At 43.0% G+C, this 62,546-nt stretch overlaps 5 protein-coding genes and 1 pseudogene across 7 annotated transcripts in view; 3 read left to right on the top strand and 3 right to left on the bottom strand.

Annotated features, from left to right (window-relative positions):
• Positions 1 to 4,636, top strand: part of LOC311144231 (adenosine receptor A2b-like) — a 12,022-nt pseudogene extending 7,386 nt beyond the window's left edge. Inside the window, exon 3 of the transcript XR_014615569.1 lies at positions 2,503 to 4,636. The product of XR_014615569.1 is annotated as an adenosine receptor A2b-like (transcript). The remainder of the gene's footprint in view (positions 1 to 2,502) is intronic.
• Positions 4,637 to 17,880: 13,244 nt separating this feature from the next.
• Positions 17,881 to 28,797, top strand: upb1 (ureidopropionase, beta). The gene is made up of 9 exons (XM_084180840.1): positions 17,881 to 18,055; positions 19,800 to 19,971; positions 20,177 to 20,264; positions 20,901 to 20,995; positions 23,426 to 23,584; positions 24,630 to 24,881; positions 25,155 to 25,197; positions 26,885 to 27,039; positions 27,271 to 28,797. Exons 1-9 carry the CDS (start codon positions 17,952 to 17,954, stop codon positions 27,352 to 27,354), a joined length of 1,152 nt encoding a protein of 383 aa, XP_084036966.1. The 5' UTR covers positions 17,881 to 17,951; the 3' UTR covers positions 27,355 to 28,797.
• Positions 28,798 to 28,893: 96 nt separating this feature from the next.
• Positions 28,894 to 31,967, bottom strand: LOC311144744 (protein GUCD1-like). Of its 2 annotated transcripts, none has more exons than XM_084180842.1 (6): positions 31,714 to 31,967; positions 31,098 to 31,182; positions 30,790 to 30,955; positions 30,069 to 30,160; positions 29,693 to 29,934; positions 28,894 to 29,409 (listed from the first exon to the last, which is right to left on the bottom strand). In XM_084180842.1, the coding sequence occupies exons 2-6, from the start codon at positions 31,106 to 31,108 to the stop codon at positions 29,318 to 29,320; spliced, it is 603 nt and encodes a 200-aa protein (XP_084036968.1). In that variant the 5' UTR covers positions 31,109 to 31,182; positions 31,714 to 31,967; the 3' UTR covers positions 28,894 to 29,317. The 2 variants fall into 2 exon arrangements, with proteins under 2 accessions (XP_084036968.1, XP_084036967.1); XM_084180841.1 differs by having other exon boundaries at positions 31,562 to 31,933.
• A 5,678-nt stretch (positions 31,968 to 37,645) lies between these two features.
• On the top strand, positions 37,646 to 45,548 carry LOC311144745 (small nuclear ribonucleoprotein Sm D3-like). Its single transcript, XM_084180843.1, has 4 exons — positions 37,646 to 37,785; positions 38,029 to 38,154; positions 42,306 to 42,498; positions 45,378 to 45,548. The coding sequence occupies exons 2-4, from the start codon at positions 38,029 to 38,031 to the stop codon at positions 45,440 to 45,442; spliced, it is 384 nt and encodes a 127-aa protein (XP_084036969.1). The 5' UTR covers positions 37,646 to 37,785; the 3' UTR covers positions 45,443 to 45,548.
• A 223-nt stretch (positions 45,549 to 45,771) lies between these two features.
• LOC311145052 (P2X purinoceptor 4a-like) lies at positions 45,772 to 49,220 on the bottom strand (the record flags this gene model as incomplete). Its single annotated transcript, XM_084181243.1, has 12 exons — positions 45,772 to 45,801; positions 46,021 to 46,131; positions 46,292 to 46,357; positions 46,542 to 46,635; positions 46,711 to 46,847; positions 47,091 to 47,232; positions 47,355 to 47,435; positions 47,521 to 47,617; positions 47,841 to 47,913; positions 48,150 to 48,221; positions 48,863 to 49,010; positions 49,144 to 49,220. 12 exons carry the CDS (start codon positions 49,218 to 49,220, stop codon positions 45,772 to 45,774), a joined length of 1,128 nt encoding a protein of 375 aa, XP_084037369.1.
• Positions 49,221 to 49,561: 341 nt separating this feature from the next.
• On the bottom strand, positions 49,562 to 56,763 carry LOC311144337 (P2X purinoceptor 4-like; the record flags this gene model as incomplete). Its single annotated transcript, XM_084180372.1, has 13 exons — positions 49,562 to 50,415; positions 50,606 to 50,713; positions 50,850 to 50,954; positions 51,047 to 51,112; positions 51,634 to 51,724; positions 51,902 to 52,038; positions 52,642 to 52,783; positions 54,834 to 54,914; positions 55,307 to 55,403; positions 55,702 to 55,774; positions 55,898 to 55,969; positions 56,172 to 56,319; positions 56,645 to 56,763. The coding sequence occupies 13 exons, from the start codon at positions 56,761 to 56,763 to the stop codon at positions 49,930 to 49,932; spliced, it is 1,725 nt and encodes a 574-aa protein (XP_084036498.1). The 3' UTR covers positions 49,562 to 49,929.
• Between the last annotated feature and the right edge of the window lie 5,783 nt (positions 56,764 to 62,546).

Genomic DNA, 62,546 nt, shown 5'->3' with positions numbered 1-62,546 from the left:
ACAGTTGGTGCGATTATTCGCAAATGGAAGAAACACAAAATAACTGTTAATCTCCCTCGGCCTGGGGCTCCATGCAAGATCTCACCTCGTGGAGTTGCAATGATCATGAGAACGGTGAGGAATCAGCCCAGAACTACACGGGAGGATCTTGTCAATGATCTCAAGGCAGCTGGGACCATAGTCACCAAGAAAACAATTGGTAACACACTACGCCGTGAAGGACTGAAATCTTGCAGCACCCGCAAGGTCCCCCTGCTCAAGAAAGCACATAAACAGGGCCGTCTGAAGTTTGCCAATGAACATCTGAATGATTCAGAGGAGAACTGGGTGAAAGTGTTGTGGTCAGATGAGACCAAAATCGAAATATTTGGCATCAACTCAACTCGCCGTGTTTGGAGGAGGAGGAATGCTGCCTATGACCCCAAGAACACCATCCCCACCGTCAAACATGGAGGTGGAAACATTATGCTTTGGGGGTGTTTTTCTGCTAAGGGGACAGGACAACTTCACCGCATCAAAGGGACGATGGACGGGGCCATGTACCATCAAATCTTGGGTGAGAACCTCCTTCCCTCAGCCATGGCATTGAAAATGGTCGTGGATGGGTATTCCAGCATGACAATGACCCAAAACACATGGCCAAGGCAACAAAGGAGTGGCTCAAGAAGAAGCACATTAAGGTCCTGGAGTGGCCTAGCCAGTCTCCAGACCTTAATCCCATAGAAAATCTGTGGAGGGAGCTGAAGGTTCGAGTTGCCAAACGTCAGCCTCGAAACCTTAATGACTTGGAGAAGATCTGCAAAGAGGAGTGGAACAAAATCCCTCCTGAGATGTGAGCAAACCTGGTGGCCAACTACAAGAAACGTCTGACCTCTGTGATTGCCAACAAGGGTTTTGCCACCAAGTACTAAGTCATGTTTTGCAGAGGGGTCAAATACGTATTTCCCTCATTAAAATGCAAATCAATTTATAACATTTTTGACATGTGTTTTTCTGGATTTTGTTGTTGTTATTCTGTCTCTCACTGTTCAAATAAACCTACCATTAAAATGATAGACTGATCATGTCTTTGTCAGTGGGCAAACGTACAAAATCAGCAGGGGATCAAATACTTTTTTCCCTCACTGTATTTCCCTCATTAAAATGCAAATCAATTCATAACATTTTTGACATGCGTTTTTCTGGATTTTTGTTGTTGTTATTCTGTCTCTCACTGTTCAAATAAACCTACCATTAAAATTATAGACTGATCATTTCTTTGTCAGTGGGCAAACGTACAAAATCAGCAGGGGATCAAATACTTTTTTCCCTCACTGTACATTGTGTAGTTTTAATGCCAGTAGCAATTGCAAAAAAAATTCTAAAGTAAATCTAAAACCTGTGTGAGGTATTTTCAGAATAGAGCAGCAGAAGACCGTGCTATTTTTGAATTAACTTTAAATCTTTAGCCCAAATGGCTAGATTAGCTTTTTTGATTTCCTCAGTGGATCCAGATATATAGCCTCCTTCCCAGGAGGCAAGCTCACCCAGGACCAGTTAAGTGGAATCTCCTTTGACTATGAGTTTATACAGACCATGACCCCCCTTCAGAACTATACACGTCAAAAAACATTAGCTGTTTAGACCACTCATTTATTTTCCTATATAGACAAATATAAATTACATTATGCCTTAAAATTAATTAATAATCAGTCATTACTTATACACTTTCTGGATAGTGTGTGCAGACTTATTGCATCCAAGATAGTTTGTTGTTCTGAGTTTAGGGCTTTTGTGCATGTCTGTGTTCCTGCATCCCTCACAGCTAACCTTTGAACTTTAACATCTTGAGAATGTGACAGAAATAGGCCAAATAGCTTAGCTGCTCTCCCACACTGACCAACAGACACACTCGAAATAGACGTCCCTTCCAAATACTAACATTTTGTTTTTAAGTATCTATTTTATTACTTAAAAGAGACGTTTTCCCATTAAAAAAAAGTGTGTGAGAATGATATGCCTATTATGTTTATTTTTAACTCACTATCCCTTAACCTCTGGGGGACTCTAACCCTCCAGAGAGACAACTCGTGCTCCCCAATCCAACAGAGCATGTGTGCCTCCCGAGTGTTACAGCCGGCCATGACCGGGAGACCCATGAGGCGGTGCACAATTGGCACAGCGTCGTACGGGTTAGCGCTCGCCGGGATTTCCTTGTCCCATCGCACTCTAGCGACTCCTTGTGGTGGGCCGAGCGCCTGCAACCTGACTTTGGTCGCCAGATGGACAGTGTTTCCACCGACACATTGGTGCGGCTGGCTGTCGTGTTTTGGAGGACGCATGGCTCTCGACCTTCTGAGTCCCCGAGTCCGTAGGGGAGTTGCAGTGATGGGACAAGACTGTAACTACCAATTGGATATCACGAAATTGGGGGAAGAAAAAAATAACTGAACGTGTGTCTTAGGTCTTAGGGTTAGATTGTGTGTCTTACTAACAGTGTCCATATCTTTATTGTTCCCACAGGTACAATAGCCTGGTGACTGGCCAGCGTGCCAAGGGGATCATTGCTGTCTGCTGGGTGCTGTCCATCATCATCGGCCTGACCCCAATGTTGGGCTGGAATAAATCCACTGAGCGCCCCAACAGCACCTGCCCCCCAGGCCTGATGGAGTGTCTGTTTGAGGAGGTGGTGGTCATGGACTACATGGTCTACTTTAACTTCTTTGCCTGTGTGCTGATGCCTCTGCTGCTCATGCTGGTCATCTACCTGCGGATCTTCATGGCAGCTCGGCATCAGCTGAAGCTCATAGAATTGAAGGCTGTCCACGGGGGGAAGTCCCACTCCACCCTGCAGAAGGAGGTCCAGGCAGCCAAGTCGCTGGCCATCATCGTGGGCCTGTTTGCCATCTGCTGGCTGCCGCTGCACATCATCAACTGCTTCACCCTGTTCTGCCCTCAGTGTGCCCGCCCACCCCTCTGGATCATATACGTCGCCATCATCCTCTCCCACGGCAACTCGGTGGTCAACCCTTTCATCTATGCATACCGCATCCGGGAGTTCCGCCACACCTTCAGGAGGATCATCCGCCACCACCTCTTTGGCCTCCACCGCCGGGAGATGTTTGAGAGTGGCGGCAGCACCCGCACCTCCACCCCCAACAGCCTCGGTGGCTCAGTAAGGGTTAAGGCCAATGGCCTCAGCTTCGACCACACCGAGCACAGCATCAGTAGCTGTGAGAACTCCTACCCCTGTCATAGCCATGTCACACCTGCAGGGGCCGTTCTGAACTCAGCGCCTATTTCACAACCACCCTCTTTCCGTTATTAGTTTCCACAATCACAATGTGAGCCCCCCTCTGCCAGAGCCTCTCAGACAGACACAGACACACCCCTTATGTCATCCCCTGCAGTATAGGGACCAGCAGCAGCAGTCTCCTAAAGGACCGGAGGTGGAAGAGGTAAAGAACAGGCAGGATCTCAACCCTGTCCAGGTCAAATCACTGTTCTATAAACAGAAAACCTGCTTCACCGAGCTTTCTGGGGTGACCTGATGGATACAGAATTGGCATCAGACAGCTACAAAGGATCCTTAACACCTGGCCTTTGTGTGAAATTACTCCAGATACTCTTATTTTTCTGGAGTCAGCTCAGAGAATAATGGTAGATTACTGGGCAGGCAGGCTCACAAGCTGAGGATCAGAGTTTGGATGTATCTCATGTTATCTAGATGGCCTAATGCCACATGCTTGGAGGCATTCTATCAGCAGGGATTCTAGCAGTGGAGCCGAGCACCTACACAAAGGCAGCCATACATAACATACTGTATATGTACCATTTATTTTGTATTTCAATTGGACCTTTCAGATTCTTGAAGCAATAATCATTTTAGTTATTTATTGCAGAAATGTGACTTGAATGGTTCAATGTGATTCTGTTTATGATGTTTATTCTCTTGGTCTGTGGCGCTTAGATCTGAATCCTCACAATTGGCTTTTGTTCTTTGCCACCTGGTGAGCCCTAAAGAAATAACATTGACGTAATTGGATTAATCTTGTGTATTTGGGGATGGCAGGGATATTCCAAGCGTGTGATATGGGGACGGTACTGCTGTTATGTGGGCAGCTTGTCTCTCCCTTTTCTGTTTCCCTTCCTCCTTGTTTTGTCCCCTCTGTGTCTGTTGTATCTGTATGTGTGTTTGTCCCCTTTATGTGGGTGTGTCTGGAGTGGATCAGGGGGCGGGCTCAGGATCTGCCTCTCCTGTGCAGCTGCGGGTTGTTTCCAGTGATTCCTGCCTACGCAGCTGCATCCTATTCTCTAATCATCCTGCACTACTAATTCCGGGGCATGGCTCTCCACCGGCGCCAGATCGTTGTTCTTACCAGAGTGGTAACTTGGCTCACCAGTAAAGTTATTTTGTCTTTGTCTTCAGCCTGGCTCTCCACTCTCCTTAACCTGTCGTTTGTTTTATCTTTAGTTTCGGACATACCTCCCAACCTGCCTGCCTTCCTGCCTGTCGGTCTGCCTGCCTGCCTGCCTGCCTGCCTGCCTGCCTCAGCCTCTCCTTCCTCCGGAGCCGACTAGCCCACTCTGTTCCTTTACTTCAGTGGTTTTTGGACTAAGACAATTTTTACTTTTATTAAATATTTTGTTTCTTCCACTCCCTTTGTCGTGTTTGTTTCTCTGAGTGCTGGGTTGAACCATAGCTTAACAGAACGATCTGGCCATGGACCCAACAGAGAGACAGCACGGGGCAAACGAAGACAGCTTCCAACAAGCTATCCAGGCTCAAGGAACGTTGCTAGGACAGCATGACCAACTGATTCGGACTCTTTTGGAAAATAATCATCAACTGCTGAACCAGGTGACTCAGTTAACTACACAAGTCTCTAATTTGTCTGTTATCAGTTCTCCATCTCTCTCTGACCCCCAGTTTGATGCACCCCAAGTTGGTTCCTCGGACATGATGCAGGCTTCGTTCCATCGGGAACCCCCTGTCACGTCGCCTGAACCGTTCCATGGAGAATTGGACAAGTGCCGGGGATTTTTGCTTCAGTGTGACTTGATTTTTCGGCAGAGACCACTGTCATTTTCTACTGATTCCTCTAAGGTACATTATGTTCTGGGGTTGTTAAGAGGGAGAGCTCTGGTTTGGGCTGAGGCTGTGTGCTCAAATCAAACTTTGACTGGATTGACTTTCGCTGATTTTTCTGCTAGATTGAAGACTGTTTTTGACCATCCTGACCATGTGGGTAATTCCTCCAAGATACTTTTTAATTTGAGGCAGGGTTCTAACAGTGTGGCTGAGTACTCTATTGGGTTCTGGACTTTGGCAGCGGACTCCAAGTGGAACAATGTGGCACTTCAAGGAGCATTTCTAAACGGTTTGAATGAAGCCATTAAGGATGAACTGGCTGCTCGTGACGAGCCACATGATTTACATTCTCTCGTTTCCCTGTCCATTAAGCTAGACAACCGGTTGCGGGAAAGGCGTCGGGAGAGAGGCGGTCGGCCGCATCTAGGAGGACGAGTTCCCCAGCCTTCAACCACTCGAGTCTCGCCTCCCCGGAGCCGGCAGCTTCTTGTTCCTGATTCCATCCCGAGCACAGAGGAGGAACCTATGCAAGTGGGTCGAGCTCGACTACCTCCAGCAGAGCGGCAACGGCGCCTCCAGGCGGGTGAGTGCCTGTACTGTGGAGACGCCACACACATTCTGGCTACATGCCCTAAGCGGCCAAAAGACAAGGCTCGCTCGTAACGGTGGGTCTACTTGCGAGCCCAGAGTTAGATCCTGAACCCATCATTCCCCGATTACAAGTACCTGTAACCTTACGTTTCCAGAGTCATTCCCTGCCACTCTCAGCTCTCATAGACTCAGGTGCAGAAGACAACTTTATTAGCCACCAGTTCGTTACACAAGCTCGTATCCCCTTGGAGCCACTACCTACCCCCATTCGGGTCACAGCCCTTGATGGGCGCCTCCTCGCGGAGATAAATATAAAATAATAATAATATGCCATTTAGCAGACGCTTTTATCCAAAGCGACTTACAGTCATGCGTGCATACATTTTTTTGTGTTTGGGTGGTCCCGGGGATCGAACCCACTACCTTGGCGTTACAAGAGAACTCATCAAACCACCCCCGTTTCCCTAGTGATTTCTGGCAATCATTGTGAAAGCATTCAGCTAAGAGTTATGTCTGGCTCAGCTACCTCCCTAATCCTTGGCTTCCCCTGGTTGGCTCTTCACAACCCACAAATTGATTGGACACGTCACACCATTCTCAGTTGGAGCACTAACTGCCATTCTGAGTGCCTTAGGTCAGCGGTTCCCCCCACTAAGTGTAACCCAACTCATCCCTCAGCTCCTCTTGATCTGTCATCTGTCCCCAAAGAATACCATGACTTAGCGGAGGTTTTCAGTAAGGACAAGGCTCTGTCTCTACCACCACATAGGCCTTATGATTGCCCTATTGAACTGCTTCCTGGTGCTCCCTTGCCCTCTAGTCGCTTATACAATCTGTCCCGACCGGAAAGAGAGGCAATGGAGCAGTACATTGGTGATTCTCTGGTCTCGGGCATAATCCGTCCCTCGTCGTCTCCTTTGGGTGCAGGTTTCTTTTTCGTGGAAAAGAAGGACAAGTCGTTACGCCCCTGTATCGATTTCAGGGGTTTAAACAACATAACTGTTAAAAACAAGTATCCCCTTCCACTCATCAACTCTGCTTTTGAACCTCTGCATGGCGCCACAGTTTTCTCCAAGCTTGACCTGCGGAACGCATACCATCTTGTGCGGATCAAACCCGGGGACGAGTGGAAGACCGCTTTCAACACTCCACTGGGACATTTTGAGTATTTGGTCATGCCCTTTGGGCTCTCAAACGCCCCTGCTGTTTTCCAAGCTATGGTGAACGATGTTCTTAGGGATTTTTTGAACCGTTTTGTCTTTGTATACCTGGATGATATTCTTGTTTTTTCCAAGTCACCCGAGGAGCATGAGTCACACGTCCGTCAAGTCCTTCAACGGCTCTTGGAAAACAAGCTCTACGTCAAAGCAGAGAAGTGTGAGTTTCACAAACAGTCTACATCGTTCCTTGGTTTCATCATTGAGAGCGGGCAGGTGAAGGCGGACCCCGAGAAGATCCGGGCAGTGACGGAATGGCCCATACCCACCACCCGTAAGCAACTTCAACGATTTTTGGGCTTTGCTAACTTCTACCGTAGGTTCATTAAGGGTTTTAGTAAAGTGGTGGCACCCCTTACTAGACTCACATCCCCAAAGGTCCCTTTTCTGTGGTCCCCTGAGGCGGAGCAGGCGGTAGGGATTTTGAAGGAACTGTTTTCCACCTCCCCTGTGTTGATACACCCCAATACCTCTCTGCAGTTTGTTGTGGAGGTGGACGCGTCGGGCTCAGGTGTGGGAGCCGTCCTCTCCCAGCGCTCCCCCACTGACCAAAGGCTTCACCCCTGTGCTTTTTTCTCCAAAAAATTGTCACCCACAGAACGGAATTACGACGTTGGAAACCGAGAACTGCTGGCGGTCAAGCTAGCACTGGAAGAATGGCGGCACTGGCTGGATGGAGCTGAACTGCCGTTTGTGGTCTGGACAGACCACAAGAACTTGGCTTACATCCAAGCCACTAAGAGACTCAACTCACGCCAAGCCAGATGGGCCCTGTTTTTTAGTAGGTTTAACTTTATTCTCACATACAGACCGGGGTCAAGAAATGTTAAACCAGATGCTTTGTCCCGCCAGTTTGCTGACCCTTCGGAGACCAGCGAGCCTGAGGCAGTCCTGCCTTCCTCATGCGTCGTGGCGGCTGTTCAGTGGGAGATCGAGTCTCTTGTGAAGACTGCACTTGCCACGGACCCGGGACCGGGTGATGGACCTCCCAACCTACTCTTTGTTCCCGAGACGGTCCGGTCTCAGGTGTTGCAGTGGATTCACACCTCCCGTTTTGCTGGTCACCCTGGGATGAGACGCACGTTGACGCTGCTTAGGAGACATTTTTGGTGGCCTTCAATGGAAACTGACGTTCGGGCTTTTGTGGCAGCCTGTTCAACCTGTGCTCGGGGCAAAGCCTCCCATCAGTCCCCTTCGGGGCTGCTGCTACCCCTCCCAGTTCCCAGCCGTCCCTGGTCCCACATAGCCATGGATTTTGTCACCGGCCTACCCAAGTCTGAAGGTAATGATACTATACTTACCATTGTGGACAGATTCTCTAAATCTGTTCACTATATAGCATTACCAAAATTACCGTCTGCCAGTGAGACAGCGGACCTCCTAGTCCAACATGTATTCCGTCCCCATGGAATACCTGTGGACATCGTATCTGATAGAGGCCCACAGTTTACTTCCCGTGTTTGGAAGGTTTTCTGTTCTGCTTTGGGTGCTTCCGTTAGTCTGTCCTCAGGGTTTCATCCCCAGACCAACGGTCAAACAGAAAGAGCCAATCAAGACCTCGAAGCAACCCTTCGTTGTGTGGCTGCTCAACATCCATCATCCTGGGCCAAACATCTGCCTTGGATAGAGTACGCCCACAACTCCCTCACCACCTCTGCCACTGGTCTTTCACCCTTCGAAGTTACCATGGGTTATCAACCCCCTCTGTTTCCTGCTCAGGAGAAGGAATTGGCTGTTCCTTCGGTTCAGGAGAACCTCCGCCGCTGCCAGAGAGTGTGGCGCGATGCTCGGGAAGCGTTGCTTCGGACCACCGACAGGAACAAGAGGACAGCGGATAGGAGCAGGACTCCCGCACCTGTGTTTCATCCTGGTCAAGAGGTTTGGCTGTCGTCTAAGAACGTACCTCTTCGTACCAAATCACGCAAGCTGTCTCCTCGGTACCTGGGTCCGTTTGTGGTGGAGTCCATCATTAACCCCGCTGCGGTTCGTTTGAAGTTGCCTTCAGCTATGAAGATACACCCTACTTTCCACGTCTCCCAACTGAAACCAGTGTCCTCCAGCCTTTTGTGTCCGCCGGCTGTTCCACCTCCACCTGTTCGTCTCATTGACGACCATCCGGCCTACACCGTCAGTAGGCTACTGGACTCTCGGAGGCGGGGTAGGGGTCTCCAATACCTAGTCGATTGGGAAGGTTATGGACCAGAGGAGAGGTCTTGGGTCCCTAAGCGTTTTGTGTTGGATCCTCAGTTGATCACGGACTTCCATCACGACAACCCTGACAGACCTGGTGGGTCGCCAGGTGGCGACCATTGAGGGGGGGGTACTGTTATGTGGGCAGCTTGTCTCTCCCTTTTCTGTTTCCCTTCCTCCTTGTTTTGTCCCCTCTGTGTCTGTTGTATCTGTATGTGTGTTTGTCCCCTTTATGTGGGTGTGTCTGGAGTGGATCAGGGGGCGGGCTCAGGATCTGCCTCTCCTGTGCAGCTGCGGGTTGTTTCCAGTGATTCCTGCCTACGCAGCTGCATCCTATTCTCTAATCATCCTGCACTACTAATTCCGGGGCATGGCTCTCCACCGGCGCCAGATCGTTGTTCTTACCAGAGTGGTAACTTGGCTCACCAGTAAAGTTATTTTGTCTTTGTCTTCAGCCTGGCTCTCCACTCTCCTTAACCTGTCGTTTGTTTTATCTTTAGTTTCGGACATACCTCCCAACCTGCCTGCCTTCCTGCCTGTCGGTCTGCCTGCCTGCCTGCCTGCCTGCCTGCCTGCCTCAGCCTCTCCTTCCTCCGGAGCCGACTAGCCCACTCTGTTCCTTTACTTCAGTGGTTTTTGGACTAAGACAATTTTTACTTTTATTAAATATTTTGTTTCTTCCACTCCCTTTGTCGTGTTTGTTTCTCTGAGTGCTGGGTTGAACCATAGCTTAACAACTGCTGCATTCATTTAGCATGTTTGTGTACCATACAGATGTACATTTCCTTTAGACGTTCAGGTTTATGATCTTGCAAATGTATGAACGCAACAAAGCTCAAATCTGCCTAGCTAAGTGTTTTTCAATGATAATGGTTTTCAACTATTTTGAGGAGGATCTATTCTTCTACCACTGTGTACTTTGTCTACATTACAGTTCTTTCGATTTGTCTGTCAGTCGCACAAACTGGTGCAGATCATTCAGATAACACAGACAATTAAATGGTACAAATAAATAATGACATACAGCTTACATTTTTCACAAAATGACTCTCTCTCTCTCAAGTGTTACACAGCTATAGCATTCTCTGTGCTCTCACATTTCGGATGCAATGCATGCAGCAATACCTCCTGTATGAAAATAAATATATTTTTAAGGATATCTGTTTGCGTTTCCATGTTGAACTGTTTACGCATTACAATTACTATACAGTTTTCCCAAACATGAATGAATAAGTGCAGAGAAAGCTCCAGGGCTCACCGTGGCTTTGCTCCCAGAAGGGAGGAGTTTTGAACAAAGGGAAGTGAAGCTCCATAAGAGGGCTGGTCAGTCTGTGGAGGGGGCGGGGCGGGGCAGACCAGACCAGACCAGACCAGACCAGACCAGACGGCCATGGGATTTATGTCCCCTATTACAAACTGGGAGGTCCTCTGATTTCTACAGCTTTCCCAGCTTTTAGCCAAATTCCCTGATGATTCCAGGTTACGGGGCACATGGCATTCTCCTTTTAATGTCCTCCCAGGGGCTTACTGAAATGACATTTTAGTGTTTTTTAAAGATGCTACCAGCATAGTTCACTGGTGTTTTCTGCACAACAAAAATCTTTCTGACATGACTAAATAAGACTTCCACAACTCACCCTTTTAGAAGTGGCCATTCTGGCCAATACCTCTTTCACGCACACTTACCTGTTTAACAGCGCCATCCTCACCCAAATGTATCTTTATTGCACTTGCCACGTCTACTCCCGCTCCACCGGTCCGGCGCTCGACGTCGCCGGTTTACTAACCACCAATCCTGGCAACCCTCATTACGCAAACCTGCGCCCCATCATTAGGCACACTTGGACTTAATCAATACCCTGATTACTCCCCCTTTATTTAGCCCTCATTTGTCATCAGTCCTTAGGTGTTATTGGTTGTCTCTCACGTTCAGTACGCGTCCCATGTTTGTTCGTTTGTATCTGTTCCGTATTAAACTCACCTTCTGCACCTGCTTTCTGGCTCATGGCATATACGTTATAGTGTAAACCTCTATGTCAACAGTATACTGTACCTGTGACTGGGGGGTAATGTTACAGATATAGTTTCATGACTCAGTGATGACCAGTGGTCCTGAAACTGTACATGGTTTACTGTACATTTGGCCATGAGGAATGGTGCTCACTGAACAAGGCTAATGTAATTATCTCACTGAGTGCCTCATTCACTGGCATGTACAATCTATCAAGTGTTAGATGGTCTGGTATTCTTGACTCATCTGATTGCTAGTGTAATATGAGCAGTAACAACGCACATTCTCTTCATGGTTATACAGTGGGAAAGAGTTGATTGATAGTTCAGTGTTGATGGTTTAATCTTATCAACCCTGCTGATTACCCTTTTTGCACTCTTGACTCATCACATACGCTGCTGTTACTGTTTATTATCTATTCTGTTGCCTAGTCACTTTATCCCTACCTATATGTACATATCTACCTCAAATTACCTCGTACCCCAGCACATCGACTCGGTACTGGTACACCATGTATACAGCCAAGTTATCGTTACTCATTGTATATTTATTCCTCCTATTATTTCTATTTTTTTTCTCTCTGCATTGTTGTGAAGGGCCCGTAACTAAGCATTTCACTGTTAGTCTACACCTGTTGTTTACGAAGCATGTAACAAATACAATTTGATTTGATATGGCATACAAGTCAGCAGGACATGCCATGAATGGACTGAGGTCCTCAGATGATCTACTGTACTGGTTATTGTTAAGGTGGTAAGTAGAGAATGTGTGGAATGTATTCAATATAACTTGTGTGGTATTGTAAAATAAGAGGAAAAGCTCAGATCCTAATGTTTCTAAACAAAATACAAATAATTTCTCTCTTAGATTTGTTGTGATGATGCTTATGGTAACAACTGGCTTGCCATTATAATTCACTAGTTGGTAGAGTAGCATTGTCTCTATGGGTCATGTACAGCCTTGTTTTCAATCCCAGTTAGTGGTCGGCTGACAATAAACCCCCTAAATCCTCCCCCACAGTAGCTAAGTCAGACCTCAGTCTTCAACAAATACAGTGCATTCGGAAAGTATTCGGACCCCTTCCCCTTTTCCACATTTTGCTAAGTTACAGCCTTATTCTAAAATGGATTAAATAAATAGAAATCCTCATCAATCTACACACAATACCCCATAATGACAAAGCGAAAACAGGTTTTTAGAAATAGCTTATTTACATAAGTGTTCAGACCCTTTGCTATGAGACTCAGAATTGAGCTCAGGTGCATCCTGTTTCCATTGATCATCCTTGAGATGTGTCTACAACTTGATTTGGAGTCCACCTGTGGTAAATTCAATTGATTGGACATGATTTGGAAAGGCACACACCTGTCTATATAAGGTCCCACAGTTGACAGTGCATGTCAGAGCAAAAACCAAGCCATAAGGTCGAAGGAATTGTCTCTAGAGCTCCGAGACAGGATTGTGTCGAGGCACAGATCTGGGGAAGGGTACCAAAAACCTTCTGCAGCATTGAAGGTCCCCAAGAACACAGTGGCCTCCATCATTCTTAAATGGAAGACGTTTGGAACCACCAAGACTCTTCCTAGAGCTGGCCGCCCAAGCCAAACTGAGCAATCGGGGGAGAAGGGCCTTTGTCAGGGAGGTGACCAAGAACCCGATGGTCACTCTGACAGAGCTCCAGAGTTCCTCTGTGGAGATGGGAGAACCTTCCAGAAGGTCAACTATCTCTGCAGCACTCCACCAATCAGGCCTTTATGGTAGTGGCCAGACGGAAGGCACGTCTGGAGGAAACCTGACACCATCCCTACGTTGAAGCATGATGGTGGCAGCATCATGCTGTGGGGATGTTTTTCAGCGGCAGGGACTGGGAGACTAGTCAGGATCGAGAGAAAGATGAACGGAGCAAAGTACAGAGAGATCCTTGATGAAAACCTGCTCCAGAGTGCTCAGGACCTCAGACTGGGGCGAAGGTTCACCTTCCAACAGGACAACGACCCTAAGCACACAGCCAAGACAACGCAGGAGTGGCTTTGGGACAAGTCTCTGAATGTCCTTGAGTGGCCCAGCCAGAGCCCGGACTTGAACCCGATCGAACATCTCTGAAGAGACCTGAAAATAACTGCGCAGCGACGCTCCCCATCCAACCTGACAGAGCTTGAGAGGATCTGCAGAGAAGAATGGGAGAAACTCCCCAAATACAGGTGTGCCAAGCTTGTAGCGTCATACCCAAGAATACTCAAGGCTGTAATCGCTGCCAAAGGTGCTTCAACAAAGTACTGAGTAAAGGGTCTGAATACTTATGTAAATGTAATATTTCCGTTTTTTTATTTATTATAAATTTGCGAACATTTCTAAAAACCTGTTTTTGCTTTGTCATTATGGAGTATTGTGTGTATATTGATGAGGGAGAAAAACAATTAAATCAATTTTAGAATAAGGCTGTAACATAATAAAATGTGGAAAAAGTCAAGGGGTCAGAATACTTTCCAAATGTGCTGTAGCAGTAAAAGCCATAGGACCTGTGTGTCTGTGTATTGACTCCATGGAAACAAACAAGAACACTTCCCTCACATAAAAGGTTCTGTCTTCTCTTCTTTTGAAAGGAGGGGAGAGAAGAGGGGTTATCAACCAGGGGGAATGTGCTGTCAACTGTTGGTTTGCTCAGAGCAACTGCAGAAGCCATTCACAATGGCCTCCTCATCAGAGCAGAAGCTTAGTCACTAAGTATGACAGTAGTCAACAACATTGATTTTTTTTAAACTATTGTGGCACTGTGTGCTAAGCCCAAACTCATTACTCTTTTGGCTCTATGGAAGAGGCCAGTGCTTCAGCTATTTGTGGCGACATTACGGGAGGTGGCTTTAGCGGTCTGGTCTGAAGCGTTTTGTATAGAGAAGATGAAATGTTTGTCACAGTGCAGTTTGGAGGTAAGTGAAATACTTAGGTGCTATTTCATCATCATCATGACTTGATTGAGCATAATTCCTTCATCTCTATGGAGGCCAACAGCTGACCTCTAATGAAACCTTTGGAGATATAAACAGATCATTTGAGAATAACATATTTAAACATTAGATGTACTTTTGTGATGTATGTCATATGTGGGGCGGCAGGTAGCCTAGCGGTTAAGAGCATTGGGCCAGTAACTGAAAGGTCGCTGGTTTGAATCCCCTAGGTGAAAACCTGGGGATGTGCCCTTGAGCAAGGCACTTAATCATAATTGCTCCTGTTAGTCGCTCTGGATAAGAGCGTCTGCTAAAATATGAATGTAATATGATGTTATAGGACATGTACAAAAATACTTATCTTTTCTCACTTTGAAAGAGGACCAAACAGAACTGTTTAACCTGAACTGCAGGATGATAAACTTCATCCACAGTTTGAAGGAGAGGTGTTATCTGGATTCTCAAGGTACAATTCCGTACTTATCCCAGCAGAAGAATGTACAGTTGAACTTCAGATATGTTATATTACATTCCTTATTCAACCTCAGAAGCACCTGATAGTGTTGTTTGTATTTGTATTTATTAGGGATCCCCATTAGCTGCTGCCTACTCTTTCTGGGGTCCAAACACATTAAGGCACTTACATTACACATAAAATAGTCTGAAAGCATGATACAAACACTACTGTATATACTGTACATTATACAGTACACTGCCATGTGAGGTTGTATTCTCATGGCATCTCTGCCAATGACTGGAAATGATAGAAACAGTCTGCCAGATTGTTTCCGGACTGAGTAAATGCCAATAAGTGAATATGTAATAGACAGAGAGAGCCCAGTGTAAATGTCACATTACAGATGTACTCTACAGACTGTGTGGACCTGATGGACAGGACAGGGGAGCTGGTGAACCTGAGTGACAAGGAGCAGAGCATGGAGCAGGCCCGCAGTCTGATGAAGGAGAGGCACAGCTATGTCCTCATACGCATCTGCAGTGAGTCTCTCCAAATATAATAAAGGCACTAGGCTATGTATGTCTAAAGATCCCATGGGATCAAAGAGTGATTTCTCACATTGCCTGCTCTACACACGATTACTAGGCCTACCAATATGTTATAGATAGGTTGTTAACATGGCTGCAGTAAATGTTATTATTACTGAAGTTATTTTACAGTAATGAAACTGGTTAACTTTAATTCAATTCATATTGACCCCAGGAGGTGACGGGACTGAAGGGCAGAAGTATGTGCCACTCCTAAATGACCTTGGCAAGAGCCATCCTGAGTTAGCAGGTAATGGAAAAAACATCCACAGCACAGAGGCAAATGTGCACGACTGAAACCACTGCATGGCTTTATTCAGTGCCGGCACTGACCATGATCTAAAGTGGTTGTTTGTGGCCTCCTTATGGGACAGTACCTGTAACGTGACCTTCTTGCCTAGTTACTGTACATGTGGAGTACACTAGCCTTAAGCAAACCCACATCAAGCCTGATTTAAGACTGTACGATAAGGGGTGGTTAATATGTATGTACTAGCTGTCTATACTCGTGTATGTTACTTTTGTACATTTTTCTACCTCAGAGGTCCTGAAGAAGCTGTCCAACCCCTGTAAGGAGCGGGACAGAAAGGGTGGTCCCTCAAGGAAAGGCTCTGTCAACCAGACCCGGCGCAAGCCCACTGCTGGAAACAAGAAGAGCCATCCTGGAAAACTTTGACTTTTAAGAAAGGAGAGGAGGGGGGCCTCCTGAGTGGCGCAGCGGTCTAAGGCCCTGCATCCTCGTGCATGAGGCGTCACTACAGACCCGGGTTCGATCCCAGGCTGTGTTACAGCCGGCCGTGACCGGGAGACCCATGAGGCGGCACACAATTGGCCCAGCGTCGTCCGGGTTAGGGGAGGGTTTGTCGGCCGGGATGTCCTTGTCCCATCGCGCTCTAGTGACTCCTGTGGCGGGCCGGGCGCATGCACACTGACTTCGGTCGCCAGCTGTACGGTGTTTCCTCCGACACATTGGTGCGGCTGGCTTCCGGGTTAAGTGAGCAGTGTGTCAAGAAGCAGTGCGGCTTGGCAGGGTCGTGTTTCCAAGGATGCATGGCTCTCGACCTTCGCCTCTCCAGAGTCCGTACGGGAGTTGCAGCGATGGGACAAGACTGTAACTACCAATTGGGGAGAAAAAGAGGTAAAAAGTACAAAAAATGATCATAATAAAGGAGAGGAGGAAGGGTGAAAAAGATGGTGATGGACATGCTGTGGACCATATACATGTAATTGTGTTGGTGCTGTGGTTCTCTTCACTCCAATTATTTTTTAAAGATCTGATTGGTCAAAAGACCAATTAATGGAAAAATATCAGAATTGGACTGCCTGAACTGCAGACAAATGTGAGAATTAGACTATATGGACCATTGAATTTATTAAAGGCATATAAATGTAGCCTGAGCCTACTTATCCATGAATTCACAACAATTAATACAGTTTAAATGAAATTATTAGTTGAACAACTAATACAGGTAGCCTATATATACACTAAACAAAAATATAAATGCAACATGTAAAGTGTTGGTCCCATGTTTCATGAGCTGAAATAAAACACCCCAGAAATGTTCCATATGCACAAAATGCTTATTTCTCTCAAATGTTGTGCACAAATTTGTTTACATCCCTGTTAGTGAGCATTTCTCCTTTGCCAAGATAATCCATCCACCTGACAGGTGTGGCATATCAAGAAGCTGATTAAACAGCATGATCATTACACAGGTGCACCTTGTGCTGGGGACAATAACAGGCCACTAAAATGTGCAGTTGTCACACAACACAATGCCACTGATGTCTAAAGTTTTGAAGGAGTGTGCAGTTGACATGCTGACTGCAGGAATGTCCACCAGAGCTGTTGCCAGATAATTTAATGTTCATTTCTCTACCATAAGCCACCTCCAACATCGTTTTAGAGAATTTGGCAGTATGTCCAACCTGCCTCACAACCGCAGACCACGTGTATGGCGTTGTGTGGGTGAGCGTTTTGCTGATGTCAACGTTGTGAAAATAGTTTCTTATGGTGGCGGTTGGGTTATGGTATGGGTAGGCATAAGCTACAGACAACGAACACAATTGCATTTTATCTATGACAATTTGAATGCACAGACAGATACCCTGTCGAGACTCTGAGGCCCATTGTTGTGCCATTCATCCGCCGCCATCACCTCATGTTTCAGCATGATAATGCACGGCCCCATGTTGCAAGGATCTGTACACAATTCCTGGAAGCTGAAAATGTCCCAGTTCTTCCATGGCCTGCATACTCACCAGACATGTCACCCCTTGAGTATGTTTGGGATGCTCTGGGTCGACGTGTTAGACAGCATGTTCTAGTTCCCGCCAACATCCAGTAATTTCGCACAGCCATTGAAGAGGAGTAGGACAACAGCCTGATCCACTCTATGTGAAGAGCTGCATGAGGCAAATGGTGGTCACACCAGATACTGAGTGGTTTTCTGATCCACACCCCTACTTTAAAAAAAATAACAGATACATATCTGTATTCCCAGCCATGTGAAATACATAGATTAAGGCCTAATGAATTTAAATCAATTGACTTATTTCCTTACATGAACTGTAACTCAGTAAAATCTTTGAAATTGTTTCATGTTGCGTTTATATTTTTGTTCAGTATATTTGTTGATACAGTAGACCTACCCAAGTCCGATACTACACCTGTGACCTGTCATAAACATAATTCCTGTAGTGCTGAGCATGACTCGTGATGACATTTGACCCTGAGAAGTGTGATCGGCCTGGTTGCATAACCGCAGCAAAAGGACAAAGTATGTAGATTTTGCCCAATAGTCGACGGGGTGGGTTTACTGGGTGATCGGGTTCACAAACACACGCACACGGCTTGGACAGTGTACAGAAGGAGCCTCACAATGTCGGGGTCTGAGTTTGAATCTTTGGAGAAGATATTGGAGAAACATATTCCAGATGAGGAACTGAAAGAAGTTAAACGAATCTTGTTTGGAAAAGAAATCAAGTGAGTTGTTGTCGAATTCTGCACGCGACACTATCAGTCTGCAAAAATTGTAGGCTCGTTGTCTGTAGGCTACTAGCCAGCAGATCCAACCCGCTTGCTTACAACTGCACTAGGGTCAGACAGGATTCTTGTGTAGATAAAGAGAACATGGAGCCTGCACGAGTTATCGCTCAGAAAACGAACCTCAATCCAGGGATGAGAAAGATGTTGTACTCCGAATTATCCCAGTATCCCAACTGTTACACCAAAAAGATTGAACGACTGCTATTTTCTCCGGAAAACTGTCCTTTTCATCCTCATGCTAGGTAGCAGAAGCCACAGCAGTCATTTTGGAATGGCAGTGTCTGCAAATCAGCTCATTTACATTTACGTAATTTAGCAGACGCTCTTATCCAGAGCGACTTTGTTGTTCAACGCGATGTGGCATTCCATAATTGCTTCTGTGTCTATGGCTAGCTAGCGTGAGGACGAGAACGACAGTTTACTTAAAAACTAGCAGTCGTTCAATCTTCTCGGTGTAACATTTGGGATAATGGGACAATTCGGAGTCCAGCCAATGATGTATATAAACCCTGGATTGCTGATGCTATGTATTGGCCATTGAGAGGCTTTGAAGCCACCAGTCAGCCTTACTGACACTCCCCAGTAGGAGCAATCCTCCATAGGAATTAATGGAATTCTACAGTATTTCAATTAAATTGACAAAATTACATGTATATAAGTATTTATTTATTGTAGTGGGGACAGTAACATTAGTCATCTAAAAAAAAACTACTTTAAAGGAAATGTATATATATTTTTCATTTTTGTTATTTGTATGTTTAGCTCACATAATATAATTTAAAAGCATACATTAAGTTGTCTTTAAAATAATACATGTGGCAAAAACAAATGTAGACATTAATAAATGCATTTCTACAGCTTCCAAAATACTTTATACAATGGTGGGGGTGCCAAGATGGAGGCACAGTGGCTTCAACACAGCGCCACCTATCAGTCATCTAGTGTTTATATAAATCATTGAGTACAACGCATTTCTCATCCCTGGATTGAGGTACGTTTTCCGAGCCATATCTCATATCTCGCACCGGCTCCTACGGTGTCTTAATCTACACAGAAAACCTGTCCAACCCTAGTGCAGCTTTAAGGAAGCGGGTCGGATCTGCTGGCTAGTAGGCTACCAGAGAAAATAGATCAAGTTTCATAACTATTTGGACAGTATGTACAGCCACACTGCTATTATGAAGTGAAACATATAGGAAAATATTGCTGCCTCTTCATTTTCATATCCAATCATTCCTTTTCACTCTGATGTTTTGCATAGTGAGTAAATTATTTACAATGAAGTGGACTTTGACCAGTCAGTGTCCTTTCAACCGCTGTCATATTTGTGCCTGTAGATTGGGGCAGTATTGAACCTTTCATGGGGGTAATCCTCAGTCTTCAGTATATGGTTGGTACCCCATGGCAGCCATGGCCAAATTAAAGGGATAGTTAAATCAAAAACGGTTTTTGTTTGAATTTTGTTAGTTAGTCAACTGTTAATACAATTACACAAAGATGTACTTGTTTGAAGGCTTTACCAGCAATACAGGTGTTGCTGAGGCTCTGTGAACCCAGACGAGAGTCAATTAAGTCATTTCTGTCTGGGTAATTAGGGTTATCTGACCTTCTGTCCCTCCGCATATTGATTTATTTCCTCCTTGAAACTACGGTTTACAGTACATTTGACAATCTCTTGCAGGAAGTTGATTCTACCAGCATGTGCAGTGGAGGCTGCTTTGGAGCGGGACTTTGAGCTTCAGGGGTACATGTTTGAAGCTTCCCCGGAGCAGCTCAGGACCCCGAGAACTGTCCGGGTGGGCCTCATTCAAAACCGCATCGTTCTGCCCACTGATGCCCCTGTTCTGGATCAGGTTAGAGAGGAATGACTACTTGGATTCAATTTATTTTACCAACCAAAGCCTACTACAATATTGTTTGCAGCTATGGCTCTCTCTCCTTCTTCTCATTATATATGCATGGGAAGTTACAATTGCACTTTCAAGTCCTTGCTATGAGCAGTGTTGAGAAGATGCATGGGGCTTGGTGACTGATCCCTGTGTTCGTACCTCTGCCCAGATCACAGCGCTCCACAAAAGGATTGGTGAGATGGTGGATGTGGCGGCTATGTGTGGGGTCAACATTGTCTGCTTTCAGGAGGCCTGGAGTGAGTGACATAACTAGATCTCGGTCTTACTGGGGTAGCCTATTAGAGCTTATCAATGCTTTCCCGAAACTTTTCTTTGTGCAATTTGTTACAGAGTATACGATAATTCCACTTGAAATAGGATACAAATTGTGCCTGTTCACTTTACAGTAACTGTCGACTTTTGGAATTATAACAGGGTGATAGGATCTGGGTATACGGCAGTAGGTTCATTTGTCCTTAATTGGTCATAGTGACGTCAGCAGCACACCAAACAGTCTGTCGTCCTATTTGTTTTGGCTCCTAAATGGCATTTTGATGTGTTGTGAATGAGGAGTGCATTACTCTGGCTCCTTAGAGTCTCCCAGTATAGAAACACACTAAACTCAACCCTAAGTGCCCCATGAGGGAGGTGACCCCATCCCCACAACTATTTACGACAATGATAAGCGTACACAGAGGTTTGCACCAAAATGCTTCTCATGGTGTAAAGACTGCTCATGTGACAAATAGTTGGAGCATATTGTGCATATTTTCTGTCCTCTGAGAGACATACTTTTGATATGCACACAAAGTTATGTTTAACTGCTCTTTAGTTTGCCTTACTCTGACTGCCTTGAGTTTTTGGAGATGATCCTGCTCTGTTCCCCACCACAGCTATGCCCTTTGCTTTCTGTACCCGGGAGAAAGAACCGTGGACAGAGTTTGCTGAGTCTTCAGAAGAAGGATACACTACCCGCTTCTGCCAAGAGGTGAGATGTCAGGGGTCACCCAGAGTACAGGAATGTACCATGTCTAATGCAACACTGCTAGTGACTCATACTCTGAGAACAGTCAGAGTAGTAGCCATTTAATAGTATGGTTAGTAAGTATGCACAATTATACTGTAGTTTTACAAATTCCTTTAACAGCAATTACATTTACATTACATTTACATTTACGTCATTTAGCAGACGCTCTTATCCAGAGCGACTTACAAATTGGTGCATTCACCTTATAGCCAGTGGGACAACCACCCTTTACAATTATTATTTTATTTTATTATTATTATTATTATTATTATTATTATTATTATTATTATTATTATTATTATTATTTTATTCATATTTTGTGGGGGTGGGGTAGGGGGGGGGGTAGAATGATTACTTTTATACTATCCCAGGTATTCCTTAAAGAGGTAGGGTTTCAAGTGTCTCCGGAAGGTGGTCAGTGACTCCGCTGTCCTGGCGTCGTGAGGGAGCTTGTTCCACCATTGGGGTGCCAGAGCAGCGAACAGTTTTGACTGGGCTGAGCGGGAACTGTGCTTCCGCAGAGGTAGGGGGACCAGCAGGCCAGAGGTGGAAGAACGCAATGCCCTCGTTTGGGTGTAGGGACTGATCAGAGCCTGAAGGTAAGGAGGTGCCGTTCCCCTCACAGCTCCGTAGGCAAGCACCATGGTCTTGTAGCAGATGCAAGCTTCAACTGGAAGCCAGTGGAGTGTGCGGAGGAGCGGGGTGACGTGAGAGAACTTTGGAAGGTTGAACACCAGACGGGCTGCAGCGTTCTGGATGAGTTGTAGGGTTTAATGGCAAAGGCAGGGAGCCCAGCCAACAGCGAGTTGCAGTAATCCAGACGGGAGATGACAAGTGCCTGGATTAGGACCTGTGCCGCTTCCTGTGTAAGGTAGGGTCGTACTCTGCGAATGTTGTAGAGCATGAACCTACAGGATCGGGTCACCGCTTTGATGTTAGCGGAGAACGACAGGGTGTTGTCCAGGATCACGCCAAGGTTCTTTGCACTCTGGGAGGAGGACACAACAGAGTTGTCAACCGTGATGGCGAGATCATGGAGCGGGCAGTCCTTCCCCGGGAGGAAGAGCAGCTCCGTCTTGCCAAGGTTCAGTTTGAGGTGGTAATCCGACATCCATACTGATATGTCTGCCAGACATGCAGAGATGCGATTCGCTACCTGGTTATCAGAAGGGGGAAAGGAGAAGATGAATTGTGTGTCGTCTGCGTAGCAATGATAGGAGAGACCATGTGAGGATATGACAGAGCCAAGTGACTTGGTGTACATCAAATCAAATCAAATCAAATTTTATTGGTCACATGCGCCGAATACAACAGGTGCAGACATTACAGTAGAGAATTTGTAAAACTACAGTACAATAGAGAGAATAGGAGAGGGCCTAGAACTGAGCCCTGGGGGACACCAGTGGTGAGAGAACATGGTGCGAAGACAGATTCTCGCCACGCCACCTGGTAGGAGCGACCTGTTAGGTAGGACGCAATCCAAGAGTGAGCCGCGCCGGAGATGCTCAACTCGGAGAGGGTGGAGAGGAGGATCTGATGGTTCACAGTATCAAAGGCAGCAGATAGGTCTAGAAGGATGAGAGCAGAGGAGAGAGAGTTAGCTTTAGCAGTGCGGAGAGCCTCCGTGACACAGAGAAGAGCAGTCTCAGTTGAATGACCAGTCTTGAAACCTGACTGGTTTGGATCAAGAAGGTCATTCTGAGAGAGATAGCAGGAGAGTTGGCAATAGACGGCATGCTCAAGAGTTTTGGAGAGAAAAGAAAGATACTGGTCTGTAGTTGTTGACATCGGAGGGATCGATTGTAGGTTTTTTGAGGAGGGGTGCAACTCTCGCTTTCTTGAAGATGGAAGGGACATAGCCAGCGGACAAGGATGAGTTGATGAGCGAGGTGAGGTAAGGGAGAAGGTCTCCGGAAATGGTCTGGAGAAGAGAGGATTACAATGAACAGATATGAAACTGTTGTCAAATAATGCCATTGCATAGATTGGAGATTGGCATTGCTCCTTAGTGTATTATTTAGCATGTGAAATAATGTTCCATTGTTTAATTACAAGGCACATTCTACAACATTATATAGGCCTAATTGTTGAATGTATACTGTTTTGAGAAACAGAGTGATTGTACTGTAGGTTAGTTCGCAAAGCTAATAATATTGAATAATAAATAATAAATGTTTGTGTTGGGAGTTCATGCTCAGCTTGTGGACTAAAACATATAAAAAACATCAGCTCCCATCTGAAATGAGCATTCCAGCACGTAGCTGTGCGCTGTTGTCCACAATACGTCCCTGTGTCTACACGTACTGTATGTGTGCTGATAGAGATGGGTAATTCCAGCCTTGTCTCTTTGTATGATGACCCATGTCTAAAACTACTCTTGTTTGTCTTCAGCTGGCAAAGAAATACAATATGGTAGTGATATCGCCCATTTTGGAGCGAGAAGAGGTACACAACGTTCTGTGGAACACGGCAGTAGTGGTCTCTAACTCGGGCAGCGTGCTGGGTAAAACCAGGAAGAATCACATTCCCCGGGTGGGAGACTTCAACGAGGTCAGTACAGTAATCAATATTTTTATCAGCGATCAAACAATCAATCAAACAATTGTATGTATACAGCCCAATTTGTCACAAAGTGACAAAACACCCAGTATACAGTACTGTATGTCTCACAGCTGGCACTGTTGATCCTCTCCATGATGGTCTGTGCCTCTGTCCACAACCTATGTATCACCCAGGGAACACGTGCCTTCTTTCACAGAATATGGTTTTCCAGTGAGCTTCAAGGAATTTAACAGTGAAACCACACAGGCACTAGTTAAATTACAGGGATCAGAGAGGGCTCTTGCATGTGTGGATAGCATACCTCCTACCCTACTTGCCGTGCAGTACATGCTGCACTTTCTATGTCTGAAAGGTTATGTACATGTAAGTGTACAACAAGTCCTGAGCAGATCACTGTGTACATATTAATTGAATAGTGTCCTATTTGTTCATCAAACAGTAAGTCCTCATATCCAGCTCCCACAATAGTGTGTCTAGGAAGACATGGGTGCTCGCTCATTACTTGGTGAACACAACAGGTTCTCCATAATCATGTCATGTCATCCAATAAACCTATTTACAGGTCAATGGATTCTGCATGTTCATGTTTTTTTTTTTTTTTGTCATTTAGCAGACGCTCTTATCCTGAGCGACTTACAGGAGCAATTAGGGTTAAGTGCCTTGCTCAAGGACACATCGACAGATTTTTCACCTAGTCGGCTCGGGGATTAGAACCAGCGACCTTTCGGTTACTGGCACAACGCTCTTAACCACTAAGCTACCTGCCGCCCCATGTTCATTGCTCATGTTCATTGTCCTACACTGACACCTACAGTATCAACCATTTCCACCATTTCCTTAGGAATACATTAGATCTGTAGAGGTTATGACAATTTATTTGAACCTTCTTTAACTTTAGTATTTTTTCTATATTTCCTTACACATAACCCTGTTAAAATGACCTTTTACATATTTTTATGTAAGATATACTATACTAGATGCAGATATGCACAGACTTTTGCTTTGACTTTTTATTCTTCCCTCCCTTACTCAGTCCACATATTACATGGAGGGAGACACTGGCCACAGAGTGTTTCAGACCCAGTTTGGAAAGATTGCTGTGAACATCTGCTATGGGCGCCATCACCCTCTGAACTGGTTAATGTATAGTATGAATGGAGCAGAAATCATCTTCAACCCCTCTGCAACTGTTGGAGGACTCAGTGAGCCCATGTGGTCAATCGAGGCTAGGAATGCAGCTATAGCAAACCACTGCTTCACCTGTGGAATCAACCGTGTTGGGACTGTAAGTACCACCAAAGACAGGTTTATTTTGTTCCACATCTTCCTCTATTACAACCACGTATTATTGAGCCAAGTCCTAGGTGCATTGTAACATCTATTCTATGCTGCCCCCTACTGCCTCCATAGTCCAATTATCTACAGTATACTGGTATTCCTTCTATTGTGTATAGTAGCCTCATATGCCACTGCTAGACTTCACAGCTGGTGTAAATTACATAATGAATGTGCCATCATGATGCGGTTTTCTGACAAGGATATCTCTTGTTTTATGTAGGAGCACTTTAACAATGAGTTCACCTCTGGGGATGGAAAAAAAGGTATGAATATTTTAGTCTTTTTTTAGGACACTGTCCTCTCCTGCCTTATCCTGTATGTGACAAAATATAGTCATATGCAAATCTCTATTTCAACTCAACACTGCATCTTTCTGTCAAGAATTTGACATGGATCTATGTATGCATGAGATACTTCTGAATAAGTCAACGCATCGATAACGGATATCCAGACATGGGTCAAGTCTATGCCAGCATCATTGACAGTGCATAGACCCGTGTTTCATATACAGTGATGTCCAAAACTATTTGGACAGTGACACATTTTCTGTTGTTTTGGGTCTGTACAATATGTGAAAATGTTTCAAAAAAAAATTCTGAATACTTCTACATTAATGTGGATGCTACCATGATTACGCATAATCCTGAATGAATCGTGAATAATGATGAGTGAGAAAGTTACAGAGGCATAAATAGCATACCCCCCATAAATGCTAACCTCCCCTGTTATTGGTAATAGTGAGAGGTTAGCCTCTGTAACTTTCTCACTCATCATTATTTACGATTCATGCATGATTATCCATAATCATGGAATCATCCACATGAATGTAGAAAAGTTCAGAAACTTATTATATTCTTATTTACAATAAAAGTGACGCCAAAATGACACAATACATTATTTACCATTAATTTCTATTGGGCACAAAATAATCTGAAGAATAATCTGAAACACAACCCCCCTCTTTTGCCCTCAGAAGAGCCTCAATTTGTCTGGGCATGGACTGTACAAGGTGTCAAAAGCATTCCACAGGGATGCTGGCCCATGTTGACTCCAGTGCTTTCTACAGTTGTGTCAAGTTGGCTGGATGTCATTTGGGTGGTGGACCATTCTTGATTCACACAGGAAACTGTTGTGTGTGAAAAACCCAGCAGCGCTGCAGTTCTCGACACAAACCGGTGCGACTGGCACCTACTACCATACCCCGTTCAAAGGCACTTAAATATTTTGTCTTGCCCATTCACTCTCTGAATGGCACACATACACAATACATGTCTCAATTGTCTCAAGGCTTAGAAATACTTATTTAACATGTCTCCTCCCCTTCATCTACACTGATTGAAGTGAATTTAACAAATGACATCAAGACTGATTCACCTTGTCAGTCTATGTCTTGGAAAGAGACGGTTTTCTTAATGTTTTATATACTCGGTGTAAGTGAATTTTTCCAAATACTTTTGGTTCCCTAAAATGGGGGGACTATGTACAAAAAGTGCTGTAATTTCTAAACCGTTCACCCGATATGAATGAAAATACCCTCAAATTAAAACTGACAGTTAACCTCATATTCATTGTATCATCCAAAGCACTGGAGTACAGAGCCAAAACAACAAATTTGTCACTGTCCAAATACTTTTGGACCTCACTGTATGAGCCACACCCCAGTGCAAAGTGTCTATCTGCTGTTGACACTCTGCATCCAGAACAGGCCCGGGGAAAGCAGCCATATCAACAAGTGTCATGTTGCTGAATGTTATTTCCACACTCATATCCAAAGACTTCAATACCCATGTATAAAGTTGCAGGTTGAACATGCAGTCCTGCCCTACTCTTGTTACACGTAGCTGAAATCTGACCAGGTAGACACAAGCCACCTGTCATCCAGTTGGGATTCCTCCGACTAGTTTTATTGAAAAGCTGATTGTCAACTAGTCCTGTCTTTGTTCCTTATAGCTCACCAAGATTTCGGGCACTTCTATGGGTCAAGCTATGTGGCTGCTCCGGATGGCAGCCGCTCACCAGGCCTGTCCAGAACCCGTGACGGACTCCTTGTGACCGAAATGGACCTTAACCTGACCCGGCAAGTCAGTGACAAATGGAGTTTTAAGGTGAACTACTGAGATTTCACAATAACCTTATTTCACAACAGTGGCCATATTTTACATGATTTCAACTCATGTTTTTGGCAGTAACAGCAGTTCATCACGTCCTTCTTGGAAATGCATTTTTGCCTAACAGACATCACTATCTGGTCTACCTGTATAGCTTTCAGTTAGGCGATAACACAACCCTGGTCTATTACATTTGCATTAAGTGGTTTGCACTGTAACTATCTGCAGATGACTGGGAGGTATGGAGAGTATGCAGAGGAGCTCACCAGGGCCACCAAGCAGGACTTCAAGCCCAACATTATCAAGGAGTAGAAGATCCATGTGTCCTGAAGGGACCCCTACACAGAGACGTGCTGCTCTGTAGACAGTATCTCAATGAGGACATGAAGTCAGTGTTGAGGCAGACATGACTAGTGCCATCGAGAGTATGAACGGACCAGTCAAGCTAGCCATGAACTAAACCAAATTATCTGTTCAAATTATTTTATTGATTACAGTAAGTAAATGGAATTGTATATTTCATAAAAATAAAGTTTGCCATTTTAACACAACGTGCTCATAACAAAAATACACAACCAGGAATAAATAATTGTCTTCCCACCCATTTAGTAGATTGGGAAAATATCTTATGTTAAAATGAAAATTAAATAAAACATAATTATGGCTGGTACAAATACCATAGTGCAATAACATCATCCATGATACCAAAATGTAAAAATAAATGTTGAATGAGAATTAAGTAAAGGTGTCATTCTACGTATTGATAGCGGTTTTCAACAGAAAACATCTTATGATCGAGTTCCTTTAAAACTTTACGGTAGTGTTAAGTCATACACTGAAGCAAAACCTACAAAGCATCCATCTACCCCGTACTGAGTATTTCAGACGTTACATTGTCTCCACTCTCCCTTACACTGTAAAGGGACCTTCCGATGAAACAACATTAACTGATTATCTGGTGCACACAACAAGAGCAAAGTATGTTCAAAGCAGCTGGCTGAGGTTGAACATGATGTCCTGATGGCTGACATCTAAGCCTGCCAGGCAGATTTGGTTCCATAAACAGGCTATTGGTCAAGTTGTATTGCATTAAGAAAATGAGTTTGTGAAATGGGTTTGCCATTGTAATACAACACATCAGACTTCATGGACATTAATTACCTGAGTCTTTCAAAAACAATGTATCCCTCTATTCCCTGTTATTAGAAAATCCTAAATAATAAGTTACGTTTAACAGACAGACAAGCCACCAAAGGTCTCTTCACAATCCCCAAGTCCAGAACAGACTATGGTAGGCACACAGTACTACATAGAGCCATGGCTACATGGAACTCTATTCCACATCAGGTAACTGATGCAAGCAGTAGAATCATATTTAAAAAAACAGGTAAAAATACACCTTATGGAACAGCGGGGACTGTGAAGAGACACACACAGGCACAGACACACATACACATGATAAGACACACACTAAATATGTGATAGTGGAGTAGTGGACTGAGGGAACACACTAAATGTATTGGGTAAAGTGTTATGAAATGTAATGTAATGTTTTAAATTGTATATGACTGCCTTAATGTTGCTGGACCCCTTGGCAGCAGCTAATGGGGATCCTTAAATACAAATCAAACTATTAATAAAATAAGACTAGGCTCGTCTGAGGGGAGGTAAGCAGCTATACATGGCCCATCAGACTTGCATGACAAGTAGCATGACATCAGAATAAAGCATTAAGAAAGCATCATGTTGCCGTAAGCCCTTGTATGTGCATTGTTTTGTCCTCCTCTCCAAGGTTAGAAACAACTTGAGTGTCATTGGCATTTTGTCCACTCAGCATTAGGAATAGGAATTATGGTCTTGCACTGCTAACTATTTCACATGGCAATTGGTGGAATCAACTTAAACTAAACAAAAGGGGACACTGTCAAAATTCATTTATTCTATTTCATCTATCTGCTTGTCCCCCAACCAACGTAAAAACCACACTTGCTTTATTGATCTCTTCAGCTGTTATTCCTTTAGACACTGACGACTAGCATGGGCTTTGTGTGGTGAGATTGGTGTGGTAACGTTGGAGTGGTGTTGTGTGTTCTGTGAGCAATCAGCCATGTTAGCACTAGAGTGGACAGCCCAGGGCCATCTACAACACTGGGCCAGAGCTGGAACCAGCAGTCCCCGTTCAGGGACCTGTAGACCCACTGGTGTGTCATCATAGTGAGGATTGGACGCTATGATGATGTGGAGACCATCTGCATCGTCATCTGCACCATCAACATCAGCTCTCCTTGAAGATGAACAGAATATCCTCATCTGTCCCGTAGCTCATTCGAGCCTCTTCAAAGTTACTAATGCTGGTGCAACACACGCCTGCAAGCAAAACACCCAAAGGCTGTCTGTCAATGTCATATTTTCACTCTTACTCAATCTCTCTGTGCTTTCACCCTCTGGTTACATGTTCATGTAACGCACCATGCAGGGCACAGGGTCAGGTGTGGGTGTTATTGTGCAATTTATTAAGAAGTGTTTAAATGTAGAACTTCAATGCCCAAAAACACAATGTGATTTATTCCACACTTATACTTAATGATATATGGGTCTGGTATGTCAGTGGTACTGTTCACTTTTGGAGATGTGTAGAGGGAGGACTCACGGTCTGAGTAGGCAGGGTTGTTGTAGAAGATGCAGCCGGTGCTCCGGTTGAAGCCACACACAACCACAAAGTGACCCTGGTATTCTGGCTTCCTGCAGAAGCACTTCTGGCCCACAGGCAGGAAACAGCAGTACTTGACAGGCGAAGAGCAAAGTTCACACACCAGAACCACAGCGTTGACCAGCACTATGGCCACATGACTCTCGTCAAGATGTTCCTGGATTTCCTGAATTGTCACTGAGCTACAAGTGACATTCAAAAAGTGAGAAAGTTATTCTCTCTCTAGGTCTGGAAAACAACTATTACTAACCAGACAAGCCTATCATACAGTTTTGGAACAATTTGTCTTTCTTTATTTTTCACAAAGGTAACTAACCATTGTTTCACCACCACACTCTTGCTCTCAGCCTTTAGGAAGAGTTTGTTCACTCTGTCTTCCTCAGTGTCAAAATGCTTTTTGTAGAAGGACTAGAAACAGATCAAAAGAAACACATGGTAAGTCTCTCAGGTTAATTAATTCCTCTGTAGGAATTAATTAACCTGAGCATGGCGCTTGTAACACCAGGGTAGTGGGTTCGATCCCTGGGACCACCCATACGTAAAAATGTATGCACACATGACTGTAAGTCGCTTTGGATAAAAGTGTCTGCTAAATGGCATATTATATTATTATTATTATTTAATTAAGGATATTTGTTATGGTGGGCTACATCAAAAAGGTGCGATGGGTCCGCACTCAAAAAGATGTCGCATAAAGCTTACTTCATTTTTAGAATTGTTTTATTAATTTCACTGCATCAGGGACGTTTCGGCTTTGCAGCCTTCTTCTACACACTGAAGAAAGCTGCATAGCCAAAAAGTCTGTGTACGTTATCCCTGATGCAGTGAAAATAATTGTAAAAAGCTTTATGCAACATCTTTTTGAGTGTGAACCCATCTCACCCTTTTGCTTATCTGAATTCACAAGTTTTACGCACCAACCAAACTTCTGGAAGAGTGCGATGGTCCCCTTTTAATGGGTACATGACAATGAAATGTACTTATACATTATAACTATTGTACTTCTTGTGATGGTCTACAAAGTGTTGACCCATTACCTGATTCCTGAAGCCCTTGTCAACTCCCAGTGTCTGAGTGCAGAAGCGGTGCCTGACCCCCAGCTGGCACATGAGGTAGGCCAAGTCAATTGTCCACACACTCTCCGTAAGCTTCAGCTCCCAGCATGCACCCTGAAACTCCTCATCACTCACAGGGTGGAGGTACCTACCAAATGATGGTAAAAAAGTGACACTTGCATGATGAGGTCTTCAGCATCACAATGTACTGTATCTACTGTAGTTAAAATGCTGACACACGCAAGTCTGTGTACCATGTATGTACAGTATATGATGAAATGTTCCCTTACTTCAAAACCATTCTTGCGCAGGCTAATCCACAGTCCCAGTGGTACAGCTGCCGAATGACAGGTACATTCAGCAGAATGGCATCATCTGTCAAAAACAAGATATGATGAGGCGGTTGCAATGATGAGGCGGTTGCAAATAAGTACACTATCATTGATACTGGTCTCACCCGGGCCTAAAATATTTATGTTACTTGCTGTTGTGGCAAGCTTCTCCAAATGAATTCAAATCGTGTTTACTAGTTAGCTAGTTAACTATTGTTTTTCTCATGGATTGGAAATTCCTTTAGCACCACTGATAAAGAAAGCAAGTACAATTCACATGTGACAATGTCATGAAATGGATGGGGTGCTTTTGCTCCACTGTTTACATTGGTGGCTAGCTAACGTTTGCTAAATTAGGTGGGGTCAACTACCAAACTCTACATTTCAAAACCACTCTCTAGCTAGAACATAACTACATTTACCTGACATTCTGTTGGATTGTTCTTTGCTGCTAGATGCAAAACCCAAGTTAGTCAGACTTGTTTACACTTGGTAGCTAGCTAATCCTCCGGAGATGGATTGCCTCATGAGGGTGTTGGCTAGGACTGCCTAGCTAGCAACGAAATTAGCTTACCCTAGCACATAACGTTAGCATTATTTACATCTGGTCGGTCGACTTGATGATGGTCGATTCGTTCACTAAGTTAACTGTTAGATCCTTCAAAGTGGTAGCTACAGCTTTGATATATGTGAATAGTTGAGGATTGGTTTATAGTGTACACAGATAGTTCTGTTCAGCTAGCTAGTAAGCTAACTAGCTATATGGTTATATTCAGAGAAAACTACAAACGAAACAACGTTATGAAGCAGGAAAGAATAACTAAGTACTTCTGGGTCAAGGATTTTTGGAATCTTCAGCATAACAGTTCCGTCCTGTATGCTTTGTAAATGAATAATTAGGCGTAAACTATGGAAAATGTGCACAATTATCTATATATTTTATACTAGTTATCATAAAAGAATAATTAAAGTATTTATATGAGATATTATGTGATTTATTAGTTTATTTCTTATTTTTCAAGACTAAATGGTCAACAATGTTTTTTTTTTATGTACTCCTATCATTTATTGCACCATACATATTTTCTGTACGTTGTGTCGCAGTATAAGTGGGGTCCATTTTACTCAGGAGAACCTTTCGGTTCCAAATCTACAGAGTTTACACCCAGAGGAGCGTCGCTGCTCATTGTGGAGCCCTTAAAGAATGCCTTTAGCCAACTCTCTTGCTATCTCTCTCAGAATGACCTTCTTGATCCAAACCAGTCAGGTTTCAAGACTGGTCATTCAACTGAGACTGCTCTTCTCTGTGTCACGGAGGCTCTCCGCACTGCTAAAGCTAACTCTCTCTCCTCTGCTCTTGTCCTTCTAGACCTGTCTGCTGCCTTTGATACTGTGAACCATCAGATCCTCCTATCCACCCTCTCCGAGCTGGGCATCTCCGGCGCGGCTCACTCTTGGATTGCGTCCTACCTGACCGGTCGCTCCTACCAAGTGGCGTGGCGAGAAGCTGTCTCCGCACCACGTGCTCTCACCACTGGTGTCCCCCAGGGCTCAGTTCTAGGCCCTCTCCTCTTCTCGCTATACACCAAGTCACTTGGCTCTGTCATATCCTCACATGGCCTCTCCTATCATTGCTACGCAGACGACACACAACTAATCTTCTCCTTTCCCCCTTCTGATAACCAGGTGGCGAATCGCATCTCTGCATGTCTGGCAGACATATCAGTGTGGATGACGGATCACCACCTCAAGCTGAACCTTGGCAAGACGGAGCTGCTCTTCCTCCTGGGGAAGGACTGCCCGTTCCATGATCTCGCCATCACGGTTGACAACTCCGTTGTGTCCTCCTCCCAGAGTGCGAAGAGCCTTGGCGTGACCCTGGACAACACCCTGTCGTTCTCCGCTAACATCAAAGGCGGTGACCCGATCCTGTAGGTTCATGCTCTACAACATTCGGAGAGTACGACCCTGCCTTACACAGGAAGCGGCACAGGTCCTAATCCAGGCACTTGTCATCTCCCGTCTGGATTACTGCAACTCGCTGTTGGCTGGGCTCCCTGCCTGTGCCATTAAACCCCTACAACTCATCCAGAATGCCGCAGCCCGTCTGGTGTTCAACCTTCCCAAGTTCTCTCACGTCACCCCGCTCCTCCGCACACTCCACTGGCTTCCAGTTGAAGTTCGCATCTGCTACAAGACCATGGTGCTTGCCTACGGAGCTGTGAGGGGAACGGCACCTCCGTACCTTCAGGCTCTGATCAGTCCCTACACCCAAACGAGGGCATTGCGTTCATCCACCTCTGGCCTGCTGGCCCCCCTACCTCTGCGGAAGCACAGTTCCCGCTCAGCCCAGTCAAAACTGTTCGCTGCTCTGGCACCCCAATGGTGGAACAAGCTCCCTCACGACGCCAGGACAGTGGAGTCACTCACCACCTTCCGGAGATACTTGAAACCCCACCTCTTTAAGGAATACCTGGGATAGGATAAAGTAATCCTTCCTGCAGTGCCAGACGTGTCCCCCTGCTTAAGCCAGTACATGTCCAGGCCCGTCTGAAGTTTGCATTTGGATGATCCAGAAGAGGATTGGGAGAATGTCATATGGTCAGATGAAACCAAAATAGAACTTTTTGGTAAAAACTCAACTCGTCGTGTTTGGAGGACAAAGAATGCTGAGTTGCATCCAAAGAACACCATACCTACTGTGAAGCATGGAGGTGGAAACATCATGCTTTGGGGCTGTTTTTCTGCAAAGGGACCAGGACGACTGATCCGTGTAAAGGAAAGAATGAATGGGGCCATGTATCGTGAGATTTTGAGTGAAAACCTCCTTCCATCAGCAAGGGCATTGAAGATGAAACGTGGCTGGGTCTTTCAGCATGACAATGATCCCAAACACACCGCACGGGCAACGAAGGAGTGGCTTCGTAAGAAGCATTTCAAGGTCCTGGAGTGGCCTAGCCAGTCTCCAGATCTCAACCCCATAGAAAATCTTTGGAGGGAGTTCAAAGTCTGTGTTGCCCAGCGACAGCCCCAAAACATCACTGCTCTAGAGGAGATCTGCATGGAGGAATGGGCCAAAATACCAGCAACAATGTGTGAAAACCTTGTGAAGACTTACAGAAAACGTTTGACCTGTGTCATTGCCAACAAAGGGTATATAACAAAGTATTGAGAAACTTTTGTTATTGACCAAATACTTATTTTCCACCATAATTTGCAAATAAATTCATTAAAAATCCTACAATGTGATTTTCTGGAGAAAAAAAATCTCATTTTGTCTGTCATAGTTGACGTGTACCTATGATTAAAATTACAGGCCTCTCTCATCTTTTTAAGTGGGAGAACTTGCACAATTGGTGGCTGACTAAATACTTTTTTCCCCCACTGTACATATTGCACCATACACCATTTTCTGTACACTGTTTTGCATGAAATTGGGGTCCATTCTACTCAGGAGCATCTCTAGTTTCAAAATCCACAGAGTTCACACTATGGGGAGTTTCGCTGCGCGTTCTACAAACAAACAATATGTTTATTCAAAAAGTGAAGAGAGATGCAATTTACAAAAAAAATGCATACTTTATTCACAATGAAGTTAATTAATCCAATACTTCTGTGAAATTGATAATCAACAGTAAAACAGAAGTTTCAAATGAAATGCAAGATCCTCTTCATCTCATGGGCTGAGTCAGCCCACTGGGCACAAACTGGTTGAATCAACATTGTTTCCACCTCATTTTAAGAAAATAAAAATATGCGTGATGATTGGGGAGATACTAACCTGTAGCAACATGATCTTACTAGGATACTGCCTCAAAAAACATATTTTATTTGTCTAGCCAAAACACTTTTTTTTGGACACATAAGGCTGTCTGATTTAAATGTGTAGTCTGCAGCCTTCCCATCATTAAGATAATGTAGATCATTTACAGGTATGCCAGTCAGTTAACACTCCATCTTCTGATCACATTGTTTCCATTGTTTTGCTTAAGCAGTTAGCTTCTCACCTAATCAGCTGCTAATAGTCGGAATTTGGCACCTCCATTATAGGGCAAGCCAAGAGTGCAAGTCAGGTATACACTGAGTGTACAAAACATTAGGAACACCTGCTCTTTCCATGACATAGACTGACCAGGGGAAAGCTATGATCCTTTATTGATGTCACTTCTTAAATTCAATCCAATCAGTGTAGATGAAGGGGAGGAGACAGGTTAAAGAAGGATTTTAAAGCATTGAGACAATTGAGACATGGATTGTGTATGTGTGCCATTCAGAGGGTGAATGGGCAAGACAAAATATTTAAGTGCCTTTGACCGGGGTATGGTAATAGGTGCCAGGAGCAGCGGTTTGAGTGTGTCAAGAACTGCAACGCTGCTGGATTTTTCAAGCTCAACAGTTCCTTCTGTGTATCAAGAATGGTCCACCATCCAAATGACATCCAGCCAACTTGACACAACTGTGGGAAGCTTTGGAGTCAACATGGGCCAGCAATCTGCCGGGGCGGCAGGTAGCTTAGTGGGTAAGAGCGTTGTGCCAGTAACCGAAAGGTCGCTGGTTCTAATCCCCTAGCCGACTAGGTGAAAAATCTGTCGATGTGCCCTTAAGCAAGGCACTTAACCCTAATTGCTCCTGTAAGTCGCTCTGGATAAGAGCGTCTGCTAAATGACTAAAATGTAAATGTAAATGTAATCCTGTGGAATGCTTTTCAACACCTTGCCCAGACGAATTGAGGCTGTTCTGATGGCAAAAGGGAGTGCAACTCAATAGTAGAGAGGTGTTGCTAATGTTTTGTACACTCAGTGGAAGCAAAAAATGAGTAATCTAAAATGGTTAATTTATTGTTTTGTAATTAAGATATATCCCGGAATTAGTCAGTCAGCAGATAATTAAAGTGATAGACTGGACCCTGGTTTTATGGACAATAGTTTTCGTTCTAAAATGCTATATTTGTACCATATAGTGTCCATGCACCCCACATTAAGCTGTTTGACCAAAATAAAAGTCCAGCAACACTTCCTATGACCTAGCTTTTTACATTTACATTTACGTCATTTAGCAGACGCTCTTATCCAGAGCGACTTACAAATTGGTGCATTCACCTTATAGCCAGTGGGATAACCACTTTACAAAGTGTTTTTTTTTTTTGGGGGGGGGGGGGGGAGTAGAAGGATTACTTTATCCTATCCCAGGTATTCCTTAAAGAGGAATCTGTTTTGTACAGATAACTGTTTAAGGTGCAATATGTACATCCAATACGAACAATTTACTGCATTTCAGCTGATAGGCCACTCTTTAAGGGCCGCAGAATGAGTAGCGATGCTCCTTGGGGTTTCAACTGTGGATTTGGAAACTAGAAGTGCGCCTGAGTAGGCCATTCTTTAAGGGCCGCAGAATGAGCAGCGGCGCTCCTTGGGTTGTAAACTCTGTTGATTTGGACAGTATAAGTGCTCCTGAGTAGAATGGACCCTCCCACCTTTTACTGCGACACAATGTACAGGAAATTGTGTGCGGTGCAATATGTATGTCCAATATGAAAAACATACTGAGCATCTTGCAATACAAATGGGCTAATTAACAATGGGATTTAATAGTGCTTTCCAAAGTTGATTATTATAATAATAATACTATTATTATTAATATTGTTATTACTATTATTATTAATGGTAACATTATAAATCATATTTTGTTATTTGTATTATTGTTGTTACCATGATAACTATATAGTAATCATTACTTTTAATGCTGTTAACAATAATGTCAATAATATTACTTGTACTATAAAGGCGATTATAAACTGGATGGTTCGAGCTCTGAATGCTGATTGGCTGAAAGTTGTGGTATACCACAGGTATGACAAAACATTTATTTTTACGGCTGGTTACCAGTTTATAATAGCAATAAGGCACCTGGGGGGTTTGTGGTATATGGTCAATATACCACGGCTAAAGGCTGTATCCAGGCACTCCACTTTGCGTTGTGCATAAGAACAGGCCTTAGCCATGGTATATTGGCCATGGCTAAGGGCTGTTCTTATTGCTTATTTAACCTTTTTCCATTTGTATATATTTTTTTACCATATTCATTGTGGGACTTTTATTTTGAAATCGCCGAGATCACGGCCTTATTCTTTCTAGGTCTTGCTTATTCTTGCTGGCTAAGGAGACTACCGAGCCAAACTCCCTTCCGGTGGCGCGCACACACCCATGTGCACACACGCACACGCACACACAGTCAAAAGTGTCTGCAGAAACTATACTGCCCCTGAGAGAAACGCTGGTTGCGCACAAGAACAACATCCATCACTGTGTATCCCACATTATTAGAGTTGATTAATTGCTTGTGCACACTATACATTTAATATAAAACATGTATCTTAACTTGTTTGTAAAACTTAAAAACCGTAGTAGTGCAATAAACTGCACCGTCAGCAGTAGGTGGCAGTATACACAGTTCTCACCGTAACTTACTTAGGCATGGCTATAAATCAAACAGGAAATCAACGGCGCTGGAGAGGTTAGCTAGCTATCAAAGAAGCTGAAAGCATCTTTGTCATTCTCCCATAGCTAGACCTAAATAAAAATATTAGCTAGTGCTAACTGAATAATTGCCACGAATATTCGCCAACTGGTTTGCAAGGATTTAAACGGTAAGATAATACGTTTATCACCATGATTAGCTAGCTATAGTAGGTAAAATATTGTGGCAGTGTACACGATGAGCTAGCTAGGTACTGTACTATGCTTGCTAACTTCCTGCCAACCAATTCTATTCATCCTGTTTTAGCTACTAGCTACTGATTTTATTGGCAAAGAAGCTAACGTTAGCTATTAAGCCAACTATTTACTCTTTGACTAAAACCATTACGTTATATGTGGTGGTACTCGGAAAGATGTCCATTGGAGTGCCAATCAAAGTCCTTCATGAAGCTGAGGGCCACATTGTTACCTGCGAGACCAACACCGGGGAGGTGTACCGCGGGAAACTCATTGAAGCTGAGGACAACATGAACTGCCAGGTATGATCATGAATCTCAAACTTTAAAGTCAGGGGAGACACTTTTGATTTAGAAGTGGGGGGTTTGGGGTTGCTCCCTCAAATGTATTGGGCATCTAATGCTAATTTCCTGCATTTCTATACAATCTAATATTACCCTTTTAGGGTCACTTTTATTGTAAATAAGAATAGAATCTGTTTCTAACCACTTTTACATGAATGTGGATGCTACCATGGTTATGTATAATCCTGACTGAATAATGATGAGTGAGAAAGTTATAGACTCATATCATACCCCCTTAAAATTGCTAATCTCCCCTGTTATTGTAATGGTGAGAGGCATGTCTTGGGGGTATGATATTTGTGCGTCTAACTTTCTCACTCATCATTATTCACGATTCATTCAGGATTATCTGTAGAGTCACAAGCTTGATGTAGTCATTGCGTGCTATGAATGTGGGACCAAATACATAACTTTTTACTACTTTATTACACATACAAGTGAATTTGTCCCAATATGTACAAAAAGTGTTCTAATTTCTCTACGGTTCACCCGATATGGATGAAAATACCCCTTCAAATTAAAGCTGACAATAAGCACGTTAACTTCATTGTCACTGTTTGAATTAAAATTCAACGGTTTGGAATATAGAGCCAAAATAAGAAAAAAATCCCTGTCCTGCCCCGAGTGGCGCAGTGGTCTAAGGCACTGCATCTCAGTGCTTGAGGCGTCACTACAGACCCCCTGGTTCGATTCCAGGCTGTATCACAACCGGCCGTGATTGGGAGTCCCATAGGGCGGCGCACAATTGGCCCAGCGTCGTCCAGGTTTGGCCGGTGTAGGCCGTCATTGTAAATAAGAATTTGTTCTTAACTGACTTGCCTAGTTAAATAAAGGTAAAATAAAAATAAAAAAGGCTCCACCGCCCTGCAACACCCCAATTCAACATACCCCACTCAGATTTAGGATCTTAGTGAAACATTCATTATTGGTTTCAGGTGTGTTAGGCCAGAGTGACAACCGACAGTGCGACAGACCCCCAGGGCCAGGACTGAGCAGCCCAGCAGCTAGGGATTGCCTAAATAGGTGTCTCCCCTGACCTGGGCATGTTTTCAATACAGACTCCTTTTGTCGTACAGTATTCCATATAAGGCATCCAGACCTTATGAAAGTTGCACAGTAAACCTTTACTCTTGTAATAAAGCAAATCTAGTGATACATAACTTGACATTTCTGCCATCCATTGTGACATTGTGGGAGGATAACCAACCTTCCAATTAATGGCAATGCATTTCTTAGCCACTACAAATGCTAGGTTACACAGTTTCTTCTGATAAGTCTCCAGTACCAACATTTCCAAGCAAACAAAAACAGGGAGAAGGGACATGCTGAGATAAAATAACATACTCTTTGCCAGAATTCAGCCAACCTTCACAAGAGTCCTCTTGGTCCTCTATAGCTCAATTGGTAGAGCATGGGCGCTTGAAACGCCAGGGTAGTGGGTTCGATCCCCGGGACCATCCATACGTAAAAATGTATGCACACATGACTGTAAGTCGCTTTGGATAAAAGCGTCTGCTAAATGGCATATTAAAGAGCGTAACATATGCAAATATGTCCCCTTTTGTGTTTTACACCTCCAGGAGAGGAATTACATTTCTGAGTCCATGATATTCAGTTTCACTGGCATATAGTACGTTCTATGGAAGGTCTTAAACTGCAGTAATTTGTGTCTGAGATGACTGGGCATTCAAACATATCTGTATCCATTCATTATCATCAATAGTGTCTCCCAGGTCTTCCTCACATTTTCTAATCAATTTTAGAATAAGGCTGTAACCTAACAAAAAAGTCAAGGGGTCTGAATACTTTCCAAAGGCACTGGATATCTACAGAAATAAGACATCCTGCTTCTGTTGCCTATTTGAGTGTTTGGTTGATAGCCTACTGATTCCGTGAGCACCAAGCCTCACGCAACAATTTCACTAATGCGGCTGTTTTGAATCTTTGCTATGCTGTAATAAAGGCTTTACACCTTTTTTTTTCTTCTTTTCGTGAGACCAGCCTCTGGTATTATTTAATTTATTTAGTGTTCCACTGTTCCAAATATTCAGAAATTATATTTATTATAATAATAACCCTCATTTTTCCTTGATCTCCTTGTTGTTAATATTATTATTATGATCATCATTATAATAATAAGTAATGTCATTATCATTAGTAGGCTTAGTATAGCAGCCTTGTATAACCACCATCGAGCTGTAGGCCTAAGAGCGCCTCCTGTTTAGTCTTAATACCGTAACTTACTTAGGCCAATATTTCAATACTTATATAGGCTACTGTATCAATCAATCATTTATTTGTCATCACACAGCATACGAGTTGTTCATGATGTGAAATGCAATCAAGCATTTTAGTTTTAGAATAAAATAACAAGGCGACCATTGAATAATTAATAATTAGCTTAAACAATAAATAGGCCTAAACTGTTCCATTTCGGAAATTGCATTCACAAATGAATGCAACTTTTTTTTTAGTCTTGCTGTAATAAAGGCTTTACAATTATTATTTTTTACAACACTCTGGTACGCTTATAAATTATTTAGTGTTTACATTGTTCCAAACAGTCAGACATTTTTTATTGTAATCTAACAGCACCTGTTTGGCACCCACAGTTCTAATATGCACGCAGTGCTTGCTCCATACCTTCTTTTTCTTGATCTCCAGTATTTTCCAGAAATAGACAAAAGCGTGTCACGTACAGAGAGCAAATATTGAGGGAATAGGGAATGTTTTTCCTAAACAAATTAGGGATTTTGGAACAACTTTTCAGTCAGAAATGGCTGTAATTATGTTGCAGCTTCAACAACACTGACAGCTATACACACTAATGTTCTGTGGTGGTCGCTGCAGCAGGGAGGAGAGATGGATAACGGGTGTTAGTCACACAGTCACTCACTGTCTTTTTTTAACACAGCACAGCAAGTCTGAGTCAGGCGGCACAATCAAATCAATTGCGGTCGGACTTCCTCTAGTCATTTGCGTGTCTTAATTATTTCATCAAACAGATAGCTAGAGTCTAGAGCTGAACTGGCTGTGGTAGCTAGTTCATTAACTTCAGACAAAACTTCAGTCGAGGGGTTGAAACATGTAATGCATTAGCTTACGTTACATGTCAGTTACACTACTAACTCGGCACTGGGAATACTATTTTTTTTCTTCTGTTAAGTCAAACAGCAGATACCTTGCCAGCTGCATCAGTAAAATAAAGAATAGCCAGTTTCTGCTCTGCTTGCTTTTACAACTCTGAGAAAAAGCACAACACACAGACAATAGCTGCCGCTGTTCGCACTCTGTGGTGTTCGCATGGTCCTAAATCCAGCCGGCCAAAAATGCTATTTCAGAATGTGAGGGGTCATGTCTCTCTTTTTAAACTTTTTTAAAAATGATATAGCAAGCTAGATACAAATCAGCCTCTGTGATCCCTGAGTCCCCCATAAAGTAGCTGAGGAATCCTCAACTCCGTTCCCTTATATCGAGGCGGAGTTGAATTTTGATGACTGGTTGCGGATTTGCTAGCAACAACATTGAGTCACCATCAGTTGATTCTTGTAAAAATGTCAATTCTGAAAACTCTTACCTGTACCTATGTTTGTCCTGTACAACTGCGGCGCTTCCGCGGGGTGCTGAAATTCATACTTCTAATAAACACTTGTAGCGAATACAACCACCAACTTTTTTTCCTCGTTGCTCATACTACGTATTAGGTAAGCTGAGATTCAATTGGGTCCGTGCTATCCGGTACCTTGGCATGTCCCTACCCTAACCTTAACCCCTACCCTTATTCAGGTGTCAGCATGCTTAACTTCGGCTGGCGCCTAGTCGAGCTCGGCTAACTGAACGAGTGTGCTCGCGTACTCCCTTAAAGGCCTTCGCTTGAAAAACGAGAATCGTTTTCAGAATTGACATTTTTTCAAGAATCGACTGATGGTGACTCAATGTTGTTGCTAGCAAATCCTGCAACCAGTCATCAAAACTCAGCTCCACCTCCATATAAGAGAACAAGAGTTGAGGGTTCCTTAGCTACACATGAAGTAGTCCTCCACAACCTACCCCCTCCCATCCTCATCTAAATGTGATGTATTTCTTATTACACATTCTGCCCCCTCCAGATGGCCAACATCACAGTGACCCACAGAGACGGCCGTGTAGCCCAGCTGGAGCAAGTGTACATCCGAGGCAGCAAGATCAGATTCCTCATTCTCCCTGACATGCTGAAGAATGCACCCATGCTAAAGAGTATGAAGAACAAGAACCAGGGAGCTGGAGCAGGAAGAGGAAAAGCTGCCATTCTCAAAGCACAAGGTACATATTTATATTACATTCTTGCCCTAATCAGACCCACCTTGGTATCCTACTAGACTGGGTGCCAGTCTGTTAGTGCCATCACGCCAACTCCTTGTCAGTCATTGGCTGTGTCCGAATACCCATTCTAGCATACTCCATACTTAAACTGCATACTATGTAGGCTACTCATCGTCACATACTATTTAGCACGTACTGTTTAGTAAAAAGTATGCATTATGTCACGGCCGCAACGTAGTAGCGGATCCTGACTGGCTGAGTAGGTGGAGCGGGGCTGAGTGTGGGGAGGATTTTCCCAAATTCAACAGACATGCATTGCATTAACCAGCCTGATAATAGCTAATTTCTAACTCTATTAAATTCTCTAAACTCTGAATAGAATAGAAATGGAGTTATAGGCCTACTCAGGCTGGTTATAGACAGACTATCACATTCTACCTATACCGTAGCCCATATAGCCCATCTATCCTATTTAAAAATGACTGAAGACAGAAACTGATCATTTGGTTCCATTTCAACATATTTATTAGTGAAACCAAAGCGCTCTAACATATATACATTAAATAGCCTATTACACACACGAAAACTTTTCAAATGTTCAAATCAAAATGCTATTGCACAGAAAAACGTGGACAATCGGGTGCATCGCAAATTCAGTACCACTGGACAGCAACATATTAAACTAAAGCACTGATCATTGGGAACGAGATCAGAATGATTGCTAAGTCTTGATCCATTAATTAAATAGGTAGCCTACAAAACTTAAGCAATCCATATGTTCAAATCAAAAGGCCTGATTTAACATGACGTCAATAACGCAGCCACATCCCGAGTCTCCTGTGCCGACACATTCAGAAATCAAAAGATGGTTTAGTATTTCGTTAAAAAACTTAACGAAGGCCAAGAGAACAATAAACCATTTTCAATGAGAAAACAGAAATCCACTTTGGGTAAAAACAAAAAAACATATGTTTTCAAAGATATAGCCTACGATGCAATACTCATGATCATTTTAAGGAGAACAAAAACTACTTAGCCTACATTTGAACAGCACCGCAGAAGCTTCGCTATTCGGCATCTTCCCAATTAAGTAGCCTAGATTTGGCTACTTGAAGAGAACTAGGGCCTATCACTCGCAGTCCACCTCTTCCAATGCATTGTGGAAAAGTGTGCATCAAATTCTACTAGATGATGAGCAGAAATGAGTATAACATCCTGGCATTTAAACCATAGTCGATTTTTGAAAATTCACATACTGTAAAACATATTACATTGTGTTGTTTAAGTGTTCCCTTTATTTTTTTGAGCAGTGTAACTCCAAGTCAATCACACTTCTGTGAAATCAAACTGTCCACTTAGGAAGCAACACTGATTGACAATCAATTTCACATGCTGTTGTGCAAATGGAATAGACAACAGGTGGAAATTATAGGCAATTAGCAAGACACCCCCAATAAAGGACTGGTTTTGCAGGTGGTGACCACAGACCACTTCTCAGTTCCTATGCTTCCTGGCTGATGTTTTGGTCACTTTTGAATGCTGGCGGTGCTTTCACTCTAGTGGTAGCATGAGACGGAGTCTACAACCCACACAAGTGGCTCAGGTAGTGCAGCTCATCCAGGATGGCACATCAATGCGAGCTGTGGCAAGAAGGTTTGCTGTGTCTGTCAGTGTAGTGTCCAGAGCATGGAGGCGCTACCAGGAGACAGGCCAGTACATCAGGAGACGTGGAGGAGGCCGTAGGAGGGCAACAACCCAGCAGCAGGACTGCTACCTCCGCCTTTGTGCAAGGAGGAGCAGGAGGAGCACTGCCAGAGCCCTGCAAAATGACCTCCAGCAGGCCACAAATGTGCATGTGTCTGCTCAAACGGTCAGAAACAGACTCCATGAGGGTGGTATGAGGGCCCGACGTCCACAGGTGGGGGTTGTGCTTACAGCCCAACACCGTGCAGGACGTTTGGCATTTGCCAGAGAACACCAAGATTGGCAAATTCGCCACTGGCGCCCTGTGCTCTTCACAGATGAAAGCAGGTTCACACTGAGCACGTGACAGAGTCTGGAGACGCCGTGGAGAACGTTCTGCTGCATGCAACATCCTCCAGCATGACCGGTTTGGCGGTGGGTCAGTCATGGTGTGGGGTGGCATTTCTTTGGGGGGCCGCACAGCCCTCCATGTGCTCGCCAGAGGTAGCCTGACTGCCATTAGGTACCGAGATGAGATCCTCAGACCCCTTGTGAGACCATATGCTGGTGCGGTTGGCCCTGGGTTCCTCCTAATGCAAGACAATGCTAGACCTCATGTGGCTGGAGCGTGTCAGCAGTTCCTGCAAGAGGAAGGCATTGATGCTATGGACTGGCCCGCCCGTTCCCCAGACCTGGATCCAATTGAGCACATCTGGGCCATCATGTCTCGCTCCATCCACCAACGCCACGTTGCACCACAGACTGTCCAGGAGTTGGCGGATGCTTTAGTCCAGGTCTGGGAGGAGATCCCTCAAGAGACCATCCACCACCTCATCAGGAGCATGCCCAGGCGTTGTAGGGAGGTCATACAGGCACGTGGAGGCCACACACACTACTGAGCCTCATTTTTACTTGTTTTAAGGACATTACATCAAAGTTGGATCAGCCTGTAGTGTGGTTTTCCACTTTAATTTTGAGGGTGCCTCCAAATCCAGACCTCCATGGGTTGATAAATTTGATTTCCATTGATAATTGTTGTGATTTTGTTGTCAGCACATTCAACTATGTAAAGAAACGTATTTAATAAGATTATTTCATTCATTCAGATCTAGGATGTGTTATTTTAGTGTTCCCTTAATTTTTTTGAGCAGTGTATGTTTATTGACAAACAATTTGCTTTGTCTCCTCTTTCACAGTGGCTGCCAGGGGTCGAGGACGTGGAGGGATGGGAAGAGGAAATATTTTCCAGAAAAGGCGATAGTTTAAAAATATATATTTTCTACTTTCTATATTACAACTTCTTTGTTATTCTTTTGTGATCAATGATGTGAAATGACAATTTCCATATTAAAATGATTTTCTTACTATTTATTTGTACCTTGTTTTAAGGTAGCCTAATAACTAATAACAGATTATACACTACACATTTGAAGAGGCTTAATCTGGAATATAAGGAAATATGAGTACATGCCCCATGTATGATGTTTAGCGGGCAGGGGCTGGAGATTGGAGATAGGTAGAGGTCTGGAGAAAAGAAGATGGATTCAACATTCTCCCACAATGTGAACAGACCACTTCTCTGTGCAGGATCTACTGGGTCCCGTAAGTGGTTTCTCCCAGCTGTACAGACCAATAAGAATTTGGCAGATTAACATATGATTTATACAACTAATTTAAGTAAAATCTGCATAATTAAAAAGTTGATTAACAGTCAAGTTGAGGTTGTTAAGCAAAGAATAGTGATAGTTATTGTTGTAAGTATTCCCTGATAATTGCTGGTGTTTACTTAATTTGGTACTGTATATAGGGGAATAAGAGTTTGAGGAGTCAGTAACTCACAGGTTCACCAGCATCGTCATCAGTGTTATCCAGATATGTGAATTTGTGTTTGCTGTAGTAATCTCTTCTCTTTGTGCATGTCAGGAGAAACCAGTTACAAACTGCATCCACCTAAGGGTACACACTTGCATGACTATATCAAACTGAAAATGACAATTAAATTACACTATTAACAGGCTAACATTTCTCAGAAGTGCTTTATGGTACTAATAATTAATGTTTCTTTACAAACAATGAGTGTTTGGAGATGGCCCCAGTTAACAGGACTTACCAAAGACAGAAACGTAAGCGCTGCACCTACATTCACTATGGTCGGAACCATGTTGAATTTACCTGCCTGTAAAGAAAGAACAGCAGAGCAAGGTAGGCCTATTTGTCATTTGACACTAAAACCCTTATTGTGGTGGTCTCAATCAATTGTTGCCTTTACCATCTTGTGAATATAAAGCTCATATATTGTCAAAATTAAGTATTCTACTCCTGTGGTTGAAGAATAGATAGCTTTTTATGTTGAGTCTCACCGTTCCAAAAACAATGACATCAAACCGGATTCCATATGCTTTGATCAATGTTCTTGTTTCCCTACCATCTGTGGTTTTGTAGTACTTGGCAAACCTGTGGAAATAAGTCTTGTTGAAAAGCTGTATTTATTCTCTAACAGTATTGTGTCCACAGGTTCATTGATCTCACCTAAAGTTGTATCCAGGGGCTACGTTGTTTTCAGGAATTTTGTTGTCTAGCCTGCGGAAGGAGTACTTAGGGCCACAGTAATGTTCAGGCCAGTCCAGGTCACAGCTCCAGTCAATCACAATCCCAAGAACACCACCCTTAACAACCATATAGACTCATTTCAAATTATCTATTTAAATGTGTAATTTTATATACCAATGAGTGACACCACTGCCAAAATGTGGCCTGATGGACAAGGATGATTAAAGCCCCCTCCCATTCAATTGCAACATAAACCAAACACAGCATTGAGAATAACTACAGGAATATCTAGAATGGGCTTATGCAGAATCAAGGCTTGTAAGTGACCTAAGAGGAGAGTGTACAGTTAAATGTTATACCCTGATAGCCATGGTCTGAAAGTCCTCCTCAGCTTCAGAGACCATGTCTTTGAGGCGGAAGATGGGACAGTCAGGGTCTGTTATGCGATTGAATTCACATTGCTTCAGATATGAAGAGTTAACATCAGACAAAATGTTTCTTCTGCAAGAGACCAAGGATAAATTATTAGGTGTTCTGCAGAAAAAAGTAAAACTCAAGCAGGTGTTCTGCCTTTATTCCTTTTCATGTTTCATTTAGGTGCCGGACAAACAAACATGACTCACTTGTGAAAGTTGAATTTGGGGTAGGTCACACTGTTCTTGATTAGCACCGTGAAGTCCTCTGCTGCAGCCAGCAGTGCCTGTCTATGATACAAAATGCGTTACACTTATAATACCTTGCCCCATGAGTATACCCTCATTAATCATATTATAATGTGTTCTTACTTACTCAGGTAAGTTAGTGTCTATTTCAAGAGGACACCAAGATAGCACTTCACATGTATTGACAGTCTCTGAGTAGTTCATGCATAGCCCTGTCTGGATACCTTTTAACAGAGTAATATGATTAGAAAACATTGCTGTTTAGTTAATCAAATATGTTGCAGGATGATTCTGAAAATATAATTGAATTTCAGGATAATTTTCTCTGGAGCAGTAGATATTTATTTTCTTACGAAACCCTGAATGAATGTTTCAGCTATCTCCCTGCTGGTTGCTGCCCTTGTTAACAATTTTACAAGGACTCATCAGCAAGGCAAGAAGACCTACCGTTTCCACGAGCATCACTGGATCCCTCTAAGCAGTCACTGTTTGACATGCAAATGGTGGATTGGTTTGGGAGCTTAAGAAGATACAGGATCGCATTTCACTATCATTCAAATACTTTTTGAATACCATTGAAATAATGGTTGTATAAAGCATATCTTCTAAGTCAATGTATTATTTAAGTATAAATACAGTCCAACTTAACATTTCACTGGACATTTTAAGTAGTGTTTAATTCAAACAAGAAATACACATTTTACAATATAGACTTACACATTTCAATGTCTTTTAAAGGAGAAATCAACAGCTTACCTCTGGACAGCTCGATTGAGTTTGATTGGGGGTGACAATCATGTTGGTCAACACAAAGAAAGAACTCTCACCCTGCCAGACAGAACACATTTTCCTAAAACAAATTATCTTTCTATACAAAAACAGTTACCAATACAATCTGAACTCAAACGAACAAAAAAGTGATACACTGCAGATAGTGTATGGAGTATAGGATGCTACCTGAGCAGTTGTGTAAAGTACTTATGTAAAAATACTTTAAAGTACTACTTAAGTTTTTTTTTTTTTTTGGGGGGGGGGGGAATCTGTACTTTACTTTACTATTTATACATTCCTAAAGAAAATAATGTACTTTTTACTCCATACCTTTTCCCTGACACCCCAAAGTACTGAATGTTTAGCAGGACAGGAAAAGGGTCCAATTAACACACTTATCAAGACATCCCTGGTCATCCCTACTGTCTCTGATCTGGCAGACTCACTAAACACACATGCTTAGTTTGTAAATTAAGTGTTGGAGTTTGCCCCTGGCTTTCCGTAGATTTAAAAAACGATAATATGGCGCCATCTGGTTTGCTTAATATAAGGAATTTGAAATGATTTGTACTTTTACTTTTGATACTGAGGTATATTTAAAACCAAATACTTTTAGACTTTTACTTGAGTCATTTTCTATTAAGGTATCTTTACTTTTACTCAAGTATGACAACTGGGTACTTTTTCAACCACTGTACCTGAGGGGGGATGTTGTAATCAGCCACGTCCCACACACGGGCGCCCAGATCAGAGGTGTTGGTGAAGCCAGTGCCCTTCACCTTGGTTGTGACAGAACTGATCACTGAGTCTGTTTCCTGGTAGGACTTTTGCACCACACAGACATAGCTATAGTGTAACAGGACACAGGGGGACACAGGTGCAGAGACAAAGTGATACATTCACACATCCACTCTGACTAAATGTAGTGGAACACTGGCTTTTTAATATAAAAAACAAAATAATTGAATCCCCAACTTACCCAATCACATAAAAGATGATCAGAAACTGGATTAATCTGAAGACAGATCCCACTAGTTTGCTCTTCACCACAATCATTCTTGGTGTTTCATATTCAAAGAAACAGCTGTGGCAGCTCTGACAGCTGCAGCAGCCCATCTTCAGAGTTCTGGTTACACTGTAGAAAACTAGCAATGAGGGTGATAAAAGAGGTAAAGAGGTGTCACAGCCTGCTGAGATAATAGTCAAATCATTTTCATGGCTAGTATGAAAATTACAACTGACCCGGGCTCATTTGGCAAATTTACCATATCTGAAAATAGGCATAATAAACCTGCTGTTCATCCACTCCAATGGCTGCATGAAAACGGTATGTACTGCTGTATGCACACAAGAACTAGAGAAGTTGTGAAATTACGTTATCAAGTCAACAATATTTTCAAAGTTACATTTATTGCACATGGTAAAAAACATATGTTCCAATACAACAAATAATTGAAATAAGTCACATGTAAGTAGACAGTCAAAGGAAAGATAAAGCAATTCCCACATCCAGTTAGCTCCTGTTCAGTGTCAGCTAAGATAAAGTCTATTACGTTATTTCCCTCTTCATTATTGATGGTCCCTACACAGTGGGATGGATGGACACAATATCTACAGGCGAAGATAATGTTCTGGTTGAAAATGTTAACCTTAATGCTGAATGGAAGATTAGATCAATACACCAGTTCAAATGCGTTGTACAGTCGCTACATTATGAGGACCAATCTCTGATGGAGCTTTCTATAACACTGACTCTTCCTCTTCCCTAAAGCTGTGTGTTAGGGCCGGACTGGTGAGAGGTAGTTCTCCTGGGCCTCAGACCAGTGTACTCTCCATCTTGGCTGGGGTACTCTTCTCTGATTCTCCACAAACTACAACTGGGCATGACAGGGATGCTTTCTCTGAGTGGGGCCCCGAATCTCCAGCTGATGTACTGTCTGTAGGCGCAGTGGCGAAGGGCGGCGATCCGCTGCTCCCCCTCGGTCAGGTCAGAGAGAGGCTCCCTGTACAGCAGCACTATATCCAACAAGGGCCGACTCAGCACCAGCTGTTCAAACAGGGAGGAGGTGGTGATGCAGCGACCACTGCTCTGTCTGCAGCACAGCTGCTCCTGGGGATGGGTGGAAGGAAGACAGCAGCCACACAGACACCAGGCTGGACGGTTGGGCTGGGGGAGAACCTGGGGCTGCTTGTCTACGATGTTCCCTTTCTGCAATACACCAACCATGGCACTTAGGTGCCCTGTGTCATCCTGGCAACAAGTGTGCAATACATATCAAATTAGTCATATGCACTGATACAATATGCATGTATTACCATACTGACTTACTGTATAAAAGACGAGGAGGATAACAAAGTGAGCTTAAAAGTGACATCTTTAGAGCATCTGTTGTATCGGGGTGAGAATGGCACTGCATTGGGGAAAACACAGTTATGCTAACCTTGCATGGGTGAATGGAGATGGGCTTCACTTGTTGTAAACTTTTCTTATGTGATCTTTTCACCACTCTTATATGGTTCTCGTCCACAAACGAGACACAGAGAATGCACTGGAACATAGAAGAAGAATAGTCTCATTGTTCAGCGTCTCACCACATATTTACCTCAAACAATTCAGCCAATGATAATGAAAATCTTGCTGTGGGTTTGTATAATCCTCAGTGGGGAATGCCATCCCACTCCTACCTGCTGTCTGTCCTGAACAGATTCAACCTTCTTCTCTGAGTAGTTCTGTCTGGCTTCTTTAGAGTAACAGCTGGTCCCAATGAGCCAGTCGATGAAAACAGTGGTCTATGAAAAATCACAATCATTGTCCTTTACTTTGCCTGTTATTAGTTTTGCATTTGAAACAAGTTGGATAAAAATAGCTGAATAACACTCACCAGTGCATAATATGATAGAGTTGATCCAATAAAGATGATCAGTTGGATTATGCTGAATTTTCCTGCCTTAAAAGAACATTCATGATATAAATTACCATTTGTATTTTTCTGATTTTCATTAATTAGAATAATAAATGCAGCCTCCCGAGTGGCGCAACGGTCTAAGGCACTGCATTGCAGTGCTAGAGATGTCACTACAGACCCGGGTTCGATTCCGGGCTGTATCACAATTGGGCCAGCGTCGTCCGGGTTAGGGGAGGGTTTGGCCGGGGGGGCTTTACTTGGCTCATCGCGCTCTAGCGACTCCATGTGGTGGGCCGGGCGCCTGCAGGCTGACCTCGGTCGTCAGTTGAACTGTGTTTCCTCCTACACATTGGTGCGGCTGGCTTCCCGGTTAAGCGGGAGGGTGTTAAGAAGTGCGGTTTGGTGGGTCATGTTTCGGAGGATGCATGACTTGACCCGAGCCCATTGGGGAATTGCAACGAAAAAGGGGGTAAAATATATTTAAAATAAAAAATGCACATTCACAAGATTACCATCATTATTATTGGAGGTTTAAATTATGAGACTTACTGAGTCATACAAACCTTTCCAAACACCATGACATCAAACCTGATCCCAAATGCTTTAAACAGGGTTCTCTCCTCAACACCTTTCTCTATCTGATATCTGGCAAACCTGCCAACACAAGTAGTAGGTTAAACAATGTAATATCTGGATTGCACTGATATATAAAATTACAAATGTCTATAGCACTATTGATTGACAGCTTTCCATAATTTGACATGGGTCAGCTGACCATGTATGACCTATGACATGACCACTGGCCTCAAGAACAAGGCCTGTCACATTTACCTGAAGTTGAGACCAGGGTACAGTGTTCTATTGCTCTCCTTCTCATCCAGCCGGCGGAAGGAGTATTTGGGCAGACAGTTCCGCAAGAACCCGTCCAGGTTACAATCCCACTTGATTTGGATCCCAATGACGCCACCCTTTGGTGAGAGAGCATGGTGGAGACGATCTACTCAACTTGTTTTACATCAACCTGACAATCATGTAATCTGACGTAATTAAGGTGATTTAGGGCTAGATTCAATCCGTATCGCCGAAGTATCGCGGAACAGCCGCGTTATATCTCGATTTAAATTTAAAGGCAATGTTCCCGCGTTTGTGGAGACTGCAGTCACGGTAAACGCTGCGCATTGGCCCTCCTGTAGCTCAGTTGGTAGAGCATGGCGCTTGCAACGCAAGGGTTGTGGGTTCGATTCCCACGGGGGGCCAGTTTGAAAAACGTATGCACTCACTAATTGTAAATCGCTCTGGATAAGAGCGTCTGCTAAATGACTAAAATGTCAAAAATGTCGGCTCAATCGGAAATTACCGTAACATTTTTACGCAGGTACGGATTGAATCCAGACCATAATTCTGTAATTCATTAAGTAATCAAATATGTCCAACGTTATGAAATGCCAGTATGTGCAGTGCCAAAATTGATGCAGACAACAGTGAGTGACATCCATAATTGAGGGTCATAGAGTTAGTTTATGTGAAAGTTTGTGGTTGTTTGAGAAACTCCCTCTAACAGAGCAGCCCACCTCAACTGCCATCTCTGAGAAGTTTTCTCTGGCCTCTTGTACAATGTCCCCCAGACGGAAGATGGGGCATGAGGGGTCTGTATGCCTGTTAAACTGGCAGCGCTTCAGGTAGCTTTCCGTCATCTCAGGGAGGATGTTCCTTCTGTAAGACAAAAACGCATCAGTTAGATCCACTTTCACTGAATTGAAGAATGTGCTTGTTTTCCATATGATTATGACAGATGTAAGATCTTAATTTGAGCCAGTTTGCTACAGCAGGAAAATACAGTGGGGAAAAAAAGTATTTAGTCAGCCACCAATTGTGCAAGTTCTCCCACTGAAAAATATGAGAGAGGCCTGTAATTTTCATCATAGGTACACGTCAACTATGACAGACAAATTGAGAAATAAAAATCCAGAAAATCACATTGTAGGATTTTTAATGAATTTATTTGCAAATTATGGTGGAAAATAAGTATTTGGTCACCTACAAACAAGCAAGATTTCTGGCTCTCACAGACCTGTAACTTCTTCTTTAAAAGGCTCCTCTGTCCTCCACTCGTTACCTGTATTAATGGCACCTGTTTGAACTTGTTATCAGTATAAAAGACACCTGTCCACAACCTCAAACAGTCACACTCCAAACTCCACTATGGCCAAGACCAAAGAGCTGTCAAAGGACACCAGAAACAAAATTGTAGACCTGCACCAGGCTGGGAAGACTGAATCTGCAATAGGTAAGCAGCTTGGTTTGAAGAAATCAACTGTGGGAGCAATTATTAGGAAATGGAAGACATACAAGACCACTGATAATCTCCCTCGATCTGGGGCTCCACGCAAGATCTCACCTCGTGGGGTCAAAATGATCACAAGAACGGTGAGCAAAAATCCCAGAACCACACGGGGGGACCTAGTGAATGACCTGCAGAGAGCTGGGACCAAAGTAACAAAGCCTACCATCAGTAACACACTACGCCGCCAGGGACTCAAATCCTGCAGTGCCAGACGTGTCCCCCTGCTTAAGCCAGTACATGTCCAGGCCCGTCTGAAGTTTGCTAGAGTGCATTTGGATGATCCAGAAGAGGATTGGGAGAATGTCATATGGTCAGATGAAACCAAAATGTAACTTTTTGGTAAAAACTCAACTCGTGTTTGGAGGACAAAGAATGCTGAGTTGCATCCAAAGAACACCATACCTACTGTGAAGCATGGGGGTGGAAACATCATGCTTTGGGGCTGTTTTTCTGCAAAGGGACCAGGACGACTGATCCGTGTAAAGGAAAGAATGAATGGGGCCATGTATCGTGAGATTTTGAGTGAAAACCTCCTTCCATCAGCAAGGGCATTGAAGATGAAACGTGGCTGGGTCTTTCAGCATGACAATGATCCCAAACACACCGCCCGGGCAACGAAGGAGTGGCTTCGTAAGAAGCATTTCAAGGTCCTGGAGTGGCCTAGCCAGTCTCCAGATCTCAACCCCATAGAAAATCTTTGGAGGGAGTTGAAAGTCCGTGTTGCCCAGCGACAGCCCCAAAACATCACTGCTCTAGAGGAGATCTGCATGGAGGAATGGGCCAAAATACCAGCAACAGTGTGTGGAAACCTTGTGAAGACTTATAGAAAACGTTTGACCTGTGTCATTGCCAACAAAGGGTATATATAACAAAGTATTGAGAAACTTTTGTTATTGACCAAATACTTATTTTCCACCATAATTTGCAAATAAATTCATTAAAAATCCTACATCCTATTTTCTGGATTTTTTTTTCTCATTTTGTCTGTCATAGTTGACGTGTACCTATGATGAAAATTACAGGCCTCTCTCATATTTTTAAGTGGGAGAACTTGCACAATTGGTGGCTGACTAAATACTTTTTTTCCCCACTGTAATCCTGCAGCAAGAGGAAATTTGAATTATTATATGGATTATAATTAATGGCCATTTTTGTAGGGGTTTTCCTTATGGAAAATCAAGTCTGAAATGTCAAAGTGGAAATTACAAACTTCTGAAGCCTTTAAAATGTTTAAACCTCAAATACACTACACGTTTTAAATGTCCTGCATTGCAGGAAAGTTATCCTGCAACTGGGTGTTCAAATTAAGATCCTACATCTGTAAAGGTGGTAAAGGTTACTCTGAATATAATATACTTGAGAACTGTGGTGTGCAAACAAAAAAGTGAAATTAATTGATATTGAATTGGACTGTCTCACCTCATGAAGTTAAAGTTTGGGAATCTGACGTTGTTTTTGATGAGGACTGTAAAGTTCTCAGCTGATGCCAAGAGAGCAGGCCTAGATGTCAGAGCAGTCATCAATTGCATTATTGAAGCATAGTTGTGAAAACAATAATTTTTTACAGCAGACGGTTTCATTTTCACTTCAAAGTTTCTGTGAAACTACTGTGAAACAATGTTCCTTGGCATATTTGACTCTATATACACATGCAGCACTAACAAAGTGAACTTCCTCCACATTAGAGGAACTGAAGTATAAATATAGCTGTCGGACAGTGGTCTATGTAGAAGAGAAGATAACATTATTTACTGAGTAACTAACCTCTGAAGAGACCACAAATCAAATCACAATGAATTTGATGAGAGAAAGAGGACAGACACACATAAATGCAATAAAATAAAATCACATAAAACTGATGCTGAGAAAACAATAATAGTGAGCATATTTACTTGGGGGGCTTTTTCTTGGTCTCTATGGGGCACCATGCAGACACCTCACATGTTTTTCGTGTCACATCAAACTTCACACATGCACCTGTCTGAACCCCTGATGAGGAAAGCAACATTTGAATTATTGTATGGTTCTCATGACAAAAAATACTAACTATTATCTTAGATGTTCTATTATCATGTGTCTACATGTTTACTACTACTGTGTAAACGTATATAACAATAATGTATCTGCCTATAGTAAAGAACCCAGAGCAGAGCTGACCGTCTGAAACCTCAACACATCAGGGACAAATTCCTCCCATCCATGCAAGAACTAATGGTATCACCAGATAGAGATGACACAAACAGAGGAGAAGGATCATGGGAGAAGTTCTAGACAGTTGTAGTTGTACCGTGACTGTGCTGATCCCAGAACCCCTTTGCACAGTCCTTGTCTGTCTGACACACTTTTCCATAAGGAGGGACCTGTAATATAAACACTCCTAGGAGATTAGTGGGTTCTAGTCATCAAATAGTCTGGTTAATATAAATGATATAAGACATTAGAATGTAGAGGAATTGGAGAGGGACATCCTACTGGCACTCTACCTCAGGGCATTTTCCTTGCCTTTGTTCTTTTGTAACAATGACATTGGTCACCACAAAAAATGAATTCTTTCCCTTAAACAGAAAGTCAAACAAATGTATAGAAAGTCAGAACCAATGTAAAAATATGTGCATGTATATCACAAATGTAATATGTGTATAATATACAACAATAAAACAAGAATATTCTCTCACTCTCTCTCACACACATAAACACACACACACACACACACACACACACACACACACACACACACACACACACACACACACACACCTGTGATGGTCCACTGTAATCCACAACGTCCCATACTATAGCACCAACATCTGGTAAACTGGTCAAGGCCACTCCCTTGACCTTAGCAGTAACAGAGCTGACCACATAGTCATGTTCTTGGTACTCCTTGTTCCAGAGCATCATAATGCTACAATATAAAACAATATTTGATCATGGTATGTTGCAAATCGGAGTAAGTTAGCCTACTTTTTTTTAAATATATATATATATCCCTGATCGTTTTAAAATACTATTGGTAAGGCTACAAGGGGATGGATGGTAAACAATTTAAAATAAATAGTAAATACAATTGATGCATGTAATACATAATTATTTTACAATGAAATCATTATATAAAACATTCATACTTTATTTTCATGCACACATTCTTGATCAGTCAAGGCGCGTGGGCGTTCGTCGTCTATTACCGTTATTACCGCAAGCTAAATCCTTCTGCAGAATAGCCTACTCACCAGATGAACATCAGTATGACTCCGTTAAATGTCCATTTCAGCGATCCGAGCCTTACACTTTGTATTCGGACCAGTTTATGTGTTTCATACTCACATAGATTTAGCAGTTTACAAGGCATTTTGGACTGACTGAGAGAAGCGATCTCTTCTGACTCATACTTGGTTCTTCTCCTTCCTCAGTGGGTCAGTGATCACATGCCCTTAGGATCTGCATATAGCTGTTGCAGTTCCATTGACCGAACAATATTCTACGTCTGTGAAATTCAAGACTGGTCCAGTCATCGTTGTTGTGGAGGCAGTGTGCAAGCACATCCCTATTGAGCAGCCAAAGCGGAAACAAAGTAGCCTTTGTCGATTGTTTTAAGTTATTTGTTACTTTGAAATGATTTGACAATAAATTGCATGAAAAGTACATGAATAATCATATATTCATATTGACTAATGATGTAGGCCTTGGGGTATACAGGTAATAACATGAAAATAGGTAAAGGGTATTAAATAAAGATTTCTGTCACTATCAGTATTTGCAAATCAAAGGGTCACATATCCTCATGAAGGGAGTCATTGTATCTGGGCAGGGGCGCAACTTTCACTGGGGATGGGGGGGACATTCTGAAATTGCATTTTTGTCCCCCACAGTTTTAATCTTTGGAATGTGATACAAAACTAGGCAAAGGTGTGCTTTAGGACCATGCAGACACCTACGAGCGGTCGGGTAGGCTGTTTGGAGTGTTTATTCGACTGGATTAAGGACCACGCGGGCACCACAGAGCGGGCTGACAGGCTGTGTGAAGGCAAAGCTTCTGGAAGGCTGGCTGGACCTGCACGGGAGAGTTGAACATAGTTCAGTGTACACGTTGCACTCTTTCACCAAGTTGTGAAAGGAACAGAAACTGGCTACTCTTTAGTTGACTGATGTAGCCGGCAAGGTAACTGCTGTTTAACTTAACAGAAAACCCCAGAAACTAGTGTTTATTCGCAGTGCTGAGCTAGTATTGTAACTGACATGTAATGTTAGCTAATGTTTCATCCCCTCTCGACTGAGGTGAATGAATAAGTTACGCTAGTGAGTAGGTACCTCTAGTTATCTGTCAGATAGTAATAATAGCCACCTCATATAGCTATCTAACAGCAGTTTTTTGTATGGACATGTTTTGTAGCCTTTGTTTTGTCATGTTTCAGAAGTAAATTAACTTGGCAAGCTTTCGCCAGTTGATGTACTGTTAGAGAGAGAGCTGGCAAAAAGTTGGCTTACATTAGCTATTATTATTGCCTCAATCAAACTAGACCTGAATCAAACAATGAAACCATCGGGCAAACGATTGAAGATTGATATTCAGAAGTTTTTTCAGCGCAATGTGAGTTCTATTAGTCAGTATGTCAATGTAATGTTATTGATCTGTCAGTTTCCCTAGCTAATTCCTTACTTTTCATACTGACACAGTAATAAACAGCTCTAACGTTACAGGCTTCACTGTCATGGTGCACAGTAGAGGTCTGCGCGGGACTTCATCTCGCTCCCACCCACACCCGCTGGCTTTCTGTCCGACTCCCACCCACTACCACAAGAACTGGTCCCAAACCCAACCGCAGTCCCGCAATGTTATTTTAGGCGTATGTGACGCAGCTCACTTGCCAGCCATGGTCCCAGCTATTTTGCGCCCTATAGGTAATATCAAATGCGCAAAAATAACTTAAGAAATAGGTTAAATTACCAGAGATTCTCACATGGCCCTTACATTGTATTACTGGGCTATATCAGCCAATATGCTAGATGTAGTTTGAAGAGAGCAGAGTTGGAGAGACTTGCACTTTCTCTTTAGCTATTTTTATAGCCTACCTTTTAGGAGTGGGAAGATTTTCAGACTGAGAAATATGGGTGATCAATATTTAGGCAATGTAGTAAACTATAGCCTAATCGTAGGCCTATTTAGGAAGTACATTTCCTTGGAAAAATAACTGTCCCGTGCTACTCCGTCCATGTATACAAAGGCTATAGCCTACCAGTGGTGGAAAAAGTACCCAATTGTCATACTTGAGTAAAAGTAAAGATATGTTAATAGAAAATGACTCAAGTAAAAGTGAAAGTCACCCAGTAAAATACTACTTGAGTAAAAGTCTAAAAGTATTTGGTTTTAAATATACTTAAGTATCAAAAGGAAATGTAATTGATAAAATGTACTTAAGTATCAAAAGTAAAAGTAAAAGTATAAATCACTTCAAATTCCTTATAGTAAGCAAACCAGACGGCACCATTTTTTTTTTTTTTTTTTTTATGTTCAGATAGCCAGGGGCACACTCCAACACTCAGACATAATTGACAAACAAAGCATTTGTGTTTAGTGAGTCCGCCAGATCAGAGGCAGTAGATGACCAGGGATGTTCTCTTGATAAGTGCATGAATTGGACCATTTTCCTGTCCTGCTATGCATTCAAAAAGTACTTTTTGTGTCAGGGAAAATGTATGGAGTAAAAAGTACATTATTTTATTTAGGAATGTAGTGAAGTAAAAGTAAAAGTTGTCAAAAATAAAAATAGTAAAGTACAGATACCAAAAAAAACTACTTAAGTAGTACTTTAAAGTATTTTTACTTAAGTAATTTGCACCACTGTAGCCTACTCTATTTAATTGAGACTACACGCGCACCTGATCTCGCAGGTATGGCTATTGAACTGGAGGCAGCAAGAATGATGACAGTGACACTTGCTACGTTTTGCATAATCCACTTCTTTTCATTATCAATATTTATTTACAGACACTGTAGTAAACTACAGTCTAATCGTATTTAAGTTAATTTCATATTCAAGTTAACTGCCACAAGATTGTTCGCCAATGTAGGCAGCTTACTCTATTTCAATGAGAACACACATACTAGGTGCATTTGAACTCTAACGCCCAACTAGGAGAGGTAGGCTACTGATGTTGAAGCAGTGAATTATGAAAATTATGTGTTTTTAGTAGGCTAACGCATACAAAACAGAAAGAGGACTGTTTCAAAATAATCTGTGGGACAACAAAAATATTTTCATCCCAAAGTCATCTGTCTGACCGCCTGCTCCCCCGCTGTTAAGTGAATTATTTAACAAACTATTTTAGTGTCTCTGTGCGTCTCCCAAAAGGTTGTAAGTCTTTTGGGATTTAAGTAACGGCCAGAGTCCCGGTCTGCATAGTCAGAGATATTTATTCATTGAGAATTCTGAAACAAAATGGTGGTACAATCCTTTTATACACATAAGTCATACTAAAAATCCTGCCCCCCCCCCCTTAGGCGGCCTGTATTTTTCCACTATACACATCTTGTAAACACACACACACCTCGGCTCAGCTCATGTTTTCCTCTGCTCTCCTGACCATCACTGTTCTGATCTTTTCCCACTCCTTGCTCGGCCAGGTGCAGATATCGCATCCTCCCTAAATTGGGAGGCCCCTTTATCTTGGTTTAGACAGTTCTCCATTGTTGTCTGGTCTAACTCTTACTCACATTGCTAAATAGTAGCTCAATGGTAGCTTACTGGTCCTACACTCACACATTTCTAACACATTATACACAGTTTCAGGGTGTAATAATTAGTCATTAATAATTAATCTATCACCCGCCTGTAGCATGAAAAATGCTGATCACACTGCAATGATCTCTGTCGGGACCCGCAGGTCCTGCAGGCATCCTGCGGGAATGCAGCCCTCTAATGCAGTCAGTACACAACACTATGCTCATCATGTCTTAGCAGGATCAGATGGTGACAGTGGTCCCAGAGGGTCAGACAGCCAGGGAAGACCAGTCCACGGTGCTCAGGTGAATTTTGAAGTATATTCAGTGAATTCTACAAAGTTCCATCTTGAATTGATGGGTAGACCTACAGTAGCTACAGGATCTGGGAAAAATGGTAATTTCAATTATTGAACCAGTGATTCTATTCTTGGATAATATAATGTATAGATGTAGACCAAGGTAATTCTTTGTCATGCCTCATTTTAGGAGGATCAGATGGTGACAGGGGTCTCAGCAGTCAGACAGCCAGGGAAGACCAGTCTGTGACAGAGGTGAGGTGAATTGTTGCAGATACAACACTTTATTCTCTCTGTCCAGCAAACACTGGACAAGCCAGATGCTATTTTAAGGCAGTCTGACAAACCTCCAAAGTTGATTTCCAAATTGTATCAAGAGTTGATAGAGGCTTTTCCCGATGACACAAAACATGTCAAACAAAAATGTGAGGAAGACCTGGGAGACGCTATTGATGACGATGAATGGATACATACAGTATATGTTAGAATGCCCAGTCATGTTCATAGAATCTCAGACATAAATTACTGCAGTTTAAAACCATCCATAGAATGTACTATATGCCAGTGAAACTGAATTTCATGCACTCAGAAATTGTATTATTCTACTGGAGGTGTAATGCACAAAAGGGGACATATTTGCATATGTTGTGATCTTCTGAAGGTTGGCTGAATTCTGGTAAGAGTATGTTATTTTATCTCAGCATGTCTACAGATTCTCCATTCTCCCTGTTTTTGTTTGCTTGGAAATGTTGATGCTGGAGACTGTTATCAGAAGAAACTGTGTAACCTAGAATTTATATTGTCTAATAAATGCATTGCCATTAATTGGAAGGTTGGTTATCCTCCCACAATGTATGGAAGAAATGTCAAGTTATGTACAGTATCACTAGATTTGTTTTAAGATTAAGGATATACTGTGCTACTTTCATAAAGTCTGGATGCCTTATATGGAATACTGTATGACAAAAGGAGTCTGTACTGAAAACATGCCCATGTCAGAGATTTAGGCAATCCCTAGCTGCTGGGCTGCTTAGTCCTGGCCCTGGGGGTCTGCTGTACTGTTGTCACTCTGGCCTTGGCCTAACACACCTGAAACCAATAATGAATGTTTCACTAAGATCCTAAAGCTGAGTGTGGTGTGTTGGGTTGGGGCGCTACAGGGCCGTGGACCCCTAGGGGCAGGACGGGGTGACCCAGCTATATTATGTGCAAGTAAAAAGAGCTCTACAGTACTGTTAGGCCTATGATATGAATTATACAGAGGGTGTACTGTTTCTGTGTGTTAATGGGTAGGTGTATGTGTGTTTTCATTCAACTTTTGTTTTCCAAACCTTTCCCTTGAGACAAGTTGTGTTGGGGAGAGAGTTGAGTTATTGACTAGACTGGTGGGGGTCGGGCGTGTAGGCGTCTCGGGTTGGCTGGGCGGTCTGGCTGAAATTTGATATAGAGGCAGTTGTCTTTGTACTTTATTTGTAAGAGTTGTTCATTTGTTAGGCTATTGGTTAAAGGTGCAATACAATATTGATTATTGAATTATCATGGATCTAGTTCAGTCTTATCAATGCCTTATATGGAATACTGTATGAGTTGATAGAGTAGTTGATAAACATATTTAAACATATTTAATAATCTCTTACCTAGCTTTGATGACTGTGGGCATTTTTGCTTACTTTTTGTTGTTCTAAATAGGGCCATGGGTCATATTAGATTGTGTAGAAATGCAGGAAATGTGCCAAGTTATGTCCCCCTCTGCAAATAGCACTGCTGGGTGATTTAAAAAGTCATAGTCAATCGATCAATAATATAATAATACTCTTAGCAAAAATGTTTATTTTTAATTTACAATATGTAGAATCTATGAGAATAGAACGGTTCAGAACTTTTGTGAAAAATCACAACAAAAATATATGGTAAATAGAAATCTAAATTGGATGGTGTTCAGAGATAGATGGGAGGGGTTGAGTGGAGCTGAAGGATGGGACTAAAAACAAACAAAATATAACAATTGTAAAATATACTGTGTCCATAAATTTGGATTTCATGTAATGGACATACACAAAATAGTCCAAATTGGTGAAGTGAAAGAAATAACTTGTTTCAAAAAATTCAAAAAAA

This window comes from Coregonus lavaretus (genome assembly GCF_964263955.1).
Source record: "Coregonus lavaretus genome assembly, chromosome: 17".
Lineage (NCBI taxonomy): Eukaryota > Metazoa > Chordata > Actinopteri > Salmoniformes > Salmonidae > Coregonus > Coregonus lavaretus.
Note: the sequence above shows the minus strand (reverse complement) of the source record. Positions and strands in the feature narration are given on the sequence as shown.

Bases quoted from the DNA above. Each gene is read 5' to 3' on its own strand.
- upb1 (XM_084180840.1), top strand. From the start codon at position 17,952: ATGTCGGGGTCTGAGTTTGAATCTTTGGAGAAGATATTGGAGAAACAT. The intron at 23,585-24,629 runs GTCAGTACAGTA...TCCCTTACTCAG, and splicing joins GGGTGGGAGACTTCAACGAG to TCCACATATTACATGGAGGG. The intron at 25,198-26,884 runs GTATGAATATTT...TGTTCCTTATAG, and splicing joins CTCTGGGGATGGAAAAAAAG to CTCACCAAGATTTCGGGCAC.
- LOC311144744 (XM_084180841.1), bottom strand. The intron at 30,956-31,097 runs GTAAGGGAACAT...ATCATTTGGTAG, and splicing joins TGCGCAAGAATGGTTTTGAA to GTACCTCCACCCTGTGAGTG. The intron at 30,161-30,789 runs GTAATGGGTCAA...ATCTGTTTCTAG, and splicing joins ACAAGGGCTTCAGGAATCAG to TCCTTCTACAAAAAGCATTT.
- LOC311144745 (XM_084180843.1), top strand. From the start codon at position 38,029: ATGTCCATTGGAGTGCCAATCAAAGTCCTTCATGAAGCTGAGGGCCAC. The intron at 38,155-42,305 runs GTATGATCATGA...TGCCCCCTCCAG, and splicing joins AGGACAACATGAACTGCCAG to ATGGCCAACATCACAGTGAC. The intron at 42,499-45,377 runs GTACATATTTAT...CCTCTTTCACAG, and splicing joins TGCCATTCTCAAAGCACAAG to TGGCTGCCAGGGGTCGAGGA.